The sequence below is a fragment of the Balaenoptera physalus genome (genome assembly GCF_965194825.1).
Source record: "Balaenoptera physalus genome assembly, chromosome: 6".
Classification (NCBI taxonomy): domain Eukaryota; kingdom Metazoa; phylum Chordata; class Mammalia; order Artiodactyla; family Balaenopteridae; genus Balaenoptera; species Balaenoptera physalus.
Window position 1 is genome coordinate 120,661,271 of NC_138885.1, and position 72,089 is coordinate 120,733,359.

Consider the following 72,089-nt stretch of genomic DNA (forward strand, 5'->3'; position numbering starts at 1 on the left):
ATAATAGTTTCAGTGAAGACCAACTTTGTTCAGCTGTGGTTATTTCAATTCTTGGTGTTTGGGGAGGAAAATCAGCCCTCTGGCTCCTGCTCTGGGAGCAGCGATGTTGGTGAGAAGCTCCCAGGCTCGGCCCACGTCAGTGTTCATCCGCGATTCCTCATCGGCAGGAAGTCGGTGCTTCACGCGTCTCTTTGATCTTCTTTTTCACTGTAGTTATATTCCCTTTGCTCTTCTCTCTAACTTTTTCTCAATGTTTCTCCTCCCTTTCCTTCTGGGAGTTCCCTGTGGAAGGTAAGATCTCACTTATCCTGGGCGGTCTCAGATGACGGTTTCTTGAGAAGGGCGTGTTTTAGATGGCCACACACATCTTCTCTTTCATGGTTCTACACCCTGCCCAGTTTTTCTTCTAGCTCTTTCCCTTTTTCTCTTAATACATTGACACCCTAGGCTTATCAGAAGAGGGCACTCTCTACGGAGGGCAGAACTCCTGGGCCTCCCAGTTCCAACTCTTTTTTTTTTTTTTTTTTTTTTTATAAAGATCTTTCCAACATGCAACAGCTATCTGTTGTTTTCTTTTAATTATTAATTTATTAATTAATTTATTTATTTTTGGCTGTGTTGGGTCTTCGTTTCTGTGCGAGGGCTTCCTCTAGTTGCGGCGAGCGGGGGCCACTCTTCATCGCGGTGCGCGGGCCTCTCACTATCGTGGCCTCTCTTGTTGCGGAGCACAGGCTCCAGACGCGCAGGCTCGGTAGTTGTGGCTCACGGGCCTAGTTGCTCCGCGGCATGTGGGATCTTCCCAGACCAGGGCTCGAACCCGTGTCCCCTGCATTGGCAGGCAGATTCTCAACCACTGCGCCACCAGGGAAGCCCCCAGTTCCAACTCTTGTCTCTGGAGTTTCATCTCTCTCTCGGTGGGCTGTTTACTGCTCTCATCACCCACTAGCTTGGCGGCTCTGTGCCCTGATTACCAAGAGAAGGCACAGCTTTTTCCCTAAAGCACAGCCGATACCAGACTGGTATGTGATTCAGACTTTACTGCAGGTTCGCTGGGGACAATGAAGGGGGTTACATGCAGAGAGCTACTTACTCTGGGCTGCCAGCTGTGGCTGCAGCTGGAGCAGCTCTGTCTCTGGTGCCTTCCTTTGTAGCCCCCAACTGGTGGCCCTAGTCAAAGATAATTCCCCCATCCCATAACCCAGGAGCACCCTCAGAATCACTGTGTTATTAAGAGTCCAGCCTAAGAGGGCAGGTGCACCAAGAGGAAGGAGGTCCCTGCTTCTTATCTCAAGCCTACCTACCGAGTTTGCATCTTCTGTTGTAGGATCATGGGCTTTGCGAAGGGTTTGTCCTTTAAAGTAGATCCCACACTGCCACTCACAGCAGTGTGGCTTCACACTGTGGTCAGATAAGGCAATCTAATCAGAACACAACTGCCCAATGACCTCCTGCGCTGACATTTGCAAGAGACTTTTCAACCATGGCATGATGGTCTCCTGTCCTGTCCCCTCAGTGTGCTCACACTTCAGCCTGAGCTGCCTCTTAAACGCGGATTGCTGGGGCTTTGCTCCTAGCGATTCTGTTTCAGTAGGTCTGAGATGATCCACTGATGAACCTAATACAGCTTATACCCACAGTTTGGTTTCTCTAAGCTGTGTGTCAGGCTCTGTGCTTGCCTTTAGCAAGATGGGCTCAACTATGCACGGGGTTCAGCTTCCAAGGAGAAAAGTAGAGGCCAAGGTCAAGTGTGAAGGACAATTGCAAATTAGAAAAAGAGACTTTGGTATCTGGATCCAAATTCAGAGAACTGGCGGCAGATCTTACCCGTTTATAACTACCTCTTGGGTATCATATTTCCCATTTGGAATCTCAATGTTAAAGTCCACAGCCTGTCAAAGAAATTTTTAGTAGGGAGAAAAGGGAGATGGAGTGACATGGGGAAACAAAGGTGATATCTAAGTTTTAGGGTTTTGCACCGAATTTGATATTCTCTGCACTGAAAAGAACCCCTCTTTTTTGGATTGGATTGAATTTATTTGGCGCAAACACACATCCTTTAAGTACCAGTGTATTTTTTATGTTCAAATACTCTGCATGAAAGACCAATAATTATCAGGCACAGCAGCGAATAACACTGTAATCTCTTTACTGCAATTAATTAATTAGTAAATTGCTACCAATTTTAAATGAGACAAATGTGTCCATAGTTGGCATGAATATAAAGCCACTGAAGTAAAAATTTACTGTTTTCAAATTTGCATTTTGTAATGGAAAACAAATTGCTTTATGTAGAACATTTACTTAATTGTATATGCTCTAGTGGGGTCTTACCTGAATTGTCTGGCATGTGAAGAAAAGGAACTAGGTTCTAAGCTGAGAAAAAAAGAATAACAGGGAGGTTTTCTACAATAATTTTCAAGGATTGCATGGAGAAGTTTCACCGGTTTTACTCTGCATCCACTATACAGAGAATTTTTGAAAATGTGCACCGTATATGCAACAGTATGCTCTACTGGAGATTAAACCTGTGTTTTCCCTCTGTTCTAGAAAGAGAGGGTGAGAAAGACACCTTGTATGTCTTAAGAAGAATACATCTTTGAATCACTGAAAATACCTCCTACGCCATCCCCATGGAGAGATCTGGGACCCCTGTAGACATACTAAGAAAGGTGTTAGTTCCATTTCCCAGAAAAAGGGGTGTGACTAGACATTTGGGACCAGCATCTGGGAGGAGAAATGAAGACCGTCCTGGGAGGAGGCTTCCCAGGAAGAAAAGAAGGTGCCTGGGGCTCTGGGTCCATGAGGTGGTGAAAACTGAGCTCATCTCTTTCCTGAAATCTAGGGCTGGCTTTCAGTTGAGGAAGTAGTCGAGGATGAGAGCAAATGGAGTGCTCTGATGATGGGCACCCTGCCACCTGGCACCAAGTTCTTGGCTTCTCCCTCCTGCCTGCTTGGGCTGTACCCCCAGGGCTCTCTCAGGGGTCCCTGCAGACAGTGATACCCACTAACTCAGGGAGTGTGGCTCAAGTGCCCATACTTTGGAGAGAGGATGAAGCATGAAAGTCCCCCCAGGGGAAATATGGGTGAGTCTGAAAGACTAGCCATCTCCCTTACGTAAGGCTTAATTGTGAGGCAGCGTTTTCTGACAATCAGGGGAATTAGTCATTGAGATAAAGACCAAGTGTACTTTCCTAGGGACCTTTGACCTAGGAAAGTCTCATCTGTTTGGGATGGATTTTGTGTGGTCTTGCCTGGTGGGGAAGAGGGCACAGCGGATGTGTGCAGGGGGATGGGGGAGGAAGGGCAGTCAAGGATACTGAAACAAGTTCACTTCCCACACTGGGATTATCTGCCTACTCATCTCCTGAAATTGGGATGGGTCCCATCACTGTTCCTGCTTCTCCTCGTTTGCTCCAACTCCCCAGGGCATATTAAAAAAATACGGAAATCAGGTGCATTATCCTTTATGCTTGGTTTCATAATAATAAAGTACTGGAAAAATATGTGCTGTCATGTACGTCTTTTTATCCCACCGAGAGAGGAATCTTTGTAGCACTTTCTCTTGTGAATAGAACTCAGTAGTTCTCCTTTGTGTAGTAAAATGGTATTATAGTCATGCTCGATTGTGATATTGCATGTAATTACAAGCCTGTTGAGTTCTGCATTTAAGCCCAGTCTGGGGGATGTGGAATTCAGTTTTTTTCAATCACACAGGATTAAACTTGGCATTCAGGTCTTTTGTATAAAGCCGGTGCTGGCTGGTTAATGAACATTCTGACTGCTAGTGTGAAGAAAAATTAATTCCATTCAGGGTAGTCAGCTAACATGTGCTGGCCCTGTTGGACCAATGTTTGTAGAAAAGGACAGTGTCCTTTCTGATGCAGGACCCATGCCTGATTGGTTTGTATCTGTGTCATATCTACTGTCAAAATAGTTTGAATATTGCCTCTGACTAATCTCTCTACCTTTTTCACGTATTGGTTGGATTACCAAGCTATAAGCCAAGATATCTTGTCCAGCCTTGAAAATAAGTGCCAACTGACAAATCTAAAATTTATGGGTAACTGATGAAGTGAAATGGATTTATGAGGAGCTCCCTCAAGGGCTTCATCCATCAGATGAGACAACTGGGTACTGTTGAAATAATTGTTTTATTTACAGTTCATTAAACTTCCAATGGGCAGAATTCCAAACCAGGGTTGGCCATACCTGGTTCCATAGGCCAGTAACAACCCTTATTTGTGATGGTGTCTCCCCGGGGTCCAGAGTAGTGCACATGCTCATGTGGTCCAACCATATCCTGGCTTCCATGACTCTGTGATGGGTCATCTTGCTAGGTTTTCCATGTAGACACGTGCTTTCATATAAGAGTGTTACCGAAACTGGATTTGGGTCCCTTTGCCCAATGCACAGCAGAGACAATCTATTGACACCAGGTTGTGGTGAAGGAAAGAATAGCATTTATTGCTGGGTGCCAAGCAAGGAGAATGGGCAGCTAGTGCTCAAAAGACCCAAACTCTCCTATGGCTTTCAGGGAAGGTTTTTTAAAAATTAATTAATTAATTATTTTTGGCTGTGTCGGGTCTTCACTGCAGCGTGCAGGATCTTTCGTTGTGGTGCGTGGGCTCTTTGTTGGGGTGCGTGGGCTTCTCTCTAGTTTTGGTGCGTGGGCTTCTCTCTAGTTGTGGCGTGCAGTTTTTCTCTCTCTAGTTGTGGCATGTGGGCTCCAGAGCGTGTGGGCTCTGTAGTTTGTGGCACGGCGGGCTCTCTAGTTGAGGCTCGCGGGCTCAGTAGTTATGGCACATAGGCTTAGTTGCCCTGCAGCATGTGGGATCTTAGTTCCCCAACAAGGGTTCCACGTCCCCTGCATTGGAAGGTCGATTCTTTACTACTGGACCACCAGGGAAGTCCCTCAGGGAAGGGTTTTTAAAGGCAACATTAGGGGTGTGGGTTGCAGGATGCTTGGTCAGCTCATGGACATTCTTCTGACTGGTTGGTGGTGATAGGAGTCAACATCAACAACTTTCTGGTCCCAACTGGTCTGGGGTTTACATGCCTGTGGTCAGTAGTTTCCGTTTGGTGGAAGTCTGGTTTCTGTAAAAAGTACTTAGGAATGTTCATCAGACATTTTAAACTATGTCCTTCAGGGAGGAACTAAAGGTTTTCTGACTCTGCTATATGGCTGATCTATTGTTTAAATTGTTACCAGTTTCCTGGTCAAACAGCTATTCTTTGTTACTATGTGTTCACATTTTCCTAATCATTAACCCTTGAGCCAACCTTCTGAGACTCAGAAGAGGCCTAAAGCAAAGGCTTTTACTTCAAGAGACAGGGGATATGGGGTGGGGTGGGGGTCGTATTCCACAGAGAGTCCTGAAGGGTGCTGCTTGGCTTCAAGAGGATGAAAGTTGACCCCCTGGTCCCCCCTGGAGTCCTTGGTTCTGAATGTTGTACCCTACATTGAATTTCTGAGACTTTCTATTCTGCCTAGAAGGGCTGAGAATTGGGAGGAAGATGGGAAAAGGTAAAACGTTTTGAGATTTAGGTAAGAGCAGTAAAGTTGGAGATTGCACTTCTTGTCCAATTTTCCTGAGCCGTTGTAAACTATTCTTGTCAAGCAAAGTCAGTTGTATGTTGTAGACCTATCCTGATCTACTATTCCAAACATATAATTATTACTTAAAATAATAATAGTAAGTAGGATAATAGCTGTCACGTAGTAGAGCAATGGCCATGTACCAAACCCAGGGCTAGTGGTTTCACATACATTATTTCATTTAATTTTTAGAATAACAACCCTGTAAGTAGGAATTATTTCCCACCTCTTATGGATAAATAACTTGAGGCCCTGAGTGACTTAGTAACTTTCCCAAGTTTACTTAGCCTAGCTCTGCCCAGCACCAAAGCCCACAGTCCATCCTTGCCACTGTGTGGCCTCCCAAGGAAACTCAGTGGTTCCGCTTGGCCAATGCATCTTCTAAAATGAGATCCAGGTAAGTGTTTTATGTGTTCCAACTTTGTATGCAAAGTTTACATTTCCTTTAAAATTCCCCTGCTCACTCCTCCAGTCAAGGTTAACTTGGACGCCGAAATTTCTTCAAATATTCAGACCACCTGTCACCCACGGAATGTTTTGAACCTTGACAGTCTCAGAAGTGTTCCTCCCCTTGCATGAAAACAGTTCTCTCTGGCTTATAATTAAAAGTGAAATAATTTTAAATGGCTTCCACATGGCTCAGCTTTCAAAGAGGTTCCAGTTACATATAACTCCACATAAACAGATAATCAGAGGCCAGAGCCAGAGAGCACAGTTCCTGGCTCCTAACTGGCATGAAGCAGGGACATCTGCTCTGCATGAAGCCTGGGTCAGGCTGGCCTCCTCATCTGTGACCTCCTGCAGTTGGGGGGGGGACTCGCCCTGGATTGCATAAAGACCTCACAGGGGCATTGAAAAATGGGATTTAGTCAACTTGATAATAATTTTTTGAACAGAAAACCTAATTGGTTTGAATCCTTCCTTAACCACCATTAATTCTTTTGGGAGTGAATGCCCATCTTATAAAAAAAATGTTTTCCTTCCAGAGGTAGAATTTCTTGCCTTGGTTGCAAGTCCAAACAATTTCCCTTAAAAGACCGTCAGAGATGAATCTGAAATGATTCTACTCTCTTCCTACTGAGGATGAATTTTGCAGATTGGAGGATATGGAACACCACATATTCAGCAAGTTTCATCTCAATCTTCCCCTGCATTTCTTCAACAACCCCCACCCACCCTTTATTATTACTACTATTTTTAAATTCCAAACCTGGCTGGAGGTTGTGGGAATTGGACAACGGAGCAACCTACAGGGCCTGGGGCTGAGGTCTCCCTGGAAACTGTCTCTATTTTTCCAGAAGGCCAGTTTTTCCGAATGTACCTAGAACGGAAGGGTCCTAACTTACCTTACTCCAGAAATTTTTGAGCTCCTGAGAAGGCTGCTGAGAGCTGAAGGTTCCTCTAAATGAGGTCTGGGGGAACAATATGTGCTTGCGAGTGAGGCAGGGGGATATTTATTTTAGAACTTTGGTCTAGGGTTCTAGTACCACCCCCACCCCCTACGCCGCTCATACTATCTCTTGTTCCTTAGCAAGTCTAAATCTTATCCAGCCTTTGTATGATGGTTTGGGGCCATATCTTCTCCATAGATTCTTTCTACCAAGTCTGGTCTTCATTGATTTAATTAATTAATTAATTAAGTGTTATCCATTTTAATCTAATATTGGAATGACTAGCTACTCATGCAAGGTATTGGCGTAGATGTACTTTGTGGGGTTGCAAAGATGAACCAAATTTAGATCCTACCCTGAAGAGTTTACAGTCCACAAGGAGAGAAGTCAAGTATAGCTGGGGATGGGGAAGGATACAAATATGCAAGCCGTTACTCTATGGTGTCTTTTTAAAAATTAATTAATTAATTAATTAATTTTTGGCTGTGTTGGGTTTTTGTTGCTGTGTGCAGGCTTTCTCTAGTTGCAGTGGTGGGGGTTACTCTTCATTTTGTTGCACGGGCTTCTCATTGTGGTGGCTTCTCTTGTTGTGGAGCATGGGCTCTAGGCGTGCAGGCTTCAGTAGTTGTGGCACACGGGCTCAGTAGTTGTGGCTCACGGGCTTAATTGCTCTGCAGCATGTGGGATCTTCCCTGACCAGGGATCGAACCCATGTCTCCTGCATTGACAGGTGGATTCTTAACCACTGTGCCACGAGGGAAGTTCCCTCTATGGTGTCTTAAGGTAGAAAGCGATACAATGTAATGAAAGAAGATGTGAGGAAACACCCCAAAGGACTCCCTCCCCTGAGGGGCAGAGAACCTCTGAAAAGGTTCTCTCTAGTTTGAAGGTTCTTTGAGATACACAATGTTCACTTGAGCCAGGCGAAATCTGCTTTGGATTTTTATTTCTATTTATTTCCTAGTTGCTGGAAAGAGGACCTTCACGGAAGATGTGGATAGCAGGTTTAAAATGGGGTGGGGATTTATTGAGCCCTACCAGTAGGAATGAAAGTGAAAGGCAGACATCCAGTGCTGTAGATGGCCTCCAGCTCAAGAAGGTGTAAGAACCAGCAAACAGGGACCACAGTCAGAAGGGGCTTGTGAGCTTCCTTAAACTGGTGACTTGTCTCACATTTATTATGTCTGTTACCTCCCCCTCCCCAGTGTTGCCCCCTAGGGATTTAAAGATTGAGGGTAAAGCCCTAGGTGAATGGGCTCAGTGCCCCTCTTTCTTGGGGCAGGAAGGAAGGCAGGGCCTGAGGAGATTGGGCCAGACAAGGAAAAAGAGTGGGGATCTGCTGGGTCAGAACAGGAGCAAGAGAGAAGATGAGCAAGCAAGTCCTGGGGCCAGATGGGCAAGAAAGTGACCTGGTCTTGGCATAGGAAGGCTTCTGGGGTCCCTGACACAAACAGGAATGAGTGCCAGAGAGGTTCTGAGGAGAGAGAATTACTCTTGGCTTGGGGGATCAAGGCAGGTTGGCTCCATGGAGGAGACTGAATGTCACTGGAGCCCTGAAAGACAATTCAGATCCAGGTGCTTCCCAGTTTAAAGGAAGAGAATATGTGTAAGACAGAAAGGTAGGAAAGAATGGGGTAAGGGTGTGAAACAGGAAGTCATCAGGTTTGGTTGGCAAGAAGGGAAGGGGCAGGCGTAAGGGTGGAAAGGTAGGTAGGGGCCAGATGGTGGCAGCTAAGGAGATTGGGCAGTGGGGCAGGGTCACTGGAGGCTCTGTGAGGGTGTAGAGCTGTACTTTAGGGAGATTAATCTGGCAGCAGGGTGGAGAGAGAGGTTGGAGGGGGAGAGAGGTCAGGAAGCCATTGCTGTAATATAGGAGGGGTTAAGGTAATAGGGTCTGTATCATTCAGGATTAATTTCCTCTGCCTGTATCAGTAACTTTCACAAGTTACAAGTTTCTCTCTCATGTAAAAGAAGTGGAGGTGAGCAATCAAGAACTGATATGTAAGCTCCATTGTTATCAGGGATTTAGTCTTCTATAGCTCTTTGCTTTGCCATCCCTAGGGAGCTGCCATTTTAGTCAACGTTGATCCAGCAGCAAAATAGAGGAAAGGTGTAGAAAAGCATGTTTGTTTAAGAGAAACTTCCCAGAAGTGCCATGGGATACTTTTACTTACTTCTCATTGGCTAGAAATTGTCATGTGGCTACACCTAATTGAAGGGGAGTCTGGGAAATGGAGTCTTTTGGCTGGGTGGCCATGTGGCTGGCTAAAACTGAGGGTTCTTTGATTAAGGAGAAAGGCGAGAAGGCGTGTAGGGTAAGGCAATTAATTTATATACTCTGTCTTAGAGCCTATCAATTAATTCAAGTAGTGGAAAAGAGAATGGAGGGGAAGGGCAGAATATGTGAGACATTCAGTGACATAGTAACTGGGCTTGACAACTGTTTAGAAATGGCATGAAAATAGGAGAGATTTGGAGACTGGGTAAAGTGAAGTGGTGGAAACGATAGTTATTATGTGTCAGGCACTATTCTAAGTGCTTTCACGTGGATTTTTACATTGAGTCCTCATAATAACCCTATGAGATAGGTCCTAGTATTATTATTTTTTTAAAAAAAAATATATTTCCCATCACACTCTTTCAAAATCACATAATTCAAATTTATATGACACATATTCCTAGTAAAATAATAGGTCCTAGTATTATTATCTCTATTTTGCAGATGAAGAAAATGGGGCCTGGGGAGGGTAAGTTGCTTGCCCAAAGTGATTCAGTCAGTAGCAGAACCAGAATTTGAACCCAGGCAGCTGGTTCCAGAGCCTGTGCCCTTAACCAATATGCTGTGGTGGCAAAGAATAGAGAGAGGAGACTCAGGAATACCTAGATTCCTACGCTCACACCATTTCTTTTCTTCACAATATTCCCCCATTCCCTTGAGTATTTTTCTCTTCGGTAGTCCTCAGTGGTAGATGGTAAAGACAACCTGTTGAGCTGATGTTTGCAGGTGGGCTTGGAAGAGCACCGGAAGTGCTGACAACCTGTCCCTTGTTTTGGTCATTGACAGTTTTGAGCTTTGGCCTGAGTGGGGACTGACCCCTGGCAATGCCTTGGGGGGCCTGAGGGTGGTTCTGGGGGCTGCATCTCAGGAGATTTCCCAGTTGGTCCGGAACTAGACTGCCCAGAACCCATGTTTCCAGGTCCAAATGGGGCAAGAAAGGAACAAAAAGCCAAGAAAGAAACGGTAGGGCCCAGAGCTTGGGTAGCTCAGGCCCGGGAAAGTCTGGATGGGGAGTTAGGAAGGTGGGCTCTGGACAGATTTAAAACAGGGAGCTCTTAGTATGGTTTCTGGGGATAGTGGGCAGCTCTGTGCTCCAAGGGCTTGGGGATGTAGCTTTGGAAAGGACAGAAGAGATTCTTTTCATGGCCAAATGTTTGAAAACAACATTCTCTGTCTGCCCATTGCTGTTTTGCAGAAGGCATGACTGAGGTCAAGTCTGTGCCAGGGCTAAAGACCAAGAATGGAGTAATGTCTGCAGAGAGAAGGGCAATTAGCAAATTTCTTAATTAGAGTTGGGTTCCGATTTCTGTAGTCAATCCTTATCACTTGTTAGGATTTAACTCAGCTCCTTTGGCCTGAAGTGCACAGCCACAGAGTTCAGAAGATCAGGGTCCAGGGATCTTGGATGAAGTAAGTAAGACCTGGTTTCCCTTTCTGTAAAAAGATTATCACAGAAAAACTTATCTCCTGAGACTGTGAGGATCCAAAGCATTGACATGTGAAAGCGTTGACAAGCTCTCAAGTTTAGTTATCGATTACATTAGTGATAACGATGCCTTATTAGTTATTCATGCCTGCCAGTAAATGATTTGGTGCTTAAATTTCATGCTTCCGCGAATTCACTGTCTTCCATTTCTCACCAAGGTGCTGTTCTGCCCTGGCTCCTGTAATCAAAGCTTGGAGATTTACTTAGGCACCAAAAGACTAATCTTGACAAAATTCATGAAGTTTCTATTTTTTTCTGTTTACCGAGCATTAGTCATCATCCCTGGGATTTGACACCTTCCTTTTATTCTGATGGGAATTTGTATTTAAATATATATTTAGAGAATATCTTGTGGAAAAGCTACAGTGTGTCGACTTGTGGGAAAAGGGCTTTCCTTGAACAAAAGTCTCACACTGGAACGAGCCTCGATGTTTTGACATACAGTGCCTCCATTCTAGGTTGTTACTGAATATGTCCGTCTCCCATTCCACGCCTCATTCCTTTCTTTCAAACAAGATTTAATTGCAAGAGACCAAACTCATCTGTAATTATCTTGCTCTAAAGATGCAGACAGGAATGAGATGTAGTTCCGTCCTGAATAAGCTCACCGTCTGGGAGAGAAGACAAACTTGAAAATAAATAATTGTAATATGGTGAGACAAATGCCATTAAATAAATATATACAGGGTACAGAGGTGGCATTTCAATAGGAAGGAGCAAATGCCTCTTGGCGTTTTAACAGGAGGAAAATGCATCTTGGCGTTAGCCCCGTCTAAGTATGCAACCCCAGAACTCAGTCATCACTCAGTGAAACTGACTCTCCTTGCTTGCGTATCATGTTAATTTAACAATCCTTTTAATTTCAGAGATTAAGAAGGAATTTGGGTTTTTATTAGTCAGCCTCTTCCTTCTTTCATCTCACTGTACTTCTTAATTCCTAATTTATGTATTTACAATGCAAAAACGCATTGGGTCATTCCTGCCACCCCCATTCTCTCCCGTGACCTCTCTATGTGTTGTTTAATTTTTCCATTATAAATCTTTAATGTGTATATATATAAAAAAATAAATAAAATAAAATTCAAAAATTCAAAAAACTTTAATGTGGGGGTGGGTGGGATGAATTGGGAGGTTGAGACTGACATATATACACTATTGATACTATGTATAAAATAGATAACTAACGAGAACCTACTGTATCATTCAGAGTACTCTACTCAATGCTCTGTGGTGACCTAAATGGGAAGGAAATCCAAAAAGGAGGGGACGTATGTTTATGTATAGCTGATTCACTTTGCCGTACAGTAGAAACTAACACAACATTGTAAAGCAACTATACTCCAATAAAAATTAATTAAAACAATTTTAATTTGTGTAACTGTGTTCCTTTCTTTAAAATCCAACCTTGTCTCATCAGACTTGCAAAAATTTGAAAGCTTAACAATACATTTGTTGGCAAGGCTGTGGGGAAGCTGGTATTCTCATACATTGTTGATGGGAATGAAAAATGGTACAATTCTTATGGAAGGAAATTTGGTAATACCTAACAAAACTATATGTGCGTTTATCCTCTGATCCAGCAATCTGACTTCTAGGAATTTATCCTGATATACTTCCAACAATATGAAAACACAAATACACAAGTTTACGATTGATACTTTAATGTTGAATGTTATTATATTTAAATATTACAAATATTATACAAAGTACAAATATCACAAGGTAGTGTTATTTGTAATCACAAAAACTTTGGAAACCACTTCAATGTCCAAACATAGGAAATTGATTGAAGAAATTATGGTACTCACACACAGTGGAGTGCTATGTCGTTATAAACAAGAATGAGGACGAGCTCTGTAAACTGACATGGAGTGATTTCTAGGAGATATTGTTAAGTGAAAAAAGCAAAGTGCAAAAGAACATATATAGTATGCTACCTTTTGTGTAAGAAAGAAGGAAAGTCAGAAAACATATATATTTGCTTATCTTTACAAAAGAAACACAGGAAGGATAAATCAGGAAACATTAAAGTAGGTTACCTACAAGAGGTGGGGGGAATAGGGCAGAAGAGATATGGTGGGAGTAATACTTCTCTGAGTGTATATCTTTTTGCATAGTTCTGACCTTCAGAGGTGTGTTAATGTTCTGCAGTTTTAAAAATAAAATGAATAAGGATGGGAAGGGGAAAAATCTCTAAAACTGAAAACAAACTGAGCCAAATCACCCAATCGTACTTCAAATGAATAACATAACGGAAGAGAGAGAGAAAGAAAGAAATGACTAATTCAGGTTACTTATGTACACCTCAGTCTTGGGTGGGAACATGGGGTGGTGGGGAATTGCACACAAATCCTGAACTCTTTTTAGTGGACTTGTTTTTTGTATGGTTAGGGAAAAGCAGTTCTGAAAAAATTTTGTATGTATTATAGGATTGAACAAAGGAGTACAGGTGGCTAAAACAACACAGGTTTGAACTGCATGGATCCACTTATATACAGATATTTTAAAAATAAATACTACAGTACTACGCAATCTGAGGTTGGTTGAATCTGTGGATGTCAAACTGCAGATATAGAGGGCTAACTATGAAGTTATATGAGGATTTTCAACTATGTGTGGGGGTTTGGCACCCCTAACCTCCCCGTGTTGTTCAGGGGTCAACTGTAAATATATTGTTGTTCTTGGGAGCCAGGGTTCTTCCTAGGGAAGAAGGGCTGTAATATGGAATGTGGGAAGGCAAGAAGAACCCTGCTGGAATGGATTGAAATTGGAGGTATCAGTGTGTACCATATTTCTAAAACATATATAGTATGTGTTTATACATGTATATGCATGCATATATGTATATCTATACATATGAATGTATATACATGTGTACATTACCTAGCTTTGTCTGCTGAAGGGGCCAAGATGCAATAACACCTCAGTTACACTGAGCACACCTAGTGTCCAGGTCTTGGTCTCTAATACCATTCCCCACTGAAAGTAGGGCGCCTGGGAGAAACAGCTGATTCCAGGGCTGGGGCAGGGTAGGTATGAGATGAGTCTAGAACATTTAGTTATGCTAGAAATTAAGAAAGTGCTAGAAAAAAAGATGGAAAAAAAGATGAGAGCAGATGGACATCACATGCTTCTAGATGTGATACCCTGAGAGAGATAGAACAGCACCTATGTAGTATTTGGGACAAGATTGTGAAACCTGAATCATGAGGAAACATTAGACAAACTCCAAATGAGAAATATTTTATTGAAAATGGGGGAGAGGGGAGCTCTATACTAAAAAAATGTCATCATGGATGACCAGGAAAGACTCTGGAAGTGTTCCAGATTAAAGAAGGATAGAGAGACATGATAGCTAAATGCAATCCTTGACCCCAGGCTGGATTCTTTACTGGGGGGAAAATGCTGTAAGGACATTATTAGATCAATTGACAAAAATGGGATATGGATAGTAGATTAGATTAAGGTATTGTTCCAATGTTAAATTTACTGAGCATGATAACTATACTATATGTATGTAAGAGAACGTCTCTATTCAGAGGAAATACAGTTAATGTATATATGGGTAAGTGGCCATGATCTATGTAATTTCCTTAAAAAAATCAAGAGAAAATATTACATGTGAGAGAGAGAGAGAGCAAGAGGAAATAATAAAGCAAGCAAATAATAAAGCACATGGGTAAACTGTCAGCAATAGGTGAATCCAGGTAAAAGAAAATCAGGCATTCTTTTATTATTTTTATTGTCGTACCCTTTCTCTAAGTTTAAAGTTATTTCCAAATAGAAGGTTAAAAATTTAATCTTGCATATCCTGCTTTAATGGAGGAACATTTATCTCCCTACTGTTCTGTTTTGGTTCTGGGGACCATGTTGAAGTCTGACCACTTGTTAGAATAGATAATATCAGTAATTAAGAACCCTCCCCCCCCTTTTTTTTTGTAGTGAAGCCTTTTCTTTGGAAATGAAATCTTATGTGGGACATCAAGCTGTAGAAGAGATGAAAGAGGGGCTGTTCTGATTGAAGCATGTGTGTATTTGTGGGGGGAGTATTAGAGTCCTGTCTGCCTGTCTACTCCACCTCCTGCTCCCAGGTGGGCAGCCCGAAGGCATCTCCAGGGGAGGGAGTTTGATAACCACTGCTCTAAATTAAACTGGCCATGGTCCAACTGACCTTAGTAACCACTGAATGAGAATGACTATTCTGAGATTGGGTGAAAACCTCAGGATTACTTCACAGCAGTTGGCTTGGGCTTTTTGGATGTGTCCTAATGCATGCCTTCACTGATAAATGACCAGTTTTTTCCTGTCTCTCCATGAGGTTATTCCATCCTTGGCCTGTGGTTCATACTTGACAGGTATTCAGCAACAAGGAGCTGTTTGTCAAGCCCAGTGTGAGATTGTTTTAAAGGATTAAGTCGTTTTTGAAGAAGTATGTAGAGATAAGACTTGTATAAACAGAATCACATTTTCTCATAGCTGCTCCATTGTTGCTTGGGATTCATTTTCAAATGGCTGTGGGGTCTCACAGATGGGATTTATGTTTATCCAACCATTTTCTGCCTTTTCTTTCAGGTAGTTAAGGGTCTTGAACACATTTGGTGGCGAGGAACTTGGCACTGTAAGAAAACTTTGGCAAACCTTTTTGTAAACTGACCCAACACCCTCCAGATTAACTGCTCTGAAAGTTGGAACCTCGGTATATAGTTGACCTTTGAACAACACAGGTTTGAGCTGCACTGGTCCACTTATACATGGATTTTTTTCAATAGTCAATATGACAGTACTACACAATCCACTTTTAGTTGAATCCTTGGGTGTAGAACCTCAGATCTGGAGGAACTGCTTGTATGGAGGACCAACTATAAGTTATACTCAAGTTTTCAACTGTGCAGAGAGTTGGCACCCCTAACCACCACGTTGTTCAAGGGTCAACCGTATTTGTGTCTGCTTTAAAACTCAAACCCTAGTCAACAAAAATTTAAGAGCATTATTTATTCAGCAAGCCTTGGAAGAGTGTACCTAACAAATTCATTTATAAGATGTGGCCATCTTAGTGATTCACCTCAAGTCTCTGTAAGGCTTTTTGCAGGACCCAAGACTCTAGTCACTACCTGTCCCATTGTTCTTTTCATAGGAAGACAAATCCTCCCTACAGTGAACTGTTGCAAAGCTGAGGATAGAGATGACCCTTAGATTTAATCTATTGTGACAATTCCTGTTGATTGGTAGTGAGTTCCTGGATTCCTACGTTGAGAGGGATTCTGGGGCAGCATTTGGGCTTGGTGAGAATGAGTGTCATGATCGATTTGTGATGTCTGCTTGGGGTATGGAATGGGGAAGTTATCCAGGTGTATGCAACATTCGTGATGCTCCTGGCCTAAAAGTAACTCCCAGGGGCCCTGTTTTGTTGGAAAGAACACATTTCCCCATTGGCCATAAGTGCTGGTCTACTTTATGTGCTTTCTTACTACAGACAAAAAAATGTTGCTCACCATTCCAGTTCTACAAGGATCAAGTCATGAGCCACTGCAGTTGCTGACCTACAGTACACCCTGAAAGGAATTCAGGATGAAGCATTCTGTGTTTTAGATATATGAACCCCTGGATAGTTAAGATGCATATCTAAGGAAGAATTTCAATGACCCTGATTCTTGCATCTTCCCATACATAGATAAGCACTAAAGTCATTAACTTGAGATTTTTTTTGTGTGTGTGATTAGCGGTAATCTTTTACTAAGATGTGGGCTTGTACATGTATTTCCCAACCAAAAAAATTCATATATATATATACTTGCCTCTCCCCTACCTGTTTGGAGCAGTTCCTCAGAGCTGTCTGAGAGGCTATTTCCCAGGCTATAGTCTTCAGCAAGACACTGAATATAATTCAACTCACAGCTCTTACGTCTTGTGTGTGTGTGTGTGTGTGTGTGTGTGTGTGTGTGTGTGTGTGTCCAATTGACATTACTAAACAAGGAATCTTGGCTCTGTATCTCCAGATTAGATATGGGAGGAATTGGAGAAACCTCACTGAGGCTTTGAGGTGTTTCTCCTGCACACATATGGCACCCAATGTCACAGAGGAATCCTTAGTGGATGGCATGGCAAAAGGCAGAGTTAAAAGTCTTCTATACCTTATTTGGGTTCAATTGTTTGGCCTGCTCATCTTGAGATTTTAGAGTGCCAGTCTTTCTTTTTAAGATTTCAGAATCCTGACATTCTTGTACTGTACAAACTCAGTGATATTTCCTTGTTATTTAAGTGGCAAGAAAAGTCGACCCTGGCAAAGCCCAGCCTCTCTCAGAAACTTCCTCAGTACTGAGACATGAGAAACAGAACAGAATTTAGAGACAATTCCTCTGTGAAGCTATATGCCTGATCTTCACACACGGATGCAATATTTTCCTCCTTTAATTCCCCTGCATTTTGTATCTCTCCTAGGGAGCTGTGTAGTGCTTCTTGACAGCCTTCCCACTGAGATCCCTCTCATCTACCACCCTCCCACATTAGTTGATAAGAACCTTTCAATAAACCTTAATCAGTTAACATTTTTGAAGGCCATTTATTATGTCTTGCTTCTCTTTGTTTTCTCACGATTCCTGGCAATGATGCAAAGCTCCTGAGACCCCGTTATGCATTTGCAAAATGGATTGTTTCAAAAAGACTTGTTTGTGGAATTACTTGTCAGGATAAGACTAAAAAAGCTGGCTGAGCGATGTGAATCCTGGCAATTCGTGATAGAACTGTGCCTTCTTTCCCCCTCCTCCGTTCGGGTGTTCGGATTTGAGTTACTTTTGGAAATCCACACGGACGGCTCCCTGAAGACCAGTACTTGGAGGTGTTCTTACCGGGAGGCAGGGTATTAAAAGCAGCACTCAGAACGATTCAATGTGTGTCTTATTCACAAACAGCCCCGAATAAGGAAGACTTTGTGCGGGAAGATGTTGTCATACTTCCCAGGAACTGTGCTTGAATTAGCCAGTGTGACCCTCCCTTCCCTCCAGCGGAAAACAGCTCCCCATTCATGCGTTCCTTTCACGCCAGACCCTGTTTACACCGACACTTGCCTGGGTCGGCTCTAACTTTGGGGCCAGACAAATAAACTTGAGCACGGCGGCAAGAATACCTCCATCGAGAGAAGTCGTGGAGGGAAGTGGGTCCTCCCCCCTCCCCCATCAGAGCAGCAATAGGTGTGGGGAACTGAGAGTGGGAGGTTTAAGCCGCACTGTTTAGGGGCAAAAGGAGGCTCCACTGCCTATTTCGAAAATTGTATAACATGGCTCTTCCCTGTCTCACTCCCCGCTGCATCCTTCCCCCATGGCTGGGGAATTTGTGAAGCTCTTTCAGTAAAAAGTTGAAACTAGCAAGAAAAGATACTGAAATGACATGGGTAGATATGCTTTATTTCTTTAATGGAAAGAAATTGAAAGCACATTAAAATTCGAGTTTCAGAGAATTTTCATGTAATTCTTCAATGTATTGTCCCAACTTTATTCTCTCCTGGTAGATTGTCTTGACATGACCATGGTTTGAGATACTTTGAAGAGTCCAAGAAAATAATTTGGTTGTTGATGAGAGATGTAAAAAAAAAAAACCCCACAAGACCCTGAGGTATGTAATAATTTTGAATCCAGATAACTATGGTAACCAACAGGACTCTGAATTCTGACAGATAATTTAGAATGCAGGCACCTAACTATACCTGTTACACACCTGCCTGTCCCTCGAAACTCACCTCCAGTCTCTCTCCCCCTCATTCACCAGGCTCCAGGCCTTAAACAGGCTGTGCCCTTTGCCCTTTCCCATTTGAGATTTGCCCAGGGTGCTGTGCCCTGTCTAGGAAGGCTGTTCCCCTCCAGCACCACTGCAGGCATTGGCTGACGCCTCCAGCTTAATCCAAGTTTTTATTCAATTCCATTACAAGGATTTGAGCAACATGGTCAGTTTGAATATTTGTAAGCCAGTGGAGTTGAACGATGAGTTTCATAAGGAAAAATGTCACAGATTAAAATAATACAGATCTTATTCTTCGCCTTTAGCCTCCTTTTTACATCCTTCAAAGTGTCCAACAAAATTCAAAATTATTTTATTGGTTAGTTTACTAGTTTGGGGTGTGCCCGAAATGGAACCTCCCTGAAGGCTGGGACTCCGTCCGTCTGCTTTACCGGAGTGGCCAGCCCCAGTTGCTTGTGGAACAAATGAAGTCATGAATTGTGGCAAGTCCCTAAGTGGAGCTGGCAGGAACAAATCACAAGGAGCCACTTGCTGCCGGGAGCCAGGCTGGCATGGAGAGGGCCAGGCCAGGCTGGCTGCGGGTGCTGGGTGGAGAGACAGGAAGAAAAGCTGAGCTTTTCACTGGAATCCTTCTGACTCCGTGTGCTCTCTCCATATTCTAGTGGCAAGGTCATGTGAGTCAGCCCAGGCGTGGGCTTGAGGCTGTGTCTTTTCTGGCAAAAGGGGGGATGTGGGTCATAGTTACTACTTTTAATATTAACAGTATAGCTTGGAGTTTTTCCTGGAAGAATGTGGCCTCTCAGTAGCAGACATTCAGTAGGCCATGAAGGTGCCTTCCCGGCCAGGCATGGTGCTGGAGTCATAGCAGGTACAGGGTGGAAGGGGACGGACGGCGACTCAGCGTCCGGAGGCGAGACTGACGTGTAAACGACGATAACACAGAGTGACAAGTGCCCCTCCTGAGGGAAGCACAGGAGGGACCGAGGGGGTGCGTGGAGGAGGCTCTCCAGGATGGTCAACCTCAGCTTGTTGCCTCCTCGCTGGTTCCTTAAAAGAGGATTTGGTGACCTCTGCTGGGGGATGACACCACCAGCCTGAACTGAGCCAGGCCGGTCCACGGAGAGGGGAGATTTGCACAGAACCAAGGAGGCTTTCTAAAGTAAACTATTGGCTTTAAGAGATAAAGCTTGAAGGAGATTTGATAAAAGGTGGACTTGGACCAATAGCAGACAGAAAACACTTTATGAACAAGGCCAGAGAGTGGAGAAGGCTGGAAGGGGGTAGGGATGGGGAAATGAGAGGGGAAGGCAGCTCCCCTGGATGGGTAAATGGACCTGGAGGCCTAGCTGAGTGGGTTCAGCTGGCTGGGGACTTGGACGAAGCAATTCCACCTCTAAGAGTTTATTCTCAGGAGCCAATCAGATACACGTGCAAAGACACGTGCAAAGACCTTACATTGACGGTAAACACTAGAGTTGCTAAACACAGGGATCAATTATCCATTAAATGATTTATGGTATACCTAAAATATGATAGGACCATTAAAAATGATGGTGCAGGGAATTCCCTGGCAGTCCAGCGGTTAGGACTCTGCGCTTTCACTGCCGAGGGCGCGGGTTCAGTCCCTGGTAGGGGAACTAAGAACCTGCGTGATGAAGCCAAAAAAAAAAAAAAAAAAGATGGTGCAGTTTTATTTATATTGGGATGAAAAGACATTCAAGAGACAGTGAATAAGAACATATTCAATCCATATATTGGAATGGAAAGATATATTAAGAGATATTGATAAGTAAAAAAAACCAGATTACAAAACAATACTAAAAACATATAAAGGTCCAGAAGTACACACACAATGCTTACAGTGGTGGCTGGGGAGGTTTCAGAACCATTGTTTACTTTTTGCTTTACACTTTTATGTGTCCCCTCCACCCCCAATGAGCAGACATTAAATTTACAACCAGAAAATCAGTAAAGTTATTTCCATTTTGAAAGGAAAAATCCACTGGGTTTTAAAAGAGATGATTAGGGCTAGAATCCCAATTGAGTTAATTGACGACTAAGAAATGCTGCATTCCTCTTTCATAATTTTCCAAGGAGATTCTTCCAGCAGGCAGAGGCTGTGGATCCTGTGGTTTAGACTCTAGGTGGAGAGATGAACCCTTCTTGGGGTTTGCTCCCCAGTACTGACCTAGGGGTTGGGATGCGCTCCCTCTGTAACGCTCCACAATAGGCATGAGAAAGGAGGCACCTTCGCTACATGTTAGAATCACTAGGGGAGTTGACATTAACACCTGTCTGTGCCCATGTCCCACCCCTCAGACCAATTAAAGCCAGATCTCTAGGGATGAGGCCCCGTGATGCTATTCTGCAGCCAGGGTTGAGTACCTCTCGATAAGAGGATAATGCATAACAAATAAACAGACAGCATCCTAAATCTGGACCTGGGCTTTCCGGCCCTGAGTGTTAATCTTTGAAAAAGAGATACCTTGGTCAAGCACATGCACAAATAAAGGCTCGGGGAAGTCCCACAGTAAAGAAATCTGTTTCACCTGGTGTTTCCAATTGTACCTGCCCATGGAAACCTTTGTCTAGGGCAACCCTTTATCTTGGGTTACAGTAGATTGGCAGCAGTAGCCCTGAGTCTTTCTTGAATGCCACATAATGTGGCCACCCTGTGGGGACACTCTGCAATGTCCCTAAAACCCTAGTAAGACCAAAGGGGATCTCCAGACACAGCAGTAGAGGTGAATGGGGAGTTCCCATTCTGGAACTCTGAGGTAAGCCTATTGCCCGCTAGAGCACCTGACCTGGGACAGTGGGGAGGGGACACCCTGGCTACAGGTTCAGGTGTACACAGGAGGGAAATGAGGTCCAAATAGGTTACTGAGTGCCTGTCCCAAATCACGCAGCTGGGAAGGAGCCCAAAGGGGACTAAAATCCAGACTTTCTGCTTCTCGGTTGGACCCCTCCTTCCCCCCCACCAAGTTAAAGACATTACTTTAGGCATTTTATGATCTTTGAATGAAGGAGCACTACCGTGATTAATGGGGAGTTTCAGCTTTCTTATCCCATTTTGTGTTCCTATCTCCATCTGCTAAGAAGACACCCAAAGCTCTAAATATCATTTGGTCGTAAGGAATGTTTAGAATTGAAGAGCTGGTTTGACACAATTAAAAGCTTCCAGAAGGTTGTTATGGCGCCAAGTATTTACTTAGTGATAGCAAGCTATTTAAATTTCATTACGGAGTAGAAAATAGAAAGATAAGAACAAAATATGGTCAGGCTGACTGTGACCTCAAAACCCTTGCTCCTTTGGTTCAGAAAAGATAGCAGAAGCAGAACATTCTGATTCAAGGATCGTTTTGTTAAACTGTGCATTCTCTCAAATAGAATTGTTTCTTAATCTCTTTGTGGGCTGCTAATGGACCATTTACCGGGACGTTCCAAGGCGAAAAGAATCTGGACCAACTAGGGCTGCCGATTTGGGGAAGGGCCCTCTGTATTGCTGGTGGTTGAGCAAAGACTCAGTAACTCCCTGCCTTGAGCAAAATGAGGTTTACTATCATAAAAAAAGTCAGAAACATCCCCCGTCAACAAGGCAAAGAAAGTAAATTTCACTCCTTCATTCTCCTGCCTCCTTTTTATATACATCACTTTGATTGTTGAAGCTCTCACTCCTCTTCCCTCAGTCCCCTTTCAAGGTCATTCTCTACAATAATTTTAACCGTAATATTTCCAGTGACACAGGTTCTCATTGTGTTCTTATGAGTAAGGAAGGGAGGGATGGAGGACATAGCAGGGTGAAGGATCTGCTTCAGGGGGTTGTCAAAAGGGGCGCTCAACTGGTTCAGATCTATATATTTGAGGAATAATTTACAAACAGTAAAATTCACCCTTTTTAGTGTATAATTTTATGACTTTTGACAAATGAATACTGTTTTATAACTAGTACCACCAAGTCAACACGTATCCCTCACTCCAGAAAGTTCCCTTGTGTCTCTTCCTTGTCAATTCCTTCTTTCTACTTCCAGCCCCTGGCAACCACCGATCAGTTTCTTATCTCCATAATTCTGCCTCTTCCATAAAACCATATACATGGAATCAGACAGTATGTCATCTCTTGAATCTGGCTTCTTTCACTGTGTGTAATACATCTAAAGTTCACCTGTTTGCTGAGTGGTGTTCCACTGTGCGCATGTACTGCAATTCGTTTCTCCATTCACCAGTTAGAGGACATTGGTGTTGTTTCCAGTTCTTGGCAATTATGGTTAAAGTTGCTATAAGCATTCACACATAGGTTTTTGTGTGGATATGTGCTTTCATTTCTTTTGAATAAATACCTAGGAGTGGTATTGTTGGATCATCTGGTAAAAGTTTATATATAACTTTATAAGAACTTTAATTTTATCAGAGCTTTATATGTTTAACTTTATAAATAATATATGTTTTTGTTTTTAATTTGTTTTTGATTTAAACAATTAAATTGAAATGAATTGATTTAATTATTTAAAATTTTATAAAAGGGTATCATGCTGAGGTAATCTTTTTGTTTTTTGTTTCTGTTTTTTTTCCACTTAGTTTCATACTGTTAAGATTTATCCATATTTTGACATCTGGCTGTAAACGTAATATTCTATCAGGTTAATATGCCATCGTTTATTCATTCCTTCTCCTACTGATGGGCATTTGGCTGTTTCCAGATTTTTAAATTGTTTTGCTTTACTACTGACATTATTGTTTATGTCTCTTGTATTAGTTATCAATTGCTACTAGTTAACAAAAACTTAATGGCTTAAAATAATGCACATTTGTCATCTAAAATCTCTGTGAGTTGAGAGCCCAGGTATATCTTAGCGGGGTCCTCCACTTCAAGTCCTCGTAAGACTGCAGTCAAGGTGTTGTCCAGGGCTCTGGGCTAATCTTAGGGCTTGACTGGGGAAGGAGTCACTTTCAAGTTCCTCTGGTTGCTGGCAGAATTCAGGTCCTTGCATGTTGCTGGACTGAGAGCCTCAGTGTCTTGCTGGCTGTCAACTCTTTCTCCCTTGAGCCCTCTCCAGCAGGGTCGCTTCATCAAAGCCAGCAAGGGAGAGTGCCTGCTGGCATGACAAACGTTACAGTCTTATGTAACATAATCGCAAAAGTGACATACCATCACCTTTGCCATATTCTCTTGGTTTGAAGCAAGTGTGGGTCCTGCCCACACTCAAGGGGAAGAGATTGCCCAGGGGTACAAGTACCAGCAGGCAGGGATAGTGGGAGTCACTTTAGAATCTGTCAGCCTCACTTGTTGCACATGTGTACAGTTTTCCCTTGGTTTATACCTGGGAGTGGAATGGCTGCATTGTAGGGAACTCTCTCTATTCTTAATATTGTTCTTTACTTAAAGACTCTCTTTTCTGGAATTAATATAGCTAAGTCAACTTTCTTCTGGTTAATATTTGCCTATGTCTTTTGCTATTTTTTGCTTTCAATCTTTGCATATTCTTATGTTTGATGTATGTCTCCTGTAAATAGCACATATCAGAATTTAAAAGGTAAATCCAATCTGTCAGCCCTTATCTTTATTTTTTTATTTTTATTTTTTTAAAACATCTTTATTGGAGTATAATTGCTTTACAATGGTGTGTTAGTTTCTGCTGTATAACAAAGTGAATCAGCTATACATATACATATATCCCCATATTTCCTCCCTCTTGCGTCTCCCTCCCACCCTCCCTGTCCCACCCCTCTAGGTGGTCACAAAGCACCGAGGTAATCTCCCTGTGAGCCCTTATCTTTAACTGGTGAGCTTAGTCCCTCTACATTTGTTAGAGTAAGTGACACACATGGACCTATTTTTATCCTCTTAATTTTTCAGTTTGTGACACTTTTACAAGACTTTCCTATCTTCCTTACTTTTTTTTTTTTTTGACTGCACCTCATGGCTTTCAGGATCTTAGTTCCCCGACCAGGGATTGAACTCGGGCCCCGGCAGTGAAAGTGCTGGGTCCTAATCATTGGACCACCAGGAAATTCCCTTCCTCACTTTTATTTCTAATGATATTGATATATCTGTATCTCCCTAATTTTGTCTAAGGTGAAAATTTAGGATTTCCTGCTCTCTCCTCCATCCACCCCTATCATGTTGATATAACCTAGACTTTATTTCTAGATTGTTATAGATGTAATTTATCTTTTTCTTTGGCCTTAGCTTGCTTTTCCTTTTTTAAGCAATAAGAAAGTTTATCAAGGTACTTGAACATCCTTGTTCTACAAATCTCTTGTAGAAAAATCTCCTGGGTTTTTCTCTCCCATAGTACGTCAACCAGAACTATTTATAATGCACATCTTTCTGCAGCACATCTTGTACACCTGAGAATATTTTTATTTGGGTCTAATATTTGAATATAAATATTAGGTTTAGTTGAATGTAAAATATTAGATTCCATATTCTATTTCCTTCAATTCTGTGAAAACATTATTCCACCTTTTTTTTTTTTTGCCTTTAATATTGCTGATGTCAATCTGATTCTTGTTCTCTTGTATGTGATCTGCTCTTTCTATGATAAGATTTTAGAACTTTAAAAAATTCTTAAATTTTATTTTATATATATACATATACATGGGTATATGTTTTCTGGAATATACACACACACATATATGTATATATATATACATTTTTGTTAATGCAGAAAAATTGATCTCCATTATGTCCTCAGATATTTCTTCCTCTCCACTTTTTTTCTCTTTTAGTGGAGTTCCTATTACCTAGATGTTAGTACCTCTATGTCTATCTTCCTTATCTTTTAGCTTTCCTTTATGTTATCTATTTCTTTGCTCTATCTTCTACCTTCTGGGATATTTCTTCACTCTGGTCTCCCAATTCACTAATTTATTTTTAGGCAGAATCAATTCTGCTCTCTCTTTATTTCTATTATTATATTTTTTATTACTAATATTTCTGTTTGATTCTTTTTACATTTTCTTGCTTATTACTATTAATTCGTTCTTGTGTATTTTACAGGACACAGGATATAGGCTACATTATTGATCAGGCTGATTAAAAATACTTGGCATATATGTCTTAATATTTCTGCTTCTGTTGGAATCTGTAATCCAGGAGGTTATTTTCATTGTGAAATGGCTGTCCTCCTTAAATATCTTGTTATTTTGTTTTATGTGTTTTTTTTGTTTTTTTTTTTCCTACTACACTGTCTACTCTGTCAGTCAGTGCATATGGGGAAAGGCAGACCCCCAGTGAACTCAGGGGATTAGGGGTAGATGAGCTCCAGGGTCTAGAGCTCTGACGTCAGAAAACTACATCCGATTGCTACTCACCCCATAAAACAACTCTTCTGGTCAGGTCTTCATCTTTTGTTCCCAAGAGAGAAGCACATTCACAAGAGACTCAGAATTCCATGGTTCTGAATCTTGGCTGTACATCGAAATCACCTGGGAAATTTTTAAAAGTCCTGCTGCCCAGGCCATGCGCCAGACCAATTTTGTTGGAATCCTTAGAGGTAGAATCCAAGTAGCAGTGCTTTTTAAGCTCCCCAGGTGATTTCAACGTGCAGCCAAGTTTGAGGTCCTTCATCAAGACTAGATTGTAATTCTCCAGCCCTGGGTGTTTGAAGGAGAAGGAATATGGAAACAACTTTTGAGGGTCATTTTGTTTCCCCTGGTTTTTCTGCTTCTTCTGAGGACACCTGCACCAGATTCCTATGTCTTAGCAGGAGGAGTGCAGGCTCCGTTTGCCACAAGGTGATGAGGGGAGGCTTGGGGGAAGCAGGAGCAGAATTCCACCAATTCTTCTATTTTATCCTCCCTCAACCTTGCTGGGCTGTGTCCTGCCCCAGGACAAAGCCCACTACTCCACAAACACCAGTCCGAAACAGCCCCCATAAACTGAGAAGCTTCTCACAATGTTCTCCTCTTTACTTTTCTATTCTTGTGGGGTTGGTGGGGCTGGGGCAGTAGGGAGGTGAGGATAACACATTCATCCTAGTTCAGCATCTTGGTCTGAACTGGAGCTACGCAGGGTATGATCAATGGACCGGAGGTATCAGCCTCACCTGGGGGCTTGTTAGAAAATGCAGACTCTTAGGCCTCACCTTGCACCTACAGATTCAAAATCTGTGCTTGAACAATTCCCCTCAGGTAATTCCCATGCATATTAAAGTTTGAGAAGCACTGCCATATACAGCATAGATGCTGAACAAACATATTTCAATGGAACCAGGCACCTTTTTGACCAAATACCTCAGAGTTTGCTTGGTCATGTTGTACCTGTAAAATGTTGATTTTGGTTCTTTGATTTGAGCTTTCTCTGCCCTAGGCCAGAATTCAGCAATGTTGGATTTGGCTGCTATGCAGATGGATTTTTAAAACAGAATTCTTTAGTTTAAGACAAACAGTGCTCTACTAGCACCATCTACCTCTAGGTTGTAGCACTAATCACTGTTGTACTTTTATATTTACTGGCATGAATATTTGATTGATGTCTGGCTGCTACATGATATTGTAAAGCTCTGGAAAGACAGGAAGATGTCTGACTTTATTAGGCACTGTCTTCATAATGCCCAGCACAGTGTGTGACATACCGCAGGTGATTAATAAACATCAGTCTAATGAGAGAAATGACTTGAGCACTTGTACAGGTCTATTTAATTGATGGTTGCCTATTGAACGCTCATATTAATGATTACACTTGTAAAGGGTTCTTTTGTTAAGAAAAAAATATATATATATAGTTTTGGGAATATATTTCTTCCATTATTAATATTTCTTATTATTAGTATTAAATCCAAATACTTGATTTTTTAGTCTTATGTTTGTTTTAAAAAATCTTGAATGCATATTGACATTTAAATAAATGCTAATATTTAGTACTTACTGATTTCTTAATTCAGTATCTACATTTTTTTCCCCCATAAAATAAAACAAAAAATCTTGCCTTCAAGGAATCTCAGATCTCGTTGGTATTCTTAGCAAAGAACAAATACATTTATTATATGATATAAAAAAGAGAGATATGGGGATATATGTATATATATGACTGATTCACTTTGTTATAAAGCAGAAACTAACATACCATTGCAAAGGAATTTTACTCCAATAAAGATGTTAAAAAAAAAAAAGCAAGGGGGTGAGGGGCTGAGACTGAAGCCCATCTGAACTGTTTCTACTACTATTCTTTTCTCCCGTTCCAGTTTGGGCCCAGGACAGCAGCCCAAGTAATTAATATTAAGTTTACTCTTTCCCCTTCTCTGTCCTTCCTGTCTGTGAGGTTTCCAAAGAGGTGCTGACCGTGAAATAGTCTGGCCTCTCATCTGCCTGAGAGGAGTGGGAAGGAATGTATGCTGGCTTAAGAAAAACATCTGACAAAAACCCAATTTTTGATTATGTAAGGCCTATAAATGTGTATTTAAATAAACACTTTATTTAATTTGAATATTAAAATCTATTGGTAAAGGTAGAGCATGTGTTCCCTTATACTGGATACTGATGTCTTTTATTGTTATGGTTCGCAAAAGATATATGATTCCCCCCAAATATAATCCAGTTTATATAATTCTGTATGGGATTCTGAGTCTTTCCTGTATGTCCCCTTTTCTTTTCCTCCCTCCAACAAGCCTGAGTACACATGCATAATAATGACCTGTGCAGCAGCATTAGACAATTTAAAAAATTAAGAGTTTTAAAAGCTCCTGCCCAGCTTTTCTCTGAAAAACTTGAAGTATTTTGCTTTAAACTTGGCAAAGCTAAAGACAAAAGTGGCGTCTATGATCAGGGAAAGTCTGACTAAGAATTGAAGACTATTAGAAAGCTGGTAGCACAACACAGGCTTTTTGCTCATCAAAGGTGATGAAAGATATGCAGAGGGGCAAAAGCAAGTAGCATAATGAGGGTGCCATGGAAATGATTTGGTTTTGAGGATTGCTGAATTTTAAAGCAAAGTAACATATTTCAAGCTTTTCATAAAGCATTGAATTGTAAAATGTAGATGCTATTTGCAAATGTTCAATTTTTAGTTCCTAAAATGTGCATTTATCTGACAAATAAATATAAACCTTAATAAGACATTTGGGAACTACACTTTCATTTATTCTAATTAGTCCCTACATTTCAAAATTGATTGCAAAGTCTTCATTTCATTAATGAAATATTAAAAAAATAAAAGAAGAAGAAAGAAAACAAATTATTGAGTTCCAAATACGTTTTTTTTCTAGAGAATAATTATTAAACACAATAAAAGCCTAGCTGAATCTCATTTCTATACATCATTAAAGAGTTCTTGAACCACGCAAACCATGATCTTTTTCTGAAGAGATTGAAAGAATGACTAGAGTAGAAAAATGATCTCTTGTTCAGGGAGGATGGTGTCACACCCTTACCTCCTCCCAACTCTGCTCACTTTTTTTCTTTGCGGAGTTGGGGAAAAGGACCATTTAAAAAGCCTCCTTTCACCAGCAGAGGTCACAATTTCTCCTTTATCGTTCCCAAGAAATGGCTTCTTAGCTGTGATTCCTTAGTTCAAGGAAATGCAGGAGTTTTCAGCTGGAAGCACAGCCAGAGGGCTGGTGGAAATATATGCATCATTCATACTGGCTGTATCTTCTTATGTATGCACCTTTTAAGTATGTTATCTACCTGTGCTCTTAAATGGATAACTTGCATACGTACGATAAGAACCTTTATGTTATATAAGTATTATTCAGTGCTTACCGGTGCCATCTCAAATTCTGCCCAGTTCTCTGACTCATGGACCAAAGAGTAGGTTGTCATAAACCCCTAGAGGTGAACAGGCATGAACCCTCAGAAAGAAAACCCTGGAGAGCTCCTTCGGTGGAAAGAGGAAGAATTAAATAGAATGAGGATGTATTGAACATTGACCAAGCACGGAGCCCAGTGCCAGGTACTGGAAGGTGAGTTGGAGAGGAATAAATCCCAGTCCTGGCTTCTGATTTTGGTTTTGTTTTGGAAACAAAAGCACATGTTTGTGGTTCATTTGAAGACTAACGTTGGACGATAGAATGAAATTCTAAGTGGATTGCTCATGAGTGTCCAGAGTATGGGTCAGTCAGTAAGAATTATCTATAGAAGGTCAGGGGTAGGCAAGTGATGGGATTGGAATTCTCCCGTTCTGTTGCCTTGGGCTGGGGGTGGGGGTGAGGAGGAGGGGAGGTGGACATGGGAACACAGTCGGCACATGTCTGGCCAAATCCAAAGATGGATTTCAGGAATTCCTTTCCTCTTCCTCCGTTTATGGAGGAAATAGGCATTTTCTTGGGGTCCCTGGGAAAGTTGGGCTTATTGGTTTCACAGTGTTGGTGAAGATCTTTCCTAAATTGAATTCCCTCCCTTCCTTCCTTTTATTTTCTTTCTTTCTGTAATGCCAACGAAAGTTCTTGTTGGCGTTCCGGAAGTTCCAAAATGCTGTGGGTTTGGGGGTTTCTCTGTGGCTTCTGCTCTTCCCTTGGGCTCTGGGTAGCATGTTTGCAGTGTCCAGGGGGTGAGGAAGTGCACTTACTCCTTCTGAAAAGAAGGGTGGCCGAATGACCATGACAATGGACCTCCATTAATGCACGTGAGATGACGCATCCCAGAGAAAACTCTGCCCGTGTTCTTGACATCATCCTATGGGCCTCCTCTTTCTGTTCCCTGGGCCTCTGGCCCTCCCAGCTGGTTCTGTGCCCGGTCACCTGCTACCTGCTTGCCCGGCATGCCTTGTAGTTGAAATATACTAGAGCCAACTGGTGCTGGCTTGCCAGAGACCGTGGATAAACAGGCAGGAATTCTGCAAGCTGATTTTTAAACCGTTAGCTTTCAAGGTAGCTTGAAAGCAGCCTTGGTGGGAGTATTTATAACACAGAAATTGGCAAACACTACAAATGGAGCTCTACCTTCTGCCCCCTCATCAGTATTCCACAGCTTATATGGACCCCTTAGTACCAATGGAAACACACATCACCTAATTTTGACAGTGACACACTTCGGAATTTTTTGATGCAAATGTTTACTAGGAAAGAAAAGAAAAATAGACTGACTTCCTTCTCCTCCTCCTTCAAAAACTTTGAAACAAAAGTTTTCTCTTTAATCAAGTACAGATTTCTGGTCTTAACTTTAGCCAGAGTTTGTTCAAAGGACAGGCAAGTTGTCCCAGCTTTCAGGCACAGTCTGATTCCTTTCTCTAAGCCCACACTAGCCCAAATTTCTTTTTAAAATTCCCCACTTTCCTCTTTCTGCCCCCTGTGGCTCCCTGAGGGTCACTGTGCTGACACTGTCCCTAGCCCAAGGCATCAGACTCTTCACTGGTCCTTTTTGGCTCGAGAAGCCGTTCCAGGTCTGCAGGCCCATCTGGGCTGCCCGGCCTCCTTGGGTTTGTGAGGGACGATGGCAGTTTCCTATTTCTCCGCGGTATCACCCTCTTATTTCCTGACAGATCAGATCTGCACTCGATGGCATTGCACCTGCTGAGCCAACATGCGGGAGGGAGAGGAGAGTCGTTCACTCTCTGCCATCCTCACCCAGATGACGAGCACGGCTTCTCCCTGCTCTGAGGAAGGCGCCACTGTGTAGGTCTGGGGGCCGCGTGTTAGGAAAAAAGATGTGGATTCTAAAACCTACCAACTAGAGGTGTTGTGAGGAGGTTGCCCCGCCCCCGCTGGGAACACTGTCATATTTACTGCCATAAACCCAGTGCCTGGGAAAGGAGTTAATCCCCATTTGTTGAATGATCCAGTTTGTCCCCATCCCTCAGGCAGAAACATATTAGTTACCCGGGCTGCCATAACCAGGGACCACAGACCAGGTGGCTTAAACAATTGACACATATTTTCTCACGGTTCTGGGAGGCTAGAAGTCTAAGATCAAGGTTCTGGAAAATTGGTTTCTGGCGAGACCTTTCTTCCTGGCTTGTAGAGGGCAGCCTTCTCACTGTGTCCTCACACGGCCTCTTTTCTGTGCATGCACAGAAAATCTCTGGTGTTTCTTCCTCATAAACACCCTTACAACCTCATTTAACCTTAACTACCTCCTATCTCCAAATATAGTCACACTGAGGGATTAGGGCTTCAACCTATGAATTTTGGGGGGGGACACAATTCAGTCCATAACAAATGGGAACTGATTCTGTTTTAAGAATATTTACAGAAAAAAGAAGCATCCTTACAATTTCCTTTAATTCCCTCTTTCAGATTTAACAACTCTCTCTTCAGGAAAGTCTTCCACAGGCCTAAATCCTGCTCGATGCAGGATGAAGGCAGTTTTTCTTCTGGCCTCTGTGGGGAGGGCAGAGAGTGAATCCTACTTTTTATATCTGTGGTTTCCATCTGTGTATCTACGCTTATCCCTCAAAACTTATCCACTCAAAATTATTTTTTTTTTCATTCAAATTTAAATAATAAACATGTGCAGTAATCTAAGGAGAGGTACACGGATCCAAGTCAAACAGTGATGGGGTTTTACGACCCTTCTAAGTGAGGACTTTTATTTCTTAAAAACCCTAATAACACAGTGGTTTTGAAAATCACTCTTATGTGATCCCTTACCCTTTTCTTCTCCTCCAACTAACTCCTTCTCCAATCCTGTTTCTTTTGCTAGTCGTGGAGGGCATAAAATAAATCAGTGTGGAAGTCAGGCAGAATGCCTGTTTACGCCTCATTCCTATTTAGTTTTTCCTTCATAAATTTGGGTTTCATACCTCTCTCCTGGTGGGAGAAGTTCTTGTGGGGACCTGGGGAGTGGCAACAAAAACTGCTGAATGTTAGCGGTGAGAAGGTGGCACTGGGAAAAGAAGCCCAAAGGCCGAGTACACGCTACCCTTTTGTGCACGTTTGCGTTTAACAGGAAACTTCTGGAAGCAAGATGCTTGAATGCAAAGAAACCGAGTGCTTATGATGAGGACTTTAGGCAGGTCTGTGAGAGAGATGTTTTGTTGGGTGTGTGAGGACTTTCTTCAGGTCACACCGTGTAGACAAGCGTCTGTTTCTCCCCAACTCACTGGAGAGTGCGGCCCAGAGACTGGGGGCTGGGGAGAGGGCAGGGCTGAGACTCAGCTGTGGTGAAGTGTTAGAGGTATGACTATGTCTGTCACACACACACACACACACACACACACACACACACGCGCTCCCTAGTCTCCCAGTGGGTTATAGCTGGATTGGAGGTTACTCTGGCCACGTGTGGCCCCAGGTGCATGCACAGGCTTGAAGCGAGCTGGACCTGGGCCATGTCAGGGGTGGGGCTGGCAGTTGACCACCCCAGGCTGGGGCCCCCCCTTCCCCCAGTGGAATCCTGAATCTCAGGACCGCGGAGCTGGGAAGCACCTTAGAAGCCCAGCGAGCGTCGTAAGCCTTTCATTTCACAGATGAAGTCACTGAGACCCCAGAGGGCTCCACCCTCTTTCTGGGCTTGTCAGATGCACTTAGGAAATACATGTTGACTTGACATGACCCACTGTGAAATAGGCGTGACAAAACTCCCCACATGGCAGCTGGATTAGGCTGCCAGCAGCTGGGAATGATTCTCCCTCTGTTGGTTAAACCTCAGTGGAGGGGGAGGAGCCGAGGGGCATTGTGGGAAGTGGGGAGGGTACAGCCTGAGTAGAGGTCGAAAGCCTCCCTTCACCAAAAACTTCCAGTTTAATAGAATGTCAGAGCTGGAAGGGACCTTATATATAAATAATTAAGCTCAATGCTCTCAGGTCACAGATGAATAAACTGAGGCCCAGAGAGGGGACGCCATTTGCTGGCACAACTAGGCTTTGAACCCAGACCCCCAGCTTCCCAGTCGACATTCTCCCTGCTGTGCCACGGAGCCTCTCTTGGCAGCAAGTTGCACAGCTGAGACTGACTTTATTGTCTGGATTCAGAGACTGTATGAACTGCAGTGGAAGGGAGTCGCACGTAGGGAAGGGTGCAGGCAGAGACGCAGAGCTAGGTCTGGCGAAGCGCAGCCTGGCTTGCTTTTACACCGCCATTTTGTGACTTAAGATGGAGCCAGAGTTATTGCCACACCAGTGAAACAGAACCGTATAAATTAAATCTACAATGAACTGTCTGTTGAAGGTGTGAACAAGGCTGATAAATCCCTAGGAGCTTAGGAAACAACTGCTCCTTACCTCGAAGGCAGGAAGTTTACCATAAAGCAGCAAAAGCCAGAACTGGAATCTTTCACTTTCTCTGAAGGGATAAAGATCGGGCCCAACATTCAGATAAACTCTGTAGCTGAGGGAGGTTTTGTGAACCATAGGCTAGCTTCTCCCTTTCTCCTTTGCTAGTCTGGAATTTTCCCACTCTGCCATGCCTATCTCAGTTCTTCAGGGATTTTGTGCTGTTGTTTTACAGTCGTAGAAGGGAATCTTGACCTGGTCAAGGTACTTTGTGCTGAGCCCCAGTGGGTAGGTCGGTAAATTTGAGTCAGTGGAGGAACGATAAGAAGTCTGCCAGAAAGAACAGGAATCAGGAGTTGGGTCAGGTCACCAGGCCCTGGTTAGAATCCCTGGTCAGAGGTCAGGGTCTGAGGGTAGGTACTGGGGACTGGGAAGAGGCAGATAGCAATGAAGAGTTGAGGTCAAGAATCCAGGAGAGGGCTTCCCTGGTGGCGCAGTGGTTGAGAATCTGCCTGCCAATGCAGGGGACACGGGTTCGAGCCCTGGTCTGGGAAGATCCCACATGCCACGGAGCAACTGGGCCCATGTGCCACAATTACTGAGCCTGCGCGTCTGGGGCCTGTGCTCTGCAACAAGAGAGGCTGCGATACTGAGAGGCCCGCGCGCCGCGATGAAGAGTGGCCCCTGCTTGCCGCAACTAGAGAAAGCCCTCGCACAGAAACGAAGACCCAACGCAGCTAAAAATAAAAAAAAAAAAAAAAAAAAAAAAAAAGAATCCAGGAGCTCAGAACTGGATTGCTGATCTGATATCAGGAATCTTGGAACCAGAAAAGTATGAGGAAGCACCATGATTTAGTCCTAACGTGAAACGTGATTTCCAGCAAGAGCAAATGGTTGTAAACTCAAGGATAGCAAACAGGTGACATGTTGCTTGCTGATTACAACTGAATGATGGTAGCCCCTTGAAGTGTGGTATCTAGGAGGGTTAGAATCACTGGCTGGGTGGAAGGGTGCTGTGTCCGTTGACGATATCTGCTGTGGACAGGTCAAAGAGACTGCCTGGTGCCACATATTTTCCATTCCTACCTTAGTTGATGGATTCTCCTAACTTTCCTCATTCCATGTAACCCTGGTTTGCAGCTTATACCTACGTGCCCTGCCCACCCATACCCTTCCACTATTCTAAATAGGTGCTATGCTGCTGGTCCGAGTCATGGAACTGCCTTAGAGATGAGCAGCCTCCTTCAATTTCCCCCCTGGGGTGTGGCATAAAAGTTGTTTACTTTATACATTATTATGTGCAGTAGCAAAGGATATTGAATGTATAAAATCCTCCAGATAGAAGATAACAGGTAGTTTCAAAACTTAGAGGCTGTATTTGGATATAGGCCACTGTCTTTGTCCTTGTGGCCATGGATCCTGTTTCTTATGTTCTCTCAGAGGAGAGTCTAGAGCCTGGGAGTCTAGTGGATGGTGATTAGTGAGGAAGCAAGGTGGTTCACACCATGCTCCTTGCTCTACCCCAGGATAAACTCTTACCTTTCCAGACTGATAAGGAGTGGACATTTAGTAAATAGTTGGTAAGTGAAATGAATTCTACTAGGAAGACCATTCCAAGGCAAGTATGACCCAGTCCTTGCACTCCAGGGGCTTCTACTCTAGGGTGTAATGGGGCAGGGGGTGAGGGAGGAGGAGCAGCAAGAATTATTTAGTTCCTGGGCCTGTGATCCTTAAGTGGCTGGTGAGAAGGACCAGGGCATTGGGCTATTTCATGCTTTTGGTTGTGGTCATATGGACACAGTTGTGTTTGGCTGTGGTGGGGGGTGAGGACAGAGAGGGAAAAGTCACTATTTCTTCTCCTTCCATTTCATCTGAGCACATGAGATTGATCAGAGTTGCAAATTTGAACTTTCTGGTATTTCTCCAGGAACAAGTGTCAAAATCCACTCATCTAGGAAGTAGTGTGTAGAGGTAAGCACCTGGGATTGGACCTGGTGCTTCTCTAATTGCTTCATAGCTTGACTCTGGGCAAATTACTCCATCTCTTTGAGCTTCAGTTTCTTATTTTTTAATCTGTAAGGGGGGGATAATAATGTCTGCCTTGTCACGTAATAAGATTTAAAAAATATTAACATGTGTGAAAGTATTTTATAAATTGTAAAGCCCTATAAAAATGCAAGGGCTTATTATTATGACATTAAACATGAACAATTGCTAGGTACAAGATGCATATTTATTGCATTAAAATATGAAGAGTGGGACCCCTTTTGAATGGGATATTCTCTCTCTCTCTCTCTCTCTGTCTCTGTGTCTCTGTCTCTGTCTCTGTCTGTCTCTCTATAGATTTTAATTGAAGTATAGTTGATTTACAGTGTCGTGTTAGTTTCAGGTGTTCAGCACTGAATATATCTATTCTTTTTCAGATTCTTTTCCCTTATGGGTTATTACAGAATACTGAGTGGAGTTCCCTGTGCTATGCAGTAGGTCCTTGTTGATTATCTATTTTATATACAGTAGTGTGTATATGTTAATCCCAACCTCCTAATTTATCTCTCCCCGACCCCTTTCCCCTTTGGTAACCATAAGTTTGTTTTCTACGTCTGTGGGTCTATTTCTGTTTCGTAAATACGTTCATTTGCAATTTTGGGGGTTTCACCCCATATGTATTTTAAAAATTTATTTGTTTTATTTATTTTTAAAATTTTTGGCTGTGTTTGGTCTTCGTTGCTGCGCGCGGGCTTTCTAGTTGCGGCTGGTGGGGGCTACTCTTTGTTGTGGTCCGTGGGCTTCTCATTGCGGTGGCTTCTCTTGCTGCGGAGCATGGGCTCTAGGCGCGCAGGCTTCAGTAGTTGCAGCACATGGGCTCAGTAGTTGTGGCTCGTGGGCTTAGTTGCTCCATGGCATGTGGGATCTTCCCAGATCAGGGCTCGAACCCGTGTCCCCTGCATTGGCAGGCGGATTCTTAACCACTGCACCACCAGGGAAGCCCCTCACTCCATATTTTACTCACCAATATAGAAGCCAAAGTAGCATTCTCTTCTTCCACTCTTAGATGATGCTGGGCTCCCAATCAATAGTGAAAACTTTGATTTGAGCTGCTTTAGCAAAGGTGGGGAGTTTTCCTCCTTCCCTTTGATGGGCTGGTTGCTCCATGAAGAGAAGAGCCTTGCATTTTAAGGAGGATGACCAAGTGAGAGGTGCAGTCCTGGACTGAAAACTTGAGCAGAACTAGCTGGTCCACAGAGGCCTTGGTTGCTGTGTTAGCTCTTGTTAACCAACTGGGAAAACTGGACTGAGGAATGACAGGTGAAGCTAAGACAGGAACTGAGGTTGGTTGTTGGGAGCTTACTTTACTCCGGCACCTGACCCCCTTCCCTGTAGCTTGGCCAGTACTCAGTTTTTGTTGCTACAAACATTAGATTAGTGAGTTTCACTGCAAATTCTGTTTAGTTAATTTGGGCAGAAGAAGGTATTGCCCCATTTGAGTTCAAGGCTCTGCAGTTTGGAACAAGTACACTTTGAGCTCAGAAGATTAAATGCTGTGCTGGCAACTTGTTTTAACTTTCAATTCCTATAGTTAGGGGAAAAAAAAAAAGATTTCAGATGTCATTTGCTGTAATGATTAGCTCCAGTGAGTGAACCTATCTATGGTTATTTGCTTCAAAGCTTTAATGGGCTGAAGCCTGTGTATTTGATCATTAACAAAATTATCTCCTCTTTTTACCATGTTGATAATCTTGTTTAATAGAAATACAGCTTTGATTTCTTCCTGGGCTAGGTTGCTATTTTTCTGGCATTGAGAAGTGTTGGTTTAAGATTTTGTCACATATGAGACATGGCAAAATTCCATCTTGGAAATCTCCAAGCTAGGGACTGCTCAAAAAGGTGAGACTGGGAGGAATATTAGCCCAGCTGTGGGAAGCAGTTTGTTTAGATCAGAATGAACCAAAAATGTTGGCTTATGTGGAAACTTTATACCTGTCCCACATGTTTTAGACATTTCTGAAAAAACAAACAGGTCCATATTTGCAATTACAAGGTCAAAAAGTCACATGTCGGTCCCAGCGCCAATTTAGCTAACTGGGTCCTCAAGCAGTCAGCACTGATGTTGTTAAGTAAGAGTACGTTGTGGTTGCTTAACCAATCTCTGCACCTGGAAAAAATTAAAAAATACAACAAGAAATCAAAGTGAATTTGAAACCAGAGTGGGCTATTGTGACAGTGTTCAGATTCTGAGCTCCGAGCTGTCTCTGTATTGCAGACTTGGAGGGATATTTGCAAAGCATGCATCTGTACAGGCAGAATCTCCTTAATCCATATCTTAGGGGCAAGATGAGCAGTGTGCAACACCCCGTATGGACCCGGGTTTCTGGAGCTACATTCTCATGAAAGGTGTCCCATTGACCATGTCATCTTCTTCTTCCTCCTCTGTCTTAAGCCAGCTGGTTCATCTCCTGAAATTCAATATACTCCCCCTCTTTTTTTCAGATATGCCACTGCACAAAAGAGGTTCATGAAAAGAAACAGCTGCGCCGATACTAGTAGGAGCTGCTGCAGCTACAGATTCAAATCTGTGCACCTGCATGGAGCTGGGTGACTGGAGATTTGTCAGGGGAGGGAATACGCTGGAACATCAGGACTCTAAAGCCAGAGGGATGGATGGCTCCGGGGGTGGCAAATTCAATACCCCACTGCTCACCTGGAGGTCACGGGATCACACTTGACTTGAATTAGTCAAAAGGATTCCAGGATGGAGGGTTAGTTGGTTGTTTATGAATGAAATGATTAGCTGGTTGTAACAGTTCCTAATAAACAGATTGTCCATATCAATGACATCTATTCAGTGAACCTCCAGCAAGGGACATCTCTGTAGCATCATGCAGGAAGGGGCATGATTGATGAGACTTCTTAGGAGAAGCCTGTTAAGGTGGTGTCTTCATGTAGTAGTGAGTGAGCTGGGAGTCACTGGGCAGGGTAGGGTGTGGGGGGGAATTAAGCAGAGGAATCACGTGATCTGACGTATGTTTTAATAGATTCACTCTGATTGCTGTTGGGGTTAAGTAGTAAGGGGGCAGGTAAAGTAGCCAAGATAAAAAATGTTGATGGTTTGGAGGATGAGGGTCTTGCTGCAAGTGGTGAGAAGCTGTTGGATTCTGGGTATATTTTGGAGGTAGAGTCATAGTGTGAAAGAAAGAGAGTCAAGGATGCCTCGGAGGTCTTTGGTCTGAACAAGTGGAAGGGCTGAGTTTCCCAGCCACTGGGATGGGAAAGACTTTACGGAAGAACAGATTTTGGGGTGGGAGCGTATCAGGATATCAGTGTTGGTTGTGTCTATTAGACATCCAAATGGGGAGGATGAGTAGGCATTTGGATCCATGAGTCTGGAGTTCAGAGACAGGTTCTAGCTGGAGATAAAAACTTGGGAATCATCAGTGGGGGACTGATATCTGCTGGGACTGAATGAGATCGCCAGGGGAGTGGGGCACGTGGAGAAGAGAAGTGACCCAAATGCTGGGCCCTGGGACCTCCAGCAGAAGAAGGTGGTGGAGATTGAGAGGAGCACATGAAGAAAAATGAGAAGGGAAGGCGACAGGGTAGGAGGAGAACTGCAAGAGTGTGGTGCCCTGGAAACCAAGTGAGCAAAGTGTTCTGAGGAGGAGGAAGGGAGCAGCCATGGCCGGGGATACGCAGGACGAGCGCTGAGCATTGACGATCAGATTCAGCTGCGTGGAGGTTCTGGTGACTTGGACAAGAGCAGTTTTGGTGGAATGATGGGGTCATCCTTGGATTGGAAAGAGTATACAAGAGAAAGGAGAGAGGATTTGACAAAGGAGCACCGACAACTCTTGCAAGGAGTTTTGTTCATTGGAGGGAAAGTAGAGTGAAGAAAGGTTTTTTAATTTTAGTTTTTAATTAAAATTTATTTATTTTTTAAGGTGGGAGAAATAACACGCCAGTGGGAATAATCCAGTAGAGAAGGCGACTTTTGATAACAAAGGCGAGAGAGGGGAGCGCTGGTGGAGCCATGTCCTTGAGTGGGATCCAGGGTACAGGTGGAGAAGCTGGTCTTCTACAGGGACAAGGACGGTCCATCCATAGAAAGGCGGGGAAGGCAGAGTCTATGGGAGCAGATGCCAGTGGGTGGGTAGAAGTGGAGGCGGGCAGCTGTGGCAGTTCTTTTCTGAGAGCTTTGGTTTTCTCAGTGAGGCAGGAGGCAAGGTTAGCAGCTGAGAGCAGAAATGAGAGAGGAGGTGCTGGAGGCCGAGGAGAGAGAATGGTCATCTCTAGAAGGGTGGCAGGGCAAGTGGCCAGGGAATGAAGTGTGATGGCCAGGTAGCAGGAGGACCCAGAGGAGGTAAGGAAGATGAATTACATGAAGACTGTGAGTGTTGGTTGTATGATTTTCTCTAGCTGAGGGGTACAGTACAGAGGTGGATTTCAGGGTTTGCTAATGGAGTTCTACAAAGCAGGTGAGGTGCACCCTGAGGATTTCTCTTTATTTTCATTAAAAAATATTACTGGTTATAGACTTACTAAACTGACTTAACAAACTAGTAATGGGTTGTGACCCAGAGTTTGAAAAATCACTGATCTAAATGGCATACCATTTATTTTTCCTACTTGGCTTCTTAAAGAAGAGACATAACCGTGGCCGGGATTTCTCTGAAAGTCCACCAGGCATTTGTTGAGTATCCTCTTGGAGCTTAGCACAAATTTCAGTGCTGTTGGGCAGACAGAAGAGAGATGAGACATAGTTCCTGCCTTCAGGGTGAAGAGTTGGTAAGGATGCAAGTCAGTGGCTCCTCCCTCACCAAGCACCTGGGTCAGGTTTTACTACTCAAAGATGGTGCCACACTGTGGTGCACTACTACCTAAAGTGTTAAATGGATGCCAAGTGGCCAAACATCACAGATGTCCATCATAATGTCAGTCTAAGAACACTTGTTCTCCACATGTAGTCAGATCACCTGACTCCAAGACTGTCACCTCCATTAACCCAAGCAGTAAACTCTATTAATGCATCCTAAGACGGTACCAACTTTTCAGGCAATCTTGGAAAATTGTTGGCTCACATTGACCTTATGGTCAAACTTCACCCTCTGAGACTTAAAAAAAAAATCTTAGTTCTCATCGAGTCTCTATTATATATTTGATTTTTTAGGGGTGTGTGGGGTAAACTAAATGTTCTTTCTGTTGGAGTTTGGGGACTATGTGTTTTGGAGCTGAGTTACTGAGTGGGGATAAAGTCTGGGTACTGGTTTACTCAAATTTTGGTTCATCTTAGAACATATGGCCCTGCAGGAAACAGTTTGCGGGAGTCTTTGATGCAAAAGGAAAAATAACTAATTTCTTCACCTTTTTGTTCTATTTTTGGTCTTAGATTCAAAGGGAAAATGAGTTAGGACCAAGGTGGTGTATTCAACCCCATCTTCCAATCATATTTTAATTCAGTATAAAAGGAGTTCCTCTCTCTCTGTGGCATTCAAGGTTTATGGTCCCAGACATGGCATTTGCATGCTGTTTACAGTTTGGATGCTTTGTGCTAACATACTTGCCACTGATGCAGTTGGGCTTGCCTTTCCAGGCAACAGTTAAACCAGCAGGAGACCACTTGTGTGTAATTTGTTGGAATGAAATCTACATTTGGGGATTAGATTACTTAGTACTGTCATTTTGCGTTGAGTCGACTTTGTGGGTGGTCTCCAATAAACCCTGCATGTAAAGCAAGTGTCAGCCCTGATTATCTCCAAGCAAGCTTGTAATGACTGCACGGCTTGGTATTTACAAGAAAAAACCAGCTTCCCTTAACTTTTAATTCAGGGAATGCGCTGGTGTGGACGAACCCCCTCCAAAAGGATGGCAAAAGGCCCAGTGGGGCCATTCTTGAAGGGGTGCAACTTAACTTTCTGTTCTTTCCGGAGATCTGGGTAATAGCCACAAACGTCACTTGGGGCTCACCAGTTAGGACATCTGTCTTTAATGATGCCTGAAGGAACCGTTTTATCTTGGAATATAGTAGGACTAAGAGATTAGTTGAGGGGAACAGATGAGGGGAGTGAACTATATGATTGGCTGAAGCATGAATATATACAGTAAATAACAAACAATGTTCCAGGACCACCCTTGTGTCATCCTGGTGGTAGGAATTTTCTAGGGCAATGGTTCTCAACCAAGGGTGATTTGGCCCTCCAGGGGATGTTTGGCAATGTCTGGAGACATTTTTGTTGTCACAACTGCAAGGGTCCTACTGCATCTCGTGGGTAAAGGCCAGGGATGCTCTTAACCGTCCTACAATGCACAGACCACTCCCCCCTCCTCCTACAACAAAGAATTATTGTGCCCAAACATCAGTAGTGTCGAGTTGAGATCCTGCTACGGAGTACCAATGAATCCCTACCCCGGAGCAGTGGGGTAACACAGTTTTGCCCTTCCCATCTTCTTCTTTTTTACCCTCAACATCCTCTGGTCCACTTTGATTCCTTGTGCATCCCTGCTTCCTTGGAACCCTCGGGATACTGGAACTAAAATATTACAGATTTACGTCGTGGAGAATGTCAGCTTTGGAGCTAGGCAGATCTGGATTAAATCCCAGCCTAACGGCTTCAGTTTGTGTGGTTTTGGGGACAAATTACTTCATCTCTCTGAGCCTGAATTTTAAAAAATCTGAAACAGTGGGGACTGTAGTCCTTACCTTACTAGATAGGAGTGAGGATTAAATTTATGTAAATTTATCAGTACTTGGTCTGCTAGGTAGTAGATACTTCATAGCACTTTTATCATTGCACGTCCTTGCTTGCAATGACTAAAGTTCAGTTTCCCCCTCCTTAAACATTATCCCGGCAATTTATTTTTATTGTGGAAAATGTATAAAAAGGGCAAGCAAGCCAGCAGAAAAAAGTAAATCACCTGTAATCTTATGCTTCAGAGATAATCACTGTTAATGCTTTTTGTATATGTATTTTAGACTTTCCCCCCACCCCCCTCTCTTTCTCTCCCTGTGTCTGTGTGTTCTTGCTGTGTATACTGTTTAGTGACTTGCTTTTTAGACCTAATGATGTATTAGGGACATCTCTTCATGTTGATAAATATAGACCTACATCATCTACATCATCATTTTAAAAAGCTGCCTAGTATTTTATTGTATTGATGAACCATGATTTAGTCAATCAGTCCCTTATATCCTTGGACATTTAGATCATTAGAGTTATTCTTCAAAGCCCGGAGAAGGTCTTGTCTAGGTTGTGCAAAGTTCATGGTTTGTAGTTCTAGAAAGCTAGCTCTTTCTGTGCCTACTTGCTGCTGTGTAAACTTCTGCAGGTAGTTCATTCAGGAAGGCAGCTCTCTGCACAAGGTACATGTCCTCTGCTCCCACCCTTCCTGGGCTGCCCGCTCCCCTGTGTGTGGGGAGATAGTTGAGTCAGGGCTCTTTTCTTCTTATGACACAGCATAATATAGTGCTTCAGAGCTCAGGCTCTGGAGTCAGGCTGCCCGGGTTCAAATCCCAGCTCCCTTGCTTGGGTATGTAACCTCACCTCCCTGAGCCTCAGTTTCCACATCTGTAAAATGGTGATACCAACTGTTCCTGCATCACAGAGTTGTTCTTAGAAGTAAATGAGGTAGGATACATCAGGCATATAATGCAAGATCTGATATATAATAAGCACTCAATACCTTTTAAGTCCTGTCAGGCAGGAACGAATGCCTGACAAGCCGAGTGCTTCCTGGAAGTCTTTCTCCTGTTACTCTGTGTACATTACCATCTAACACTATCAAGCGTCCCCCATCCCTCCACCCCAAGCAGCAGCAGCAGCTGGAGTTTAAAGATCTCTACTTGCTGCTTCTCTGGGGCTTTTGCTTTTAACCACTGTGTATTTGTTTCCTATTGCCGCTGTAACAAATAACCACAAGCAAAGTGGCTTAACATAACACAAATTTATCTTATAGTTCTGCAGGTTAGAAGTCCAAAATCAGTTTCACTGTGCTAAAGTCAATACGTTGATGGGGCTGCATTCCTTCTGGAATGGGAGAAGGAAGTTTCTATGAGAGAACCCATTTCCTTGCCTTCTCCAGCTTATAGACGCTGCCCACGTTCCTTGGCTTGTGGCCTCGCAACACTCTGACTTATGCTTTTGCTGTCACGTAGCTTCTGGCTCTGACCCTTGTGCCTCACTCTTATAAGGACACCTGTGATGACATTGGGCCCACCAGATAATCCAGGATAATCTCCCCATTTCAATGTCCATAACTTTAATCACCTCTGTGAAGTCCCCCTGGCCAAGAAAGGTGGCATATTCACAGATTCTGGGGATTAGGAGGAGGACATCATTTGGGAGACCATTAATTCAGCTTACCACATGCCTTGTGTACCACGTTCATGACTCGCCCTTTTGACCTCAGACACTGCTGGTAGCTCAGCCTCTGGGGATACCTGACAAGTATGCAGCACACCTGACAGGTATCTGAGTGCTGAGATCCTCGCCTTGGACCAAGTTTAGCATCTGAGCAGCGCCTCTGCTGCAGGCAGCGGGTGAGCACGAGAGAACACTGCCCAGCGAATGGTCAGATGCCGGGGCGCTGGGCTTGTTCCATCCCTCAGCTTCTCTCCTTGACCCCCGTGGTGCCTGCTTGCTCCAGAGTCTGTCCGTTTCGTGCTCTGCTGGCTGTCACGCAATTCTTTTTCCTAGGGTCTGTCCCCCTGGCAGACTCCCACTGGCCTGGGACAAGCCCTCCTTCCTTTTCTTTCCCTTCACACTGCCTGGCGTGGAGCACGTCACACTCCCACTCCCCAGGATGGACTCCTGGCTGCGTTCCTTCAGGTGGTTTTGTCCTCCAGAGTGTAGTTAGAGGATCCCCGCTCACTGTCACAAGTTCGCCTCGCCTCCCCAACCGGAAGTGCCCTAAGAGTCATTCTTCCTCTACCTCGTCCAGCCTGTGCTGTCCCCTGCCCAGCTCCCAGTGGTCTCCATGCTCAGTGTGGCCCTAGGCGCCCCCTGTGCCTTGCTAGTCCACAGGAAGACCCAAGGCTCAGGCAGGGCCCTGTGGCACTCAGGCCACCACTGGACCACCAGAGGTGGGCACTCTGAGGGCAGGTGTACAAGTGTCCCCCAACACCAAGCTGGGGTGGTCGGCTGGTGAGATCCCCTGGGCCCGTGGCTGGTGCAGACCTTCTCTCAGCGTCTCCCTGCTAAAACCCTCTTAGATGACCTTCCGGGATGTGACCGTGGGAAAGTGGGCTCCTTTCAGGGTCCTTCTTGCTTGCCTTTCTCCCCAGTTCTCTCAGACTCCACCCACACCCAGCAGAAAGCTCTATTCTTTTCGTGTTGTTTTCTTGCCTCAATGACCTTCAAGGCCCAATTAGGGAGGATGGACTCACCCTTTAGATGACAGCCCCAAATCATTAGTAACATAAAGCTGGGCTTTCCCAAGCAGGGCCTGGTTAATTGCCTAGAAGCACGAGGCTCTGTTTTTTAAGCAGCAAGAAAACAAGTTGCATTTTGATATAAAAACCAGGTTGACGATTCCTATCCTATAGAGATCCAACTGTCTCACCCTCAGGCAAATGAGAATGACTGAGTAGCCTCTCTCACTTCCACACATTCTTAAGTCTGTTTTTCCTTTTAGTTTTTCAAAATTTGCTCAGCATTACAGAACCGTTAGCCGAATATAAAGACAGAAAAAATTCACCCACGATGGGACTGTCATCCCCAACAAATTAAACTATTTTTATTTTTTTTCCATGTGCCCTTCCAGTTTTTGTCCCCATGGACATAAAATTGAAATAGTCGTAATCATAGTGTAGCAATCATTTTGTGTTCTGCATTTTTCCACTTAGCATTAATTATATCATAAGCATTTTTTCCATGTTGCTGCAAAGTCATTGTAATTATCATTTTTAATGACTGTATAGGAATTCATCAAGAGGGGAGTAGATTACTTAACCCTTGTTCTGTTGCGGGACCTCCTGCGATGGTGTTCTCTTCCTCCTTCGGGGTTGCCCTTGGCATCCTGTCCCTCTGCCATCCTCTGGGTGAGGCAGGGAGCAGTGATGGAGCGGGCAGGAGGAGAAGAGGAGTGAGTTATAAGAAGCCTACTTTACACACATTCACAGTTAAGACTCCTAAAGGCGAGAGCTGGAGGGAAACCTGGCCTTTACCTCCTTCAGACCTTCACTAATGGCTAGTTTCGAGAATGACTTTGTCACTTACATTCTGGAATGCCTTTCAATGCCCAGAGGAAAGGTGGCTGTAGGAAACTGATTGAGAAAACAAACATAAGCTATCAGGTTTAACTTCACTAGTCATCAAAATCAACTCCCAGGGGCTTCCCTGGTGGCGCAGTGGTTGACAATCTGCCTGCCAATGCAGGGGACACGGGTTCGAGCCCTGGTCTGGGAAGATCCCACATGCTGCGGAGCAACTGGGCTCGTGAGCCACAACTACTGAGCCTGCGCGTCTGGAGCCTGTGCTCCGCAACAAGAGAGGCCGCGATAGTGAGAGGCCCGCGCACCGCGATGAAGAGTGGCCCCCGCTCGCCACAACTGGAGAGAGCCCTCGCACAGAAACGAAGACCCAACACAGCCAAAAATAAATAAATAAATACATAAATCTATAAAAGAAAAAAATCAACTCCCAAATGCTATTCTAAATTCTGAAAGTAGAGATAAAATTGTTATCAATCACATATTTAGTGCTGATTAGAGCTAACTTGATAACTTGAGAGGATTTCAACTATGATGGGGTTTCTTAAAGTTCCACGAGTTGTAGATCCACAAGATGCTTTAAAAAACAAGGGAACCTTGACAAAAATGTTTGGAAAACAGTGATGCTGCATGCTGCATCTGCTTCTAGGGTACGGCGCCCATTAACATAGTCAGTGCTCTGAGAAAGCCTGGAGGGAGGAAAACTCCTTGACTTTGATTGGCCCAGTGTCTCCCAAGGCCATGGGGCACTTTTGTCATATGGTACCTCCACCAGTCTCTCTGCTCAGGAAAATGAAATAAGCTAGGTAATCCAGAGAGCGTTTGTTACTGAGACCTCATTTTAAAAGTGTTGGGAGAACTGAAAGAGCCAAAAGATGTTGTGACTCAGAGATTCCAAACTGCAGGAAATGGCTGCAATCCAAAGGGTGAGCGTGGTGTTCCCAGAACATGGGACACACTTGTTTCTGCAACACAAGAGGTAACCGAGAGGGTGCAGAGACCAGCAAGGGGGACACAGAACCTGGTGGCCCACAGCAAGTGGTGATACTACTGGGGAGATGCAAAGCCCTGTTGCTGGGAGGACAGAAGTGGCTTGAGCTGTGAGTGCTGGATCTGTGGAAGGACCCTGGAGCCCACAGCTATTTCCTCGAGAAAGTGTTGTCCTTTATAATAAGCAGAATTCTGGTCCTGATGATCTCTGCCACCTGGTGTCATGTCCATGAATATGTCACGTTATGTGGTGAAAGGGACTTTGCCTATGTAATTAAGGTTACTAATCAGCTGACCTTATGACAGGGAGCTTATCTTGGATTACCTGGTACGGACCCAATGTCACCTCATGAGCCCTTAAAAGTAGAAGAGGAAGCCAGAATGGGAAGTCAGAGAAATTCAAAGCATGAGAGCATTCAATGTGCCATTGCTGGTTTTGAACAGGGAAGAGGCCACGAGCCTAGGAATGCAGGCAGCCTCTGGAAGCTGAGAATGACTGTCAGCCTACAGCCAGCACAGAACCCTCAGGGATCTCAGCCTTAAACCTCATAAAACTGAATTCTGTTAACAACCCAAATTCGCCTGGAAGTAGATTCTCCCACAGAGCCTCCAGAGAAGAGTTCAGGCTGGCCAACACCTTGATCTTAGCCTTATGAGACCCTAAGCAGAGAACCCAGCCAAGTCCACTGGACTTCTGACCTACAGAACTGTGATATAATAAAGTGAGTGTTGCTTTAAACCACTAAATTTGTGGCAAATTGTTACGGCAGCAACAGAAAACTAATACACCCTCCCATCTTCAAATCACCTGCCATTCCCTCACATTTGCAGAATCTAACTGGAAGCCCCTTGGCAAGAAGGAAATGTACTTTGTAGGGTCCCAGCTCCTCCATAATTCAGCACAGAAGGACAGGAGTGAAAGCAAAAAGCACATGGGTGGCCAAATCTCTGGCATCTGTTAATGTTTGGTGGGATGAATATTAGGAAAACCACTTTGGGGAATTCTGATTATGACACAGTAGAGTTGGACTTTTGAAATGGGTACTTCGAGACTTCCCCCAAAATGAATGAAGATGATATAGTCACGCCAATTTTGTAAGATTGCTAAAGGGGCGCAGTGGGGTGTCGTGGAGAGAACCCCACAAGCTGGAGGTCAAGTCCCAGCTCTGCACTCACTCCTTGGTGACTGTGGGTGCCTCGCCTTCCCAGGGCCTCAGCTTCTGCTCGTGTGGAGTGAAGGAAATTGATGGAAGCAGCAGTCAGGTCCTTGCAAGAATTTTATCTCTACCTGGAGAATAGTTTTATTCTCGTTTAAATGATTGCGGATTCCCTATAAATGATTGTCATCATATTTATGATTGATTTGATGCTGAATTCTTGATTAGCACCAGAACCCCCAATCGTGAGATTGTCACTAAGAGAAATTATGATCCAGCTTGCTGTTACCTGCTCACCAATATGGGACAAATGGATTGATTCAATAATGATAATCCTTGGCCCCAAGTAAATTGAGGGGCCTCCAATGTGGGCATAAAATTGATTTTCATGGGCTTCCCTGGTGGCGCAGTGGTTGAGAATCTGCCTGCCAATGCAGGGGACACGGGTTCGAGCCCTGGTCTGGGAAGATCCCACGTGCCGCGGAGCAACTGGGCCCGTGAGCCACAACTACTGAGCCTGTGCGTCTGGAGCCTGTGCTCCACAACAAGAGAGGCTGCGATAGTGAGAGGCCCGCGCACCACAATGAAGAGTGGCCCCCGCTCGCCGCAACTAGAGAAAGCCCTCGCACAGAAACGAAGACCCAACACAGCTAAAAATAAATAAATTTATTTTTTTTTAAAATTGATTTTCATTGTTATAACAAGTGGTGGCCATGCTGTATTACCTCTGCACTGTGGGGGGGAAGTTAGAGCAATGAATCGTAGAACTACCTGGCTTCAGGGAGCTTCTGATCTAGTTGAGGAGACAAGATGGACACGGGGAAATGATTGGATGGTGACAGGAATGAATAGAAGCGTGTCTTAAATCACATAGCAGGTTTATGTCAACTTGGTGTCATTGCACCGGGCGTTTTAGAAAGGAGGTCTTTCCCTTTATCTTTGTAGATTGTAGAGAGAGACACAAATCTCTGAGCAGCAGTGGTTCAGAGCTGGCTTTTGTTGGACTTTGCATTCTTCCCTGGCTCTCACTGGGAACTGCTCCAGTAAGCTGTGAGCGTCTTTCGTGACAGTTTCCTGCAGGGTATGAAATGTAGCTTGCCACCCACCTTGAGCAGGTTGTTTCTTGAGGCATTTGAAAGTAAAACAAAGTACCCTGCCATTAATGGAAAGCTAGAATTTTCTATCTGCTTGTACTTCTGACAGGTTGGTTGATGCTTTCACTGGCTGTGTGTGCCTTTTCAAAATGCATGTTTTTAGCCTGTTACCCCTGGGTGGATTAATTCCTAATGCTCCTCTTTGATATGCAATGATGCCATGCTCTTTATACAGTCCTCTTCTGGGCGGTGTTGCCCACAGTGTGGAAGCAGCAGCCCTGCCTTCCAAGAACCTGCACATCTTCACAGGTAGCTGAAGTTTTCATTTTTCACCTGGATGTTCAGGGATCATGGAGATATAGCTTCTGAGCTTTCAGCCTCTTTGATATTAGAAGCAGCTTTATGTGTTGTATGTACAATGTTTCTTTTTCTTCCCTAGGGGACTGTGTGGTTTTGGAAACTTTCAAAGTGGGGCACGGAACCACCTTTGCCTTTTCAGTCATAGAGTCACTGTTTCTCTATGATAGCAAGGAACAAGAGTACGGCACTGGGAGCGCGGCCTGGGATTGAGTTCTGATTCCAACATTTCTTTGGACAAGTTTCTTAACCTTTCCGAAACTCAGTTTTCTCATATGTGAAGTGAGAGAAAAACAACCTGATAGGGTGGCTTCGAGGATCAATAAGTGCTTAATACATGTGAGTTAACATTATCATCATCTTCATGATCGTGACCATCATCACCATCACATTACTGCCATTGTGATCCTCACCATGACCATCAGCAGCAGCATCAAGATCATCATTATTTTATTTTTTAACATCGTTATTGGAGTATAATTGCTTTACAATGGTGTGTTAGTTTCTGCTTTATAACAAAGTGAGTCAGTTATACATATACATATGTCCCCATATCTCTTCCCTCTTGCGTCTCCCTCCCTCCCACCCTCCCTGTCCCACCCCTCTAGGTGGTCACAAAGCACCGAGCTAAGATCATCATTATTATTATCACCATCACCATCATCATCACCACCACCATTATCACCATCAAGATCACCATCATCATTATTATCATCACCATCATCACCACCACCATTGTCATTATCACCATCATCATCACCATCACCATCACCATCATCATCATTACCATCACCATCACCATCATCATCATCACCATCACCATCACCATCATCATCATTACCATCACCATCACCATCATCATCATCATCATTACCATCACCATCATCATCATCACCATCACCATCACCATCATCATCATTACCATCAGCATCACCATCATCATCATTACCATCAGTAGCAGCAGCAACAGCAGCAGCATCCTGCCCTCCCAAAGACTATCACTAGGTCCCTGACGTGTAGCAGTGTCTGTCAATGAAGCAGATCTCAGGTTCCAGCTCTGCCCTAGCCTTGGCTGTAGCTACTGTACCTCTGAGGAAGAGTGTGAGCCCCGCCTCCCCCCAACCATTATGCATTACCTCTTCTTTGCTTTCCCTCCTTGCCTAGTTCTCTACTTGGCTGGAGTCCTGAAGTCCAGCCTGGCAGTGGACAGCCCTCTCTTAAGGGAGGTTGGAACTTCCCATGGTCCAGCCACTGGTAAGGATCTGGCTGTGGAGTAGTTTTCTAAGCCTTGTGGCTGCTTGCTGATGGACTCTGGGAATTCTCTGCTTCCTAGACTCACATCACAGTGAGGGTTTCAGTCATACCTGTACTGATTTCACTTCTTTAGCCACTGGTTGTAGGGATTTCAAGGGATCAAGGAAAAAGATACGACCACAAGGTGGCAGTAGCACACTCAGGCTTTATTTGGGTGATGCTTTGACAGGTTTGCGTGTGGGGGAAGTCCCTCTCAGCATGCGACTGTCTGGAGGCTGTACCATGGGGGTCACTACTCAGAAAGGGTGGGGGGCAAAGGAGCTCCTGGGGGGAGAGGTGGATTGAGAGGGGCTTTAGGTGTCTAGACAATGTTGCTCAGCAGTGTGGCCTGGGTCAGAGACCCCAAAGGCAGCAGTGGCTGGGGGTCTTATCATCGATGGCTAGCAAATGTTGGGTATGCAAAGCAGGCAGGCTCTAAATGGCTACAAATCTGCTTATTTGGTCAAACTAAATCAATTTGATGTGTTAAAATTGGAGTTTGGCACTAGTGGGCTTTTGAGCTATCACAGGCTGGGTGGCTTAAACAACAAACATTAATTTCTTGCAGTTCTACTGTCTGGAAGTCCAAGATCAGGGTGCCAGCAAGGTCAAGCTCTTGGTAAGGGCTCTCTTCTTGGCTTGCAGATGGCTGCCTTCTTGCTGTATCCTCATGTGGTGGAGAGTGAGAGAGAAGGAGAGGGAGAGAGAGAGGGAGAGGGAGAGGGAGAGAGAGAGGGAGAGGGAGAGAGAGAGGGAGAGGGAGAGGGAGAGAGAGAGGAAGAGGGAGGGAGAGAGGGAGAGCTCTGGTCTCTTCTTGTAAGGGCAGTAATCCCATCATGAGGACCCCACCCTCATAACCTCATCTAAACCTAATCACCTCCCAAAGGCTCCACCTCTAAATATTGATATAATACCATCACATTGGGGGTTAGAGCTTTAACATATAAAGTTTGGGTGAGGTTGGGGACATAAACATTCAGTCCATAACACTTCTAATATAGAACTTTCTTTTCCCCACCAAAGACAATAAATGGAAATAATACTTTGAAAAGTGAAGAGCGTTATTTATACCAATGGAAGAAATCTTTTTTTTTTTTTTTTTTTTTTACTACTTGAAAGGTTAACTTCCAGCTAATCACAAATGGTGTCTGATATTATGTTTCTGACAATGCAGCCAAACGATGACTTTACCCTGTCTTTCTTCCAGCCTCTCCACCGAACAATGTCAAAGAACGCCAGCTGCCACAATAAAACCCACACCTTCTCTCCCCTCCCCTTCTGTCTGGCAAGAAGAGGGGTGAAATCACAGTGTGTCAAGCAGGTTGTAAACATTTGAGCTGCTTCCCTCAACTTTTGGGAGGGCTTCTTTGGGATGACAAGGGGACAAAGGGTTGCAGTGTAAATTACCATGCAAATTGCCACAGCGTTTGAACTTAAGACACCTTTGCCTGCCGCAGCTCAATGAACTTGAGCTTCTGTGACTCCCACGGAAGCGGAGATGTGTGGTACCTTCCAGAGCTGAGATACTGAACCACCTAAACAGCCCCATATGCTTGACTCCAACGAGCTCCTGCAAATACACTTGAGCAGCTGCTAAAATATGACAACCAAACAGAGGTTGGTCTTAAGGTGTTTCCTTGTTGACCTTTGAGCAGGTTTCATCTTTAAAGGCCAGTCCTTGTAGGACAGCTCTGAACAGTTTTGTAGTGTGATGCTCTGAGTGTGTCTTGGAGATGCAAGGATTGCCAACCACATTTTAGGTAGGGGACATAGATGCTGTGTTTTTCTTTCTTTTTCCTGGTCCCCCTCTTCCCTCCTGTGTCTCATTCACTGGGTCAGGAGGAAATAGCTTGCTCACGTGGGAGCTCTCCCTTCTCTCCGAGCCTGGCATGCTTGATACGTTAGTCCTGCCTGAGCCTGTGACCGAGAGGCGTGACTGGGCAGTCAGTCGTGGGCAGTCGTCTCTGACTTTGTTGGCTTCTTGCCTCCATTCCCATGGCTACATCCACAGTGATGAAGGCTGAGGCCACATCCAGAGACGATGGTTTGTTCGAAGCTCTCAACTCATCTTTTATTTGTAGGAAACAACTCCACGTGGCACAACCCTCATTTAGGGCAAATAGCGGACCATAGGAAATGCCCTGAGGAATTTCTTTTTTTTTTTTTAAATTTTATTTATTTATTTATTTATTTTTGGCTGTGTTGGGTCTTCGTTTCTGTGCGAGGGCTTTCTCCAGTTGCGGCGAGCAGGGGCCACTCTTCATCGCGGTGTGCGGGCCTCTCACTATCGCGGCCTCTCTTGTTGCGGAGCACAGGCTCCAGATGCGCAGGCTCAGTAGTTGTGGCTCACGGGCCTAGTTGCTCCGTGGCATGTGGGATCCTCCCGGACCAGGGCTCGAACCCATGTCCCCTGAATTGGCAGGCAGACTCTCAACCACTGCGCCACCAGGGAAGCCCCCAGGGAAGCCCCCTGAGGAATTTCTGTACCAGGTCGTAGGGCAGTTTCCAAAGAGCGTTAGAGCTGGTCTTGGTCCTGCTCTTCCCCCTGGTCCATTGTGGCTTAATAATAACTCATATTTGGAGGCATATTTTTTGTGTTCTAAAAACACAACCACCACAGTTAATGTTTATTAACTTTTTTCCTTTTATTTCAGGTGTACAACATAATGATATTTTTATACATTATGAAATAATCACCACAATAAGTCTAGTTACCATCTGTCACTGTACAAAGTTGTTACAATATTATTGACTATATTCCTTATGTGTACATTACATCCTTGGGACATTTATTTTGCAGCTGGAAGTTTGTACCTCTTAATTACCTTTACCTATTTTGTCCGTTCGCTCAATCTCCTCCCCTCTGGCAGCCACCAGTTTGTTTTCTGTATCTATGAGTCTGTTTGTTTTGTTTTGTTTTCTTTTGTTTAGGTTCCACATATAAATGATAACATACAGTATTTGACTTTCTCTGTCTGACTTATTTCACTTAGCATAATACCCTCTAGGTCCATCCATGTTGCTACGAATGGCAAGATTTCATTCTTTTTTTATGGCCAAGTAGTATCCCATTGTATATGGATACTACCTCTTCTTTATTCATCTTTTGGTGGACACTTATGTTGCTTCCATATCTTGTCTATTGTAAATAGAGCTACAGTATCTTTTCAAATTAGTGTATTCATTTTCTTCAGATGAATACCCAGAAGTGGAATTGCTGGATTACATGGCCATCCTTTTTTTGGTTTTTTGAGGAACCTCCGTACCATTCTCCATAGTGGCTGCACCAATTTACTTCCCCACCAAAAGAGCAGGAGGGTTCCCTGTTCTCCACATCCTTGCCAACGCTTGTTTCTTGTCTTTTTGATAATAGCCATTCTGACAGGTGTGAGGTGGTATCTCATTGTGGTTTTGATAATGTTTCTTAACCTTTATGTGCTGCACCTCATTGTGCTGGACACTGGGTATGTTTTATCTCATTTAAACTGCTTTAAAGGTAGGTATATTTGTCAGGGTTCTCCAGAGAATCAGAACCAATAGGATGTGTATACACACACACACACACCCCTCTATATCTATCTATCTATATTTGATAATATTTTACTTTTTAATTAAAATTTTTTCATTTTTAATTGGCTCATGTGATGGTGGGGCTAGTAAGTCCAGAATCTTCAGGACAGGCTGGCAGGCTAGAGACCCAGGGAATTATTGATGTTATGGCTAGAGTCCAAAGGCAACTTAGAAGCAGAATTCCTTCTTTCTCGGATGATGTCAGTCATTTTTCTCTCAGGCCTTCGACTGATTGGATGAGACCCACCCACATTAGGGAGGGTAATCTGCTTTACTCAGAGTCTACTGATTCAAATGTTAATCTCATTGAAAAAAATACCTTCACAGTGACATTTAGACTGGTATTTGACCAAATATCTGGGTACCATGGCCTAGGCAAGTTGACACACAAAAATAACCATCACAGTAGATATCATTTCCATTTTACAGGTGAGGAAAACAAGTCTCAGAGAAACTAATTCACTTGCAATGGACTCCAAATATGTCCATGTCCCTAGAACCTGTGAATGTACCTTATATGGCAAAAGAGACTTTGTAGATGTGATTGAATTAAGGGTCTTGAGCTGGGGGGATCATCCTGGATCGTCCAGGGGGGCCCAACGTCATCACAAGGGTCCTTATAAGAGGGATGCTGGAGGGTTGGAGCCAGAGGAGAAGGTAATGTGATGACAGATGCAGAGAATGGAATGATGCTCTTTGAAGATGGTGGAAGGGGCCGCAGCCAAGGAATACAGTTGACCACTAGAAGCTGGGAAAGATGAGGAAATGGCCCCCTAGAGCCTTCAGAAGGAACGACCCTGCTGACACCTTGACTTTGGCCAGGGAAACTGCGTCTTGATTTTGGCCAGTGAAACTGAGTTTGGACTTCATACTTCCAGAACTGTAAGAGAATACATTTATGTTGTGTAAAGCCACTAAGTTTGTGGTGATTTGTTATAGCAGCCACAGGAAACTAACACACTTGCCACATAGTAAGCATAGTAAACAGCAGAGGTGGGATTTGAAACCAGGTCAGGCTGAGCCTCAGACATTGAACTCTGTTATCATCATCGGTCCTCTTGATCTCTCCCAAACAATAGTTCTCGGGTCCCTCCTCTCGTCTCCCAGAATCCTTGTTCAGACTTTAACCACCCTGCCTCTGAACTTATAATAATAGGGGGAAATTAGTCATATAGGAGAGAGGAATTGTGGATGGGAGGAGGAAGCGTAAAAACACAAGACTCTGCATTTATTATTACTATGTGGCAGGCACTTTATAAATATTAGGGTGTCTGTTTCTCCCAAACTCCCTGGACAGCAGGTACTATTATTTTCCATATTTCAGAGTTGGGGAAACTGAGACCAAGAGAGGTTAAGTGACTTGGTTAAGTCACTTCACCAAGAGAGGTTAAGTGACTAGGGTCACATAGCTAGTAGGGGGCACAGCTGGGGTTGAATCCTAGATCTGTCTGATGCCGTCGTTTTCCCACACTCTCTTCACCACATTCGCTTCCTGAGAATATTTATCACAAGAGCAGTGGCAACGGGAGAGGAAAATGTTGGTAAAAACTGTTGAAAACTGAAGATAGGCTCCCCGTGTTCTTGCTTTTCTTCCCAGAAACCTGCATCTCAGGCATACAGGCTGCAAATCCAGGGGTCCCCACCATGTCCTCTGCACCCTAAGGCAGGTCATGCTCCTCCGGTCCTGGAGGAGCTGTCTGTCTGTCTGGATTTCCTTTCCCTCTGCCTTCTTGCCTTTTCCTTTTCCATCTCGGCTCTTTGGCTGCCCTTAGCATCTGCTAACGTAGCATTTGGGCACCCCCTCCCCCTACTTCTTTTCCTTCTTTCCATTCTCATTGCTGCCCTTTCCCTTTTACTCTTTGATTTTGGCCACCCACAGAGGGAGGAAGAGAATAGCAGGAGGAAAGGGAGCAGAGGGTGAGCCCCGTTTTCCAAAGCCATCTGACCAGACTTTCTTTGACAGTCGTGGGTTAGTGTACAAGCTCCAGGGGGAGGCCAGGCCAGGTCCCGCCACCCCATGAACTGGACATCCAGGGGCTGAAGATGACTCCTGGCAACTAGGGGTGACTGAGCAGGGATTCTGAGCAGCTGAGTCTATGACTTAACAAAACAGGTTATCAACAACGTTGGTCTAAAAATACCACGTTTATTTTTGAAATGACTTGTTTTGGCAGTTATAAATACTCTACGAAGCCCGCTTAGGAGGTAGTCTAGTAGCTCTCCGACAATTGAATAATATTTTAGATGCATACATTATTTCTGTGCAAAATCCAACATGCAATTTCCAGTCAGTTCTTTGCTCTCCTGAACGATGGGAGATTGGGTGTAGATAACACTGGAGAAGAATCAGTTTAGTGCGGGGTTACAGCCCAGTTTGCCAAGCTGAGACCCTTATTTTGGAATAGATGCTACTGGAAGGCATTTTCAAGGAAGTTTCTTTGCCTGCCGGGTAACACTTGCCCTTGGGTAGCAGAGAACTGAAGCGAATTGTCATAACTCCCTCCTTCCTTCCCTCCCTCCCACCTTCTCCTGTTCCTCCTTCCCCTCCCCCTTCCCCCCACTCCTCCCTCCCTCCCTTCCTTCCTTCTTTCTTCATCCATCCACCCTTCAAACAATTATTGAACACCGACTTTGTGCTTGACGAGCTGCTGGGTGCTGGGGATGGTGATAAACAAAACCAACTCGATCTGTGAGCCCCTCCTCCTCAACATGCAGCTTCAGATGTACAACGATGGGAATTACAAATGGGCAATGGAATAAATAATTACAAAATGTGATCCCTGCTCTAAGCAAAAACTAGGAGGGAGGGAGAGAGGTGGGGGTGGCACCTCCTTAGCTAGGACCGGATGGCTTCTTGGAAGGGGTGGCATTTTAACTGAGCCTGAAGGATGAAGAGCCCGCCTGAGTGTGGAGGTGGGGCTGTTCCAAAGCAGAGGAACAACTGCACTGGGGAAGGTCTGAGAAAATGACTGGTCTGAGGGGCTGACTTGATACCTTTCTATTTATGAAATTCCTACGAAGAGCTGGAGGAGGGCTGCTTGCCTGGTGCTCTTAAGAGCTTGGCACTGATTCTTTCACTCTCTGCCTCTTTCCTTCCCTTCCCCACCTCCTTTGTTGGGGGGACTCTCTCCTCTGCTGAAAAATCCACTCCCGCTGTCTCCTTCACTCATGACTGGCACCTCACTGTCCGCAGCTCTGAGCCCACCAGCACCATTTCTGTTGCCTCCTCCAAGCCCTGGGCTCAGAGGTGCCCAGATGTACTGACGAGAAAGTGGCTCCTGCTCCCCATCAACCCTTGTCACCCCCAACGTATTGGCCATCAAGCTCTTCACCACCAGCCTCGCAGCATCAGCAGCAGCACCGTGCCTGTCATCATGGCTACAGTGATGTTCAGTCACCCGGCCAGGCCACCAATAGCCGTGGCCATCATCTCTGTCCCTCCCGTACCCCTCCTGCCTGTTCTGGGTCCTCTGCCTCCTCTTTCCTGGCACAGGTGGCAACTCTTCTATCACCTTTCACTTATCGCTCCGATGACATCCCCGGTCAGCTCGGCCCGGGAGAAGCCCCAAACAGGGAAGAACCCGACTGTCTGCAACATGTTATGGCGGAAGGAACATGGACTCTGGCATCAGACCTAGATTTTAGTTCCAATTTGACCAACTATTAGCTGAATGGACTTGGGAAAGTCCTTGACCTTTGGGCTATAATGGTTAGTCCACAGTTATGATGAGGATTATGGATGTGATGGATGTGACTGTGCTAGGCACTTAGGGGGTGCTTAGTAAAAGAGCGATTTCTTCTCTCTCTCCATCCCCCTGGATGCTGGGGGCTCACAAAATGAATCAATACACAGTCACCGGCCCCCACTGGCAGCACCCTCACTGCTGGAAAGAACTCGAGGACTCCCCAAATGCCATTCCAAATTTTTGGTTAATGATGCTTAATATTTCTTTGAATCACACAAGTTGTACATTAATATATTCTTGTAAAAACACAAGCAACAGAGAAAAGGGAAAGTTCTCCTCAATCATTACCATCTGCCCACTTTCCAGTCCCAGTTTCTTCCTCAGTAGTAACTACTTTTAACAGTTTAGTCTACAGTATAACCTTCTGAACTTTAAAAGATACATTTACATGGGTGTGTGTATGTGGTTTTGTGCTTTTACTTCTTAGATAACTGGCATCATAATGTAATATGCATCATAATGGAATATCATACTACAACTTGATAGTTTACTTAATAAGTTCTTTCCTCGGCAGTACGCATACAACTATGTCTTTGTATAGAACTTAGGAGGAGGTATAGATCTTTCGTTTAGGAGGTGATACTTTATTTTTAGTGTTTTATTGTGGAAAAACTTAAATGCATGCAGAAGTAGACAGCATAATATAATGAACCCTTATATACCCACTACCCAGCTTCAACAATTATCAACTCATTCAATCTGGAAAATCTAACCCCACTTACTTTCCTTTCCTTTATTATTTTAAAGCAAATCTCAACTACAGCATTCCAACTATAAATATCTCTAAAAGATAAGGGCTATTAAAAATATAAACACAATACCATCGTCACAATGGTAAAAAATCAACAATTCCTTGATATCAGTCTTTATCTAGTTTAAAAAAGTATTTATTTGAATCAGGATCCTAGTAACATCCTGTATCTGTTGAGTCTCTCTTACACTATAAGTTCCCCCTCCATTTCTCTCTCTCTCTCTCCTTGCAATTGATTTGTTGAAAAGATCTACCTTTTTACCTGCTGCATACTATTTCTAAGTAGGGCTCCATCATGGTGTATTTTCCCATTCTTCTATTAAAGGGCATTTAAGTGGTCCTCAAACTCCTACTGTCACATGTATGCTCCAGTGAACATCTTAGTGTAAGATCTTTGTGCAAATGTGCCAGCATTTCTCTAGGGCAACTACAAAGAAGTGGATCTGCAAAGTTGAAAGGTGTGTACATTGTATTTGGCTGAACCATATAAAATTTTTATAGGTCAAATGTAGTTGAATAAGGGCAATTTCATATGGTTCAGCCTAATAGATTTTAATTGAAATTACCAAATTGCCTTTAAACATATTGTATTAATTTCCCCTCTTCCTAAAAGTTTATACTTGTACCCATTTCCCTATGCCATCACCACATTTAAAATAACCAGTGTTTTAAATATTCTGTGCATCTGATGGGCAAAGAATGGCTTTTATTGTGCTTCGATGGTTCTCAAGAGCCACGTGGCGTATGCATTTCTGGGATTCTTTTTCTCTGGGAGTCAGATCCCCTGGTATGGACCCACCCAAGTTGGGCAGTATTGTTGCTGGGCTGTGCCCAGATAAAGCGAGTGATCCACTGGGTGGGTGAGCTGCAGGCAGAGAGAGTGGATTGGCTACGTTTTCAGGTGAATTCTTTTCACTCCCTGCTCTGAGCCATGATCCCTAAGGGGAGTTTATGCCTGGTTGAAATGTGAAGCCGTTCATCTGAAGCCCCTTGGCTCATAGCTTGTGGCTACATAGGTAATCTTCACCCCCTGTTAAGGCACCCGCTTCGGTTGGTGAAGAGAGATGACAGACGAAGGCTTGGAATGACACCTGGGCTTTGCAATGACTGCATCCCTGCTGCATACCACCAGCTTTGCCCATTCTGTGTCTAAGAGGTTTCTGGCACCTGTTTCCCTCGTTAACAGGTATAATGGGGAGAGAGGGACATGGGGGCTGCAGGCATGAGAAGGTGGGGAACTGTGCAAGCTGGTGGAAGGAACACCAGACTGAAAGTCAGGAGACATTGTTTTAGAGCCTGTTTTGCCCAGTAGAGCACTGTGACCCGCCCAGTGGGTCTATGCCATAGTTGTCCCATCTGGAAAGTGGGGACATGACGGCTTGCCATACCAACTCTTTCCGGTGTCATTGCAGTGACACGTCTCTTAAGGCATTCTGAAAGCTTCTGTGCGCTCTGCAAAAGCAAAACTCGGCGCAAAACCCACAGACTCTGCAAACTAGAGAAATGCCCCCTTTCCTGTTAATTATTCAGTAATTATTCACATAAGAAGGATTTCATTGTTATGTTTCATATATTCGTTGCAGTTGATGGCCTTTTAATAGTGGCTTTGAGTTTGTGTACAGGAAGGTTATTCATTTTAAGATTTCTGGGCCTTAATTGTTATTTGTTTTGCTTGGTTCCAGTGCGCTATAAATTAGTGATATCCACAGAGCCTATTTGTCTTGGTCCCATGGCGTACTGTCTGCCGTGAGTGCTGTTTGGCCTGGCACCGTCCTAGATTTCCCCATCTGTTTCTGATGTTTACATTGTTAAAGATACGATAGACACAGAGGACATGACCACATGCAGAGAGGGAACTTTTTTCTACTCCAGTGCATCAAACAAGGTCTGAGCCTGTAATATGCACAGCTCTAAATTACACTTGAGCCTGCTAACGGCGGGCCCGGCCCCAGCGATGGGGGATTGATTGCTGAGGCACTGGAGTACTCACTCCCAGGAATGCTTCCAGCGGGCGCGATGGCTCCATCTCGAGAAACTCATTTGCGTCTTGTGTTTGAAAAGGGAGAAACACACAAACGGCACTCCAAATGGTACTCCTGACTGGGTGATGGCAAGGAGAAGGTCATTGGCCCCCCAAAGAATCCCAGTGCCGTGTCCTGGGGGTGAATAGTTCCCAGAGGCTGGGGACCCACGAGGAATAGATGCTTTTTGTCAGCTCTGTGGAGTGGCTGGTCCTAAGCCCGGAGCGATTCTCCCACACGGTCGCCCCCGATCTGCTAAAGTAGGGCCCACATCTTTGTGTGAGGAGATCTTAAATTTTCCTCGTTGTGTGTGAGACCACAGGAAGGGGAGGAAGGAGGAGGGGGGTGAAGAGGCTGGGTGGGGAGGGGCATTTGGTGTCTGTTGAGAGCAAAGGCTTTGAGGAGAGAGGAGGTGGGGGCAGTGCCCTCTTTAAGCTCCCTAAATGAACGTGTGTGTGTGTGTGTGTGTGTGTGTGTGTGTGTGTGTGTGTGAGGGGATGGAGAGAGAGAGCTTAGGTGAAGGCTGTGTGTGGTGGGGACATTGTTGATGCTTCCCACCCTCTCATTTAGACTCCACACGGTAGCCAGAGTGATCCCCAAATTCTAACCTGACTCTGCCCCTCTCTTTCTTAAAACCCTTTGTTGGCTTCCCATTGTTCGTAGGAAAAGATAAAACTCCAGTCGTGGCTGATAGGCACCCGCCTGCCTCTTCAACCTCATCTCATACCATGTCCTGCCTCAGGCTTGTTTTTCCAGTCGCTCTAGCTCTCTGGTCCTTTCATTGCATGCTCCAGGATACCCTCTGTCACAGGGCCTTTGCACATGCTTATCACCTTTTATAGCTGAGCTTTTACATTTGCAAGTGTAATTATTTGATTAATATCTGTTTCATTTACACGGTTAGACTCAGGAAGGCAGGGCCATCTCAGTTTCTGTTCACTATTGTGTCTCTACCCCTAGCATGGTACTTGGCACTCAATAAACTTTTGTTAAATAAATAAATGAAGGAAGGAAGGACAGCATACTCTGGTCAACATTTGTACACTTATTTTACTGGAACATATCTGGTTTGTCATACTAACTGATAACTGCTAACATTCAGTAAGAGGAAATTTTATTTGGGCAACACTGTTCTCTGCATTTTATTAATCAAAATCTTAACATTTTAAAGAGAGTAAAGATTTGCTCCATTGTAAAAGGTTCCATATGGCCCTAAGAATTAGTTTTAATAAACTGATGAATGGTTCTTCACTCCATTAGCAAATGATCATTAATTTTAATTTATATGTCTGACATCTGTTCCTGATCTTTATCCTTTCAAGTGAAATTAAAATAATTGTAAATATGCAACCCATCCCTGAGAGTTACAGGTGATTGTACCATACCGTGTCTATTCTCCAGCCAGTGAGACCGATTTCCTTGAGGATGGGGTCCATTCCAGCTGGGTGCTCAGTCAACACGGGGGAAATGGGACGTGTTATAAGGGAACAGAGATGGGGTTGGTCTGTGCGAGAGGCAACTGTTTAAAGAGATGGCTTGAAAATGGGTTTCTTTCTGATATAAACATGAAGCAGTTTTGCAAAGGATAACTCTGCTTCTGTAGTCTTTTTACTTTCGGGGCCGTGTTTGTTTCAAGTATCCACCCAGAAAATGGTGACATTTCAAGGAGTTGGAAAAGTCCTCCTTCTCACTCCCACTTGCAAAAGAGTCTAATCAAATGTGCTTGAGATTCCTCTAAGAAATAAAAGAGTCTTTCTCACAATTAGAAGGGCTATACATTAACATGTGTTTGGAAGAGGAGATATTGAATTCTCACTAAAGTGTGAATGCCTGACATGAGGTCATTTCCTGAGAAGAAGTTTTGATTCTGAAAGGGTTCTGAGTGCCTAGCGTAAGACAAAGGACTCCCAAAGGGGAGGCTTAAGAATACTCTGTTGCATGGGCATTTCCAGAACTCTTAGGTTTCATAACTTACTGTGTTCTTCCAACCTCTGGTTCAGGCAGCGTGTGGAAGGGGTTAGCTCTGGGGTCAGAAATTTGTGCCAAGGGTGTCCCTAGTCTCAGTTCTAGGATGATTCATGGGAAATCCATGAAGGATGACCTTCTCCATGAATGCAGGCGTCCCTGGTCCCCAGTGTGCCAGAAAAAACTGGCCTCCATAAACCGAGTCAGAAACCACTGCAAAGCCACTCCCTTATTAAACCTCTCATATCTCTTTCTGGGAGAAAACAAGCTTCATTGTGGATGAAATAAAACTTTTAATACACGGGAAAAACTATGCAAGTTAAGTGTTTTCCATATACCTGGGTCTAAATTGTTCAAGGGAAATTTTATTGTCATAGGGCCCATGATCTCAGAAACCAGGTTTTTATCTGGAGGCTATTCTACTTTTATAACCACATCAAATCGGTGGAACGTATGAGCTGATGACGATTCTGTTCTTCAAATCTGCGGTGTTTGTGAGGCCAATTTCTGCTCTTGACACCGATTCAGCCATGATATTGTTGTCTCTGGGGAAAGAATGGATAACTTCTTCCTCCCTTCCCCTCTTCTTTCTTCCCTTCCTCTTTCTCAAGGCATCTAACCAGAAAAAGGCTTTGCGTTTTCTGGGAATCTTCTCTCTTCTTGGAGATGCTGGTTCTGGGAACAGAGGGAAGAAAATTCCTGCATTCCCTTCCCATCTTTCATTCTCCCTATGCTTCCTTTTTTCTCCCTATGCTTTTATGGGGTGGTGATGAGAGTGGGTGGGAGAAATTGCTCCACTGGTTACAGCCCACTGGCAAGCAGAAGAGATGGCTGTGATGTTGTAATAACCGTGGTAGAGGAGCTGGTTTGGCTGGTAAGAGATACAAAGTCAAAACATCTTTTCTGTTTTCTCCTGGGCCTTTTCCTCTGTTGGATACAGTTAAGTTGTAAGTTTCTTGACTTAAACTAGCTATTTCCAAGTTAGTGACTTAGCTGTTACAGTCTTCCAAAATGGGACTTGCTCCATCAATTACTTAGCAAATATTTAATCTAAATGTTTAAAATACCATCTTTGGCTGTCTCTAGGCATGCTGCATTCAACAGAAAGGGGCAATTATTTCTGGCCTTAAAATCGACTGAGAAAAAAAAATCAATTGAATCTGAGCCTGTATTTGAATCCTCCTATAACGTCAGCACTGTAATAGATGAAGCACATTTTTTAGAGTTGGTGGGAAGAAATAAAATTCTGTATGTGGAAAGTTGGATGGCTAGGTGGAGAAGTCACTGTATTTTTCTTTGTAAAAAATGTATTTCAGTGTATTTCTGAAATGCTGTATGTTCTGAAAAAAGAACATAGTTTCTATAAAAGTAAGTAATTCTGTAAGAGGTGGAGTTGGGGGAAAAATGCCACTGCCCGGAACTAACCACTGTCAATATTCTTCTAGATTTTTTCCTATACATTTATCTTTATATTTTTCAAAGGTCACCTCATATTACACACCCTACAGTCTTGTGAGCTGCTTTTTTTTCACGTAACAATATTCCGTGGATATGTTTCTGTAACAATATGTAAAAATCTACACCCTATGTTTTAAATAGCTACATAGAATTCAGTTGTAAGGATACACATTAACTTACTTAACCTGTCTTGTACTGATGCTCCTTGAAGTTGTTTCCTATTTTTCACTGTTATAAATAACTGGGGGTGGGTGGGTGTTTTACATCATTTTTACATCTTTTTAGAATTTGGCTGATTATTTTCATAGAATAAATCTTAGAATCTCTGGGTCAAAGATATCCACCTAGAATACATGAATATTTTTCTGTTATACAAATTCAAGGAAAATGCTCCTCCAAGCCCAGCCCCTCTCCTCCTCATAGTTAGTGTGGCATATTTGCATGTGTTTGTTAAGCTGAGGTTTTACTAAAGATTAGTGAGACCCAGGAAGGATAACTTCCCATTAAAAAAATAACAACATCACCAACTCCTATTAGCCATTTTCCTTCTGATTCCTCTTCTCTGGTTTCCCCACTCCTTCTCCCTTTAGTCTCCTTTACTTCCTTGGTATCACTCAGCTTCTCCCTTTAGTCTCCTTTACTTCCTTGATTATGCAGAGAATGTTTCCTCTTCCATTTGGAACCTGGGTGCCTACCTGTCCTTCAATCATTCAACAAGTACTCATGAAGTACTACCCAGATCCAGTCCTGTTCTAAACTTTAGGTATTCAGAAGGGAGACAAAGAGATCTAATATTTCTACAGAAAATTTAGGGAGAGAGGGAGAGGGAGAGAAACAGTGTGCTAACAAGTGGATACTAAGATCTATTTGTTTATTCCTGAACCTCTGCCACATTGTTTTACTTATTGCAGCTTTACAGTACATTTTAATATTGGGCAGGGAAAGACCCTTAGAACTATTTTTAAGGGGACAAGTTATACAGAGATATAGGATAAAGATCAGAAGAAAGGGGTAGGGGGGGACCTGGAGGGATTTACTGGAAGGGCTAGGAAACTCCCTGCTGATTGTAAAGATTTTGGTGTCCAGCGAATTTTCCCAACTTCCGGGGAGGGAGCCATGCTGGCTGCACATACAGGAAACCTGGGGCGTCCTAAAGTTCTGTCAAAGCAAGCTGCTTCCCTCTCTTGTCTAAAAAGAAATCGGTGACAACAGCAACATCCTTGTGACTGAAATGATAAGTTCCTGGAATGCAGCAAGGACTTTAGCCAGAGTAATAATCAACTGAATTGCATCATCCTCAGTGTAGTCCATTCATGCAAAGCTGATCACGATGAGAAGAAAAATCATCCAGTTACTCAGGCAAGGACTATACTGGTTCCCTGAATGTAACCCAAGTACGAAAGCTCACATTGCTTAAGCAGCCTTTCCTTTTAGTTTGATTCCTAGCAAGTTCTATTTCCTCTTAAAATTCAAATAAATATTGACTTTTTATTGTTGTTGTTGATGTATAATTTGTGAGGTAGCATCTTCCCATTTTTGAGTTTTAACCTACTACTGTACTTCCTAGCCTAAGCAGGAATTGATTTTTAGAAAGTCAAAGGATACAATTCTGTTGAATGGTTTTCATTTTACAATGATAGTGTAGTAGTAAATGAGGACATTAGAATAAACATCATGAGGTCCTGGCTGAGAGCATCCATAGTGTTTTTTTAATAGCTATTAGAGTTATTGAGTTCCCCATTTTGTACAACCATTTGTGATTATGCTGGAGTGAGCAGAAAAGAGGAAGATCTGGTAATATGGATTATTTTTTGATGCATTAAGGAGGCACATTGGATTCAGAATTTAAGCGTTTGGTGTTAGATACAGCCCTACTAGCTGTGTTTCCTCAGTATGCAATTTCTCTTCTGTGAATCTCAGTTGTAGTGTCTATAAAAAAGGGAAAATAAGACCTGCTTTACCCATATATTTGGGGTTGGACTTGAGTGGACTCAAAAACATAATGCGGGCTTCCCTGGTGGCGCAGTGGTTAAGCATCCGCCTGTCAATGCAGGGAACACGGGTTCGAACCTTGGTCCGGGGAGATCCCACATGCCACGGAGCAACTAAGCCCATGCGCCACAAGTACTGAGCCTGCGCTCTAGAGCCCGTGAGCCACAACTACTGAGCCCATGTGCCACAACTACTGAGCCTGCGCTCTAGAGCCTGTGCTCCTCAACAAGAGAAGCCACCGCAATGAGAAGCCCGCGCACCGCACGGAAGAGTAGTCCACACTCTCCACAACTAGAGAAAGCCCGCGCGCAGCAACGAAGACCCAATGCAGCCAAAAATAAATTAAAAAAAAATAATGCATGGAGAGCCACTTTGTAAAAGGCAAAGCATGATCAATCTTAAAGTATTGTTCAGGGATTATGCCCATAAAATGCCAAGCAATTATCCAGGGATACAGAACATTGGTCACATTCTTTCTGAGTGGAACTTTGTAAATAATTCATTTAACCCACTGATTAATTTTTGGACCTGATTAAAACGACTCAGTTCATCCTACTTTATCATTTGCAGTGATGCTCATATCACGAGCAAATGTAGGCTCTTCTCTGGGTTTGTTTGTTTTTCTAAGAATAATCAATTGCCCTTTGGTGCCCGAACATGGAGGTTCAGATGGTACAGATCATTGATTCCTAAACCTGATCTCCATCAGACTCCCAGGGAATTTTTAAAAATGCTGATTCCAAGTTCTCACTTCAAACCTACTGAATCAGAATCCTCAGAGCCTGCAGTCCCCACATCTCTTTCTAACTAGTCCTCCAGTGTTCCAGATGCACAGCAGGATTTAGGTCTATGCCTGGTGTGGAAACCAGGAGGTGAAGTTTCTAGTTCTTGCTCTGTCAGGTACTAGTTGAATCTCTCTGGGCCTCACTTTTGTCATCAGTAAAATAACTGTGTTTTTAAGCTGTGATCAGAATCCACAAGCAGGGAGCTTCAGCTATTTCAGATCTGTGAACAATAAAACATTTAAAGGCAATCAGAAGATTTGAACTGTCCTGAGAAACCCTCATTGCTTTTGCTTAGTATTTTGGATTTTGAGAGCTTCTGTCTGCAATGAGTTCCACAGCTAAAGAAGTTTGGAACCCACGAAGCATCTATGACCTCTACATTACCTTCTAGCTCTGACAATCTTTGGTTATATTGCCACAGTTAAAATGCTCTCAGAGAAGGTGGTATAAAACTTCTTTCTTTTGTTTCATGTTCTGGTTATTAAAAGTCAGCACAAATCTCAGCAACGTTGAGACAAGCTTTGAGGATAATTTGGATCTTCAAAGAACACTCCTTTGCCTCCTTGAAAAAGTTATGTTAAAGCAAGTAAATGTTATTTGAAGGAAAGAAAAAGTTGCACACTGACTACTGAATAACAGGAATGGTGTTAAAAGACAAAACAATCAAAGCCAGAGAGAAGCAGAGTGATCGTGAGCAGGGGATAAGGGGAGAGGGGAAGAAAGGGAGGCATTAGAATGGCTACGGCTCAGTTAAAGATGTGAATGTTCACTTTGGGGATAGTCTTCTGAATTCAGAACAATGGCTGGCAACAGAAACATGAACGGCCCCATGAGAACTCCCAGCGCAAGAAACACTGGATTATGCATCTCTGCTCAGACAAGGGGCCACATAAAGGAACAAAACAAACAAGTGGACATAATTGTTTGCCATTCAAGGGAGCCACAGACCACTCAGCATATGGTGTGGGGAGATTCTGGAATGCATGAGAGATCTCACTGGGAACGACTATTCTTGTTCCAGAGACCTGGGAGCCAGATGAGAAAGGATTCGACTGAAGGATGAGGTGAATTGTACTCTCCATTTTTGATTTAGAATATCAATTTTCAGCTTTGTTGCCCAAGTCATTCACTAAACTTGGCTCCAGTAGACACTTATTGTTTCCAAAACTCAAATCTCTCCCACAAAGGATAAAGATATGCCATTCCTGAAGGTATTTTTGAAAACATGCTACAGAGTCTGCAGAGAACCCCCCAGAAGGAGGTGCAAAACTCCTTTGAGTAACATTGGGACTACGTGCATTGGGAGTCCCCCGCACCAGTGGGGGCATGTGATGCCTGGTCCTTTGCTGCCCGGGTTGTGGAGCTTTCAGAAGATGGTGAAGATTGAGTTGTAGCATGTGGGGGCCCTGCGTGAGGTAACCGTATCATAGTCTGTGGGACTTTCTGGCTTAGATGGAAGAATCCACAGAGCATCATATTCTCTGGGTGCAGGGAGAAGAAACAGGACATAGTTGTTAAAAAATCTAATTCTCCAAGTCTGTAGGTACTGAAGGAGTTAGTTCATCAGTTCTGGGCCATGTTACAAGAGGCAGAAAGAGAAACTCTTAAGCTAAATACATCTGGGAAACAGTTGAAGTAAAAACTTTTTAAGTTGTAGGACTTCTCATAACCTTTGGTATTCTAAGGAAGGGATACTGTATGCAGCGTTTTCCAAGTGTATTTGTTCATGGAAACATTTATTTGCATGGCATCTCTTGAGACTAATGTTCTGTGCAACACACATCGCAAAGAAAAGAAATCGGGTCAAAGAATCCTAGGGACTTTAGAATCTGTTTCCTCATCTTAGAAATCAGGTTATAGATCCTGAGAGGGAAAATGATTTTCCCAGGATCACACAGATGGTTTTTGGTTCACACTGGATGAGAAACCAGGGTATCATGTAGAAAGTAACAGATCTTAGGTATCTAAGCATATCTGATTTTACTATATCACGTGGCTCTTGTCACTGCCCCTTTGTACAGGGGTTCAACGCTATTCTCCAGGAAAGCTGCGATGAGGAAAGACAGGTCCTCAGGGGTCAGATTTTGGAGGGGTTCCCATGCCAGATACCTTTGGATTTTACCCTGTTGTGTTATAGTTTCATCTATAACAATGCGTCATCATTGTCTCCAGTGGCAGATTATATTATTTCGCTCACAGTTCTTGCATCTTTTCCCACCTATCCTATGGTGGTGGAGTCTACGTCCCTGTCCCATTGATGTTGGCTAGGCCACGTGTTATGGGCTGAACTATGTCCCCTCAAAATCCATATGTTGGAGACCTAACCCCCAGTACCTCAGAATGCGACTATATTTGGAGAGAAGGTCTTTAACGAGGTTCATAAGTAAAATGAGTTCATTAGGGCAGGCACTAATACAATACGACTGGTGTCCTTATAAGAAGAGGCAATTAGGACACAGATAAGCACAGGAGGAAGGCCATGTAAAGACACAGAGAGTAACCGGCTGTCTGCAAGCCAAGGAGAGAGGCCTCAGAAGAAGCCAAGTCTGCTGATGCTCTGATCTTGGACCTCTAGCCTCCAGAATTGTGAGACAATAAATTTCTGTTGTTTAAGCCACCCAGTTGGTGACACGTTGTCACAGCAGCCCTACAACTGATACAGTGTCTGAGGTAGGTGGTTGTCATGCGAGGAGCCATCAGGAGCCTAGAGGTTTCCTGTCCTGTGGCTCTGTCATCTTCAACACATTACTTCCAAGGTCAGTGTGCTTGTCTGCAAGAAGACAGTAGAGGGGGCAGAACATGGAGGAACACAGTGAATGGTTTTATTGGCTATATCTGGAAGTGGCGTATATCACTTCCACTCACTTCCCATTGGTTAGACCTCAGTCACATGGGCACACCTAACTCAAAGGACGCTGGGAACTGTAGTCCAGCCATGCACCTAGGAAGAAGAAGAAATGGATTTGGGGATTAGCCAAACAGGCTCGCCATGTCTCTTAACTACCCCGCGGGGTACGTAGCATAGCATGAGGAAAAGGAAATAATTTGTCTCAGATCATACGGCTAGAAAGTAACTTATACCTTTATAAATGAAACTCGCAGTTGTAAAAAAAAAAAAAAAAAAAAGCTGTATAGAAGTGCGTAATGCAAAAGGTAACAGCTCTATTTGTGCCTCCTGTCCCAAAGCCAGGCTCCAGGGGAGACCAGAGCACCGGCCCCATGGCCTCATGTGCAACATCTTCCCATCTGCCAAGGTGGTTTGGCAGACTTGAGGGAGGTGAGGATTCACTTGGTGCTCAGATCAACAACTGCACAAGGTGTGTGTCTCTTCCTTAAGACAAAACTCACCTTCCCCACCCTGTGGGTGCCCTGATTGGAAAATCACTGTGGTTTCTACCACAGAGAACCTAATGGTTCTTCTGTTTCTGACCAGTGTTTATTTGGTGGCCACCGACTGAGACTCAGGGAAGGTCAGGAGGTCAGAAGAGCATCAGATCATTCTGGCTGAGATGAGTTGACTATTAGCTGGAGGAACAACCTAGACACAAACTCAGAAACAGCCATCTCATTTTTAATGTTGGTGGCCTGCTCTAATTTTCTTTGCAAAATTAAAACAGAATCTTTGACAGGAACTCCAAATTTGATATGACAGTGGTGTTCTGACTCCCTTGCTTTTCTCCTTCTACTGGAAAACGTTGATTCTAACTCAGCCCTGTTTAAGCCTGGGGCAATTTAAGGTTTTCTTTTCTCACATTAGGCAAAGAGGTGAATTTAGTTGGATTATCATCAAGTCATCTCCTATGGGGAGCCTTTGTTCTATGCATAGGAATACCCCTCTGGCTTTGCTCCCTGACATTTGCATCACTCATCTTTGTTGTGGTGCTGCTCAGTTCTCCCCGGTGGCTCTTATCTCCCTGGAACACTTGCCTTGTTCAAGTGCTATTGCACTGTTAAGAAACAGGTTTTAATTCTTTTAAGGTGAAACATTTCCCTCATTTACTTTTCATTTGTTCAACAAACATTTATCAAACGCCTTCTAGTGCCAGGTCCCCAGAGTACAAAAACGAATAAGACAGTCCCTGCCCTCCAAAACCCAGTGTCTAGTGGGGTTGGTCCCATTGTCACGGACACTTATACTGTGTATTGTGTGAAGCCTGTTTATCTTATCCTGTGTTCCAGGGGCAGTTGAACACATTGAATGAAAAGACTGAACGTAATCTTGATTTTCTTAAAATTCTAAAAGGTGATTTCCTAGACTTCTACGTAAATATGAATAATTTCCCTTATTATTATAAAAGGTAGCTGAACAGGAAGTGAAGATGGTATTTCTGGAAAATTACTCAAAAGGGACATGGAGTGAATCATGGACTTTTACTGTATTAGCTAGCAGCTCTCTATTAAATAAATTATTGAATTCATTAGCAAAGAGCCTAATAGGAAATAGTCTCTATTCTGCCTTTTCCTTCTGTCCTTCCTTCCCTCCCTCCATCCTCCATCCTTATTCCCTCCCTCACTCCCTTCCTCCCTCCCTTCCTTCCTTCTTTCTTTGTTAATTTAACATTTTTGGAAAACCTGCATATTCATGGTGGTTCTATGTCCCGGATTTTCCAGTAGAGACTCAATTTCATATAATTTTATTCTTTTAAAATAAGATTCTTTACGAATATTTAACTAAATGTGATTTGATTTCTATACCTTGTTAAACTTTTCATGTAAAAGGGCCCACCAAATGAAAAACAAATCCTTACCAGGCCTTGGGCTTCTCCTCTGGCTTGGACAATATGGTCCCTGGGTGTGTTTCAGGTTCAAGGAGAAGCCCTAGTGGATGGTGTGGGGACACACAGATGAGCAGGGCTCAGCCCCGCTCTGACCTAACAGGAGACAGAGGCGGAAATCCAAGTCTCTGTCATAAAGGCACGATTTGGTGAGTTCACCTCGCACTCTCATAGATTTTTCCCAGCCAGTCTTTCAGGAAGAGTGTGAAAAGTGAGGAATTACTTCATCCACTTGATTTTGTCCCTGCGCATTTATGTTCAAAACAATCCCTCTAGACAGTATGTTTCCTAAGAAGTGGCTTTTTGATGATTTGATAAAATGTGAGTCCCTTACCTCCTTGGGAGAGTTTCTGACTTCCTCTG